The following is a 72,089-nucleotide window of genomic DNA, read 5'->3' on the forward strand; positions in this document are numbered from 1 at the left end:
CTTAATCATCCATTTCTCGCTATTCAATTCTTCCGGAGTGCTCAAGATATCTCGAAGATTCGTGTTTTCCACTCTGCTTTCGTTCAAGCTCTTTCGAGGATGTTATCTCATTCAAGCCATTTAATTCAACTGGTGCATTCTCCTTTTCTAGTAATCATTTCAACGGTGTTTCTTTTGAGTGAGCCCTAACCCACAGGTCTTTTCCCAGGATCTTACCTAACTCTTCTAATTTTACCGGAGTTATTCTTAAATTTTGCAAAGTTTGACGTAAGAATGAATTGTCATCAGTCAAATGTATTTCTCCAAGATATTTCAAAATTCTTTTGATCGTTGGCTCAACCTTTCCATTTATCATCCCGGAGTACCTCTACAATTATTGGTGGTGTTTCTCGTCGTCATTCTCAGATTTTGAAGAAGGAAGAAGAGTTTTACCTCCATATCTTATCCGTTCTCTTAGAGATTCGTGACTCTAGTTCGAGCCCATCCTCTCATAATTTTTTTTGATTGTCAAAATTCTTTTCACCTATCCGAAGCAATCCAAGAGTCTTCTCGGTTTGATTATCTGGAGTCCATCATTTTAGGTTTATTCATTCTCAGCTTTCAGCTATGGTTCTCCAAATCTTATTGGTGCATCATTCAATATTCTCTAATCAGTTCGTGATCTCTTCGTTCTCTTGTATCTAAACTCTCTCATGTATCTTCGTTCATTTGCTAATCCTTCCCGGTGTTTCTTCATGTTTTATTCGTTCCTTTTCAATTCTTACGGTGGTCCGTGCAAGATTCCTTTTCTTTCGTTATCTTATCAATTTATTCGTTGTTCCAATCCTACCGGTGGTTCATGGAAGACCTTTCCAAGTTGACGCTATATCTATCTCAATCCTCCCTATGAGAATAAGTAGTATGCCAAATCCGTTGCTTGTCATCAATTTAAATTGGTGAAGGATACGCATAACATAATACTTATTCTTGTTTATCCAAGTGATTAATTCCCTATTCCGGAGGTTCATCATATTCTCGATTCAAGTTGTCCATCTTTGTTTTCTGGAGCTCCAAGTTATGTCAATTATATCACCACGGAGGTCCATCTAATCATTGCAAGGTTTCACCTTGTGTTTTCAAATTCTCTTTCCTTTCGTTTGATCTTCCTTTTGTTTTTCGGAGTTCTTCATGGAGGCTCAACATGATGGTTCATCAAGGATTTAAATTTCCTTCTCCAAGTGTTCATTGAGATTCTTTTCAAAGGAGCTCTAGCTTTCTCCATCTTGCTATCCGGAGTGCTTTTCTTTCTACCGTATATTTGGAGGTGGTTTTACATCATTCTTGATAATTTGAGTTCATGCTTCATGATTCACACATTGTTAAGAATGAGGTATTTTAAATCCATCAACCTATTCGTTGGAATGGTTTTGGGTTATATTTCACCTAAAGCCTTCCCTGAGGATTGTTGCTATCCATGGTGCTTATAAAGGACCCAAGATCTTATTTATCCTCCCGGTGAAATAGTTTCTCGTCTCCTTGTTGATATCAATCCAATTCTGCTTCCCGTGAGTGGCAGGTTGACACCTCATAATTTGAGATGTATCCCATAAACCATATCAAGCTTATTCTTTTCGTTGTTGGTTTTCCAACAACTCCGTTCTAGCATTTGTTGTAAGCGTGCTCTCTCAAGATCTTGTTTCCCTTCGTTCCAGAGGCATTGTGATGTTGCTCTCTCCAACCCATCTTCTTGCTTTGTCAGGATCATGTTCTTTTCGTCCTTATCCTTTTAATCGGAGTGTCGTTCCCTCTTTTCAAGTTCTATCATCTTATCAAGTTTTACCTCCCGTCTAAACCGGAGTGCTGTCTGAAATCTTTCTTACCCCTTGTGCCATTCTTTCAATAGTTCCGGAGGTAGTGTGCTGTGATTTCATCAAGTATCTTCTCATCTTACCAAGTTCTTATTCAATTCCTTTTCTTCTCAACCGGAGTGCTACTCGAAGTTGTTCTTCCTTGTCCCTCTTTTCTAACGGAGTGTCTTCAACTTTGTTCACCTTAGTTGTATTCTTTTCTCGATTTTGTTCAACCTCGCAAGGTTCTTTGGTTTCACTCGTTTGCCAAAGGAGCAACTTAGTTTTACCTCTTCTCTTCCTTTTCCGTTGTCCCTCCGGTGCCATTCTAGATCTCGGGACGAGATCCTCTCGTAGTGGTGGAGTGTTGTAACGCCCCGAGACCGATGTGCCAGGTGTCCTCCAGTTATTCGCTGTTGTTGCCTTGTCTTTGCTTGCATGTCATGCATTTCATATCATGTCATCATGTGCATTGCATCATCATGTTTTCGAAACTTGCATCCGTCCCGGTCTCCTCGTTCCTTCCGTTGTTCGTTCGGAGCCCAGACACACTTGCACGCGCCCGAGGCATGTCCGAAATAGTATTTTATAAGTGACCGGAAAATGTTCTCGGATTGGGGTGAAAGTTGGCATGCGGTGTTGTTTTAGTGTAGGTAGGCCGCCTACCAAGTTTCATCGCACTCGGAGTTCGTTTGACGCCCCAACAGATAACTATAGCGGCATTATAGCCGGACAAACATCGGACGTTTTTGGTCTCTGGAAACAGTTGCCGGGCTGCACTCCTCTCCTCTCATCTCAGCCCAACCTCTTTCCACAACCCACCTGCAACCCTCCTAAACCCCCCCTCCGTTCCGGACCGTCAGATCGCGATCGGAGGCTCCGAAACGCTCCTAAAACCCCCCTAAACCCAAACCCTAGCCATCCCTGCCTATATATGGACAACCCCCCTTCCAAATTTGGGCAGCCTAGCCCTTCCCCTACCTCCCTGCCGCCTCCCTCCTCAAATTCCGTGCCACCAGCCGCCTTCCCCCTCCACATCCGGCGCCAGCCACCTCACCAGTGCCACTTGGCGAGCCCCCATTGGCCTGCGCCGCTGCAACCACCGCATCTAGCCATCCAGGGCGTGCCACGTGGCCTCCCTGCCCCGCTCCTATCGCCCCGCGCCGCCAGGCCCGCTCCAGGCCCGCCCGGGCCCCGATCTGGGCTCTGAGGCCCGTACCGCGCCGCCCCTGCTCCCTAAGCTCCAGGTCGGGGGAGGGAGATCCCGATCCGAGCTCCTCCGCCGCTCTGCCCCGTCACTCCGCGGACCTCGCCGGACTTGCTCCTGCCGACGAGTACCAGGCCGGACCCCGCCGCCCCGCTCTTACTTCCCTGTCTATCTCCTTCTCCTCCCTCCTCTCACGTCTCCCTCTCTCCCGTTCTACAGGAGCCACCGCCGCCATGGATGAACGCGAGCCGAGCTCGCCGTCGCCGGATCTTCACCACCGCGGCCGGAAACGGACGGATTCCGTCCAGATCCGCACCTCAGGGGCCTCCTCTGCTCCTCCCCGACGTCAAGCCTTGCGCCGCCTTGCCCAACGTCGCCGGCGGCCGGGTATAGCTGTGCCTCGTCCCCAGCTTCGGGCTGGGAGGCGCTCGCTGGTGCCCGTTGACCCAGCCGGCCCACGTCCGTCCAGCGCAAGGTCGGCCCAACACCAAGACGCCAAGGCTCGGTTCCCTAAAGCCCAACATGAGGAAGCCCACCTCCTGTTTTGCTCCTGTGCAGCCTAGTTCGGGCCAGTTTCGGCCCAACTCCTGTTTTTTTCCTGAGGAGTGATTTATCTATTTTTCCAGTTAAAAACAGTTTTGCAGAAAACCCCCCAAGCATCATGCATTTAATAACTGTTGAACCGTGCATCGGATTAAAACAAACTTAATATGAAACTTGCTTAGATTTTCATCTAGTTTGATAATTTGCCACTTTCATCTATGTTTGAAATGCTTAAAATGACGTTTGGTTAAATTTACTCCTATGCCATGTTAAAATGATTTAATTCATAACTTAATAACCGTAGCTCGGTTTTAAAGAAACTTTATATGTATTTGGGGTAGAAAAATGCCTAGTTTAACGTGGTGACCTTACTTTGCATGTTAAACAACTCTAAAATTGTGTTTAGGGCAGAACAGTACCAAACCTAATATATGCACATGAGGAGTTTCCGGACTTGTTGTCTTGTTGTTCCGGCCTCATTTAAACTTGCCTAGATAGATAGTTTCATTATGCTTCATCTCTTGCCATGTTTAACAACATTTAATATTGTTGGGTATATAAACAAGATCGAAACTAAATAACTTGAATGTGGTGTTTCGTCAATATGCAACTCGTTGCATATTGAGCTCCACTTAATTTGTCGGATTGTTTTGTGCATTTTGCCATGCCATGTTTCATTAAACCAGACATGCATCATATTTGTTTGTGGATCATGCCATGTTCATGTGTTGGTTGTTTACTATGATGTGTGTTTCTTTCCGGTGTTGCTTCTTCGGGTTGGTTCCGATAACGTCGTGCTTGTGAGGATCCGTTTGACTACGTCTGTTTGTCTTCTTCATGGACTCGTTCTTATTCCTTACGGGATTTCAGGCAAGATGACCATACCCTCGAAATCACTTCTATCTTTGCTTGCTAGATGCTCGCTCTTTTGCTATGCCTATGTTGCGATACCTACCACTTGCTTATCATGCCACCCATATTGTTGAACCAAGCATCTAACCCACCTTGTCCTAGCAAACCGTTGTTTGGCTATGATACCGCTTTGCTCAGCCCCTCTTATAGCGTTGTTAGTTGCAGGTGAAGATTGAAGTTTGTTCCTTGTTGGAACATGGAGATGTTGTTCCATGTTTGGAACATGTTTACTTGTTGGGATATCACAATATATCTTATTTAATTAATGCATCTATATACTTGGTAAAGGGTGGAAGGCTCGGCCTTATGCCTGGTGTTTTGTTCCACTCTTGCCGCCCTAGTTTCCGTCATATCAGTGTTATGTTCCCGGATTTTGCGTTCCTTACGCGGTTGGGTTATAATGGGAACCCCTTGACAGTTTGCCTTGAATAAAACTCTTCCAGCAATGCCCAACATTGGTTTTTCCATTTGCCACCTAGCCTTTTCTTTTCCCTTCAGAGTCGCGCTCCTGAGGGTCATCATTATTTTACCCCCCCGGGCCAGTGCTCCTCTGAGTGTTGGTCCAAACTAGAGTCCTGTGCAGCGCCCCCTCGGGGAAACTCGAGGTTTAGTTTTAGTTGTGTGGAGAGCTCATCTGAGTGTGCCCTGAGAACGAGATATGTGCAGCTCCTATCGGGATTTGTCGGCACATTCGGGCGGTGTTGCTAGATTCGTTTTACCTTTGTCGAAATGTCTTGTAACCGGGATTCCGAGTCTGATCGGGTCTTCCTGCTAGAAGGAATATCCTTCTTTGACCGTGAGAGCTTGTCATGGGCTAAGTTGGGACACCCCTGTAGGGATTTGAACTTTCGAAAGCTGTGCCCGCGGTTATGGGCAGATGGGAATTTGTTAATGTCCGGTTGTAGAAAACCTGAAGTTGACCTTAATTAAAATGCATCAACCACGTGTGTAACCGTGATGGCTCTTCTCGGCGGAGTCCGGGAAGTGAACACGGTGTTGGAGTAATGCTTGACATAAGTAGACTTGGATCACTTCTTGATCATACTTTTATCGACCGTGCTTTGCCTTCTCTTCTCGCTCTCATTTGCGTATGTTAGCCACCATATATGCTAGTCGCTTGCTGCAGCTCCACCTCTTACCTTTTACCTTACCCATAAGCTTAAATAGTCTTGATCACGAGGGTGTGAGATTGCTGAGTCCCCGTGACTCACAGATACTTCCAAAACCAGCTTGCATGTGCCGTTGAACCGTGCAGATGACGCAACCTAGCTCAAGGAGGAGCTCAATGAAGATCTTGTCCTTTGTGTTTTTTCGTTCTAGTTGATCAGTAGTGGAGCCGAGTTGGGGTCGATCGGGGATCTGTGTAGCATTTGGGGTAGTCTTCTTTTATTTTGGCTCCGTAGTCGGGCCCTGATTGTATCTGGATGATGTAATGCTTTATCCACGTAATTATGTGAAGTGGCGATTCTAAGCCAACTATGTATCTTTTTCCCTTATGTGTTACATGGGTTGTGTGAAGATTACCTCACTTGCGACATTGCTTTCAATGCGGTTATGCCTATTAGTCGTGCTTCGACACGTGGGAGATATAACCACATCGACGGCATTACACCTTCCCATACAACCGATGGCTTAAACGGCCTCTCCAAAAAGATGTTGGGGGGGGGGACCGCGTCGCGTTTTGCGCCGATGCAGGCGAGGATATCTGCCGCCTGATTGTTTTCCCAAGCCACATGGTGAAATTCGAGCCCCTCAAACCGAGCTGGCATCTTTAGGACGGTGTTTCGATAGGCCGCCATCTTCGGATCCTTGGCATCAAAGTCTCCATTTATTTGGGATATTGCGAGGTTCGAATCCCCACACACCTCCAGGCATTGAATTCCCATGGAGACTGCCATTCGAAGACCATGCAACAGGCTTCATATTCGGATGCGTTGTTGGAGTCTGTATACAGTATCTGCAATTCGTACTGAACGGTATCTCTGGTTGGGGACGTCAGGATGGCGCCTGCCTCCAGACCGGCCAGCATTTTGGAGCCGTCGAAGTGCATGATCCAATTGGAGTATGCGTCGTACTCTTTAGGGAGTTCAGCTTCTGTCCATTCGGCGACAAAGTCAGCCAATACTTGCGATTTAATGGCTCGCCGAGGTTTGTATGTTATGTCGAACGGGAGGAGCTCAATAGCCCATTTGGCAATCCGACCCGTGGCGTCGCGGTTGTTTATAATATCATTAAGTGGCACTTCCGAGGCTACTGTAATTGAACACTCTTGAAAGTAGTGTCACAGCTTCCGTGATGCCATGAATAGCGCATAGGCTATCTTTTGATAATGTGGGTACCGTGATTTGCATGGAGTGAGGACGGTGGATACATAGTATACCGGCTTTTGAAGAGGGAATTTATGTCCGTCAGCTTCTTGTTCGACGACGAGCACTGCGCTTACAACTTGATGAGTTGCCGCAATGTACAACAACATTGGTTCGCCGATGTTTGGTGCGGCCAGGATTGGGTTGGTTGCCAGTATGGCTTTTATTTCTTCCAATCCGGCTGTGGCAGCATCCGTCCACTCGAAGTGTTCGATGCGCCGAAGGATGCGATAAAGGGGTAATGCCTTTTCTCCTAAGCGGGAGATAAAGCAGCTTAGAGCCGCCACACATCCAGTTAGTTTCTGGATTTGTTTGAGGTCCGTTGGGATAGAGAACTGTGACAGAGCTCGGATTTTGGACGGATTAGCTTCAATTCCTCTACTGGAGAGAATGAAGCCCAGGAGCTTTCCGGCTAGTACGCCGAAAACGCATTTTTCCGGATTGAGCTTGATGTCGTATGTTCGGAGGTTGTCGAATGTGAGCCTTAAGTCGTCTATTAGAGAGTCGACGTGTTTGGTTTTAACGACCACATCGTCTACGTATGCCTCTACTGTTTTGCCGATCTGTTTCTCCAGACATGTCTGGATCATGCGCTGATATGTTGCACCGGCGTTTTTGAGCCCAAAAGGCATTGTGTTGAAACAGAAGGGGCAGTATGGTGTGATAAATGTCGTTGCGGCTTGGTCGGACTCCGCCATCTTGATTTGGTGGTAGCCGGAGTATGTGTCGAGGAAACACAATGACTCATGTCCTGCGGTAGCATCAATAATTTGATCGATGCGAGGGAGGGGGAAGGGATCCTTTGGGCAAGCCTTGTTGAGGTCCTTCAAATCAACACATAGGCGCCGGGATTTGTCCTTCTTTGGTACCATCACCAGGTTTGCTAGCTAGTCCGGGTGTTTTATTTCTCTAATGAATCCAGCCTCCAATAACTTGGCTAGTTCTTCTCCCATAGCATGTCCCTTAGGTTCAGAGAAACACCAAAGAGCCTGCTTGACCGGCTTGAATCCCTTTAGGATATTGAGTCTGTGCTCGGCCAGCCTACGTGGGATTCCTGGCATGTCTGAGGGGTGCCAGGCGAATATGTCCCAATTCTCGCGCAGGAACTCTCATAGTGCGGCGTCCACGGCGGGGTTTAGCGGTGCCCCGATGGAGGTTGTTTTTGTAGGGTCCGTTGGGTGGACTTGGAATTTGACTATTTCGTTCGCTGGTTTAAAATAGGTGGACTTGGATCTCTTGTCAAGTATTACGTCGTCCCTGTCCACCGTGGAGCGTAGCGTAGTTAATTCCTCGGTCGAGAGGGCTTCGGATAATGCCTCAAGGGCAAATGCGGCTGTTTTGTTTTTGGCGCGGAGTGCTGTGTCCAGATCACTAGCGAGAGTGATGATTCCGTTGGGCCCGGGCATTTTGAGCTTCATGTACCCATAATGGGGTATGGCTTGGAAGATCGTGAATGCCTCCCGTCCTAAAAGGGCATGGTATCCACTACTGAACGGGGCCACTTGGAATGTAATTTCTTCGAACCTATAGTTCTCCGGTGTGCCGAATACCACATCTAGTGTGATTTTCCCAGCACAGCGTGCTTCCCTACTGGGGATGATTCCTCTGAAGGTTGTGCTGCTTTGCTCAATGCGGTTCCAGTCTATTTCCATTTTTTGAAGAGTCTCCTCATAGATGACGTTTAATCCACTGTCGCTGTCCATGAGTACTTTGGTGAGTCGAAAGCCGTCCATAATTGGACTGAGGACCAGTGCAGCTGGTGCTCGGGCAGTTCGGAATTTAGGTTCTTCACTGACATTTAAGGTAATAGCCGTGTCACTCCATGGATTCGTTGCTGCTACGTGGCAGATTTCGGCGAGGCTGCGGAGTGTTCGCTTGCGCCTATTATTTGATGCGAAGGTTTCAAAAACTGTTAATACCGTATTGTTATCCACGGGATGGTGCTCTGTGGCATTTGGGATAAGAAGATCCTCACCACTTTTGGCCACCTGCCGGAGTATCCAACATGCTCTAAGGCTGTGCGTTGGTATGGTATCCGCTGTGCTATGAATTTTGCAGGGTCCGTTAAGCCATCCCTCCAATACGGTTCCATGCCTTGTAGAGGGTTTTTGTTTATTTGCAACTAACTCGGGTGTCTTATGATAGTGCACCCTTTTACTTTGGACTGGGTGTATATTCTGAGCCGGATTATCCCAAAATTTTGTTTCGGTTTTCCAGGCGCTTTCCATCACACAGTACTTTCATACTATGGACGCCAAGTTAGCGAAGCGTGATATGTCACGGCGACTTAAGGCGTTAAGGATTCCCTTGTCCGTGCAATTATTGCAGAAAAATGTGACTGCGTCTTCCTCGCGACAGCCCTTAACCTTGTTCATCACAAGGAGGAATCTGGCCCAATAATGATGTACTGTTTCATGGGGCTCTTGCCTGATGTGGGAAAGATCGTTTATGTCTGGGTGGGTGGGTGGAATTGAGTCCGAACCCCTACCCAATCTGAGACCCAGGGGCCGAGGTGTTTCCAATATTGGAATTTCGGGTTCCAGTATGTTTCCCGATAAGTCTGGCCCGCTGCCTGACTCTAGGTTCAGGGCTTGGGTGATGTCCTCCCGTAAACGGGTATCCGGCTCGGAGAGCTCAGGAATCCGACATAGTTAGTCCTCAAGATAGAAGAAGAATCGCCGCATTGTTCCTCCACCACCGCAACATGATGGGTGACCGGTGGAGAGTTAATCTCCCTTTGATCGGGTTTAAGCCCAATCCGATCATAGTCCATAGCGACTCCCAAGGCGGCGATGCGATCCAAGAGCTCGTTTAGGGAAGAGAGATCCATTGGATCCATCTGCTCGGCGAATTCCGAGCCGACGTGGAGGTTGTTTTCGATGACCCGAGAAGTCATCGTCGGGGCAGCAGCCGAATAGGCGGTCATGATGAAACTGCCTAGCCGGAGAGTTTGGCCGACAGCCAGGGCTCCCCCGACGGTGATGTTGTTCTTAACAATGAGATGAGGCATCCTTCCTTAGGGTGACGACACAGAGGAACTCTCAATGAAAGCACCAATGTCGGTGTCAAAACCGGCGGATCTTGGGTAGGGGGTCCCGAACTGTGCGTCTAAGGCGGATGGTAACAGGAGGCAGGGGACACGATGTTTTACCCAGGTTCGGGCCCTCTTGATGGAGGTAAAACCCTACGTCCTGCTTGATTATTCTTGATAATACGAGTAGTACAAGAGTTGATCTACCACGAGATCGGAGAGGCTAAACCCTAGAAGCTAGCCTATGGTATGATTGTATGTTGTCCTACGGACTAAAACCCTCCGGTTTATATAGACACCGGAGGAGGCTAGGGTTACACAAGGTTGGTTACAAAGGAGGAGATATACATATCCGTACTGCCTAGCTTGCCTTCCACGCCAAGTAGAGTCCCATCCGGACATGGGACGAAGTCTTCAATCTTGTATCTTCATAGTCCAACAGTCCGGCCCAAGGATATAGTCCGGCTTTCCGGAGACCCCCTAATCTAGGACTCCCTCACTAGGCCCCTCTGGGGTCTATATAAACCAGAGGGTTTAGTCGGTAGTAACAATCACAATCATACATGCTAGACTTCTAGGGTTTAGCCACAACGATCTTGTGGTAGATCAACTCTTGTAATCCTCATACTCATCAATATCAATCAAGCAGGACGTAGGGTATTACCTCCATCAAGAGGGCCCGAACCTGGGTAAAACATCGTGTCCCCTTCCTCCTGTTACCATCGACCTTAGACGCACAGTTCAGGACCCCCTACCCGAGATCCGCCAGTTTTACACCGACACCGGGAGCAACAACTTGCTTGCTATTCTTCTTGAAGTTCCCCTTCTTACCTTTGCCCTTTGTCTTGTAACTAGTGGTCTGGTTAACCATCAACATTTGATATTCCTTCTTGATTTCTACCTCCGCAGCCTTATGCATTGCAAAGAGCTCGGGAATTGTCTTTTCCATCCCTTGCATATTATAGTTCATCATGAAGCCTTTATAGCTTGGTGGCAGTGATTCAAGAACTCTGTCAATGACACTATCATCCGAAAGGTTAGCTCCCAGCTGAGTCAAGTGGTTATGGTACCCAGACATTCTGAGTATGTGTTCACTGACAGAACTATTCTCCTCCATCTTGCAGCTATAGAACTTGTTGGAGACTTCATAACTCTCAACCCAGCCATTTGCTTGAAATATTAACTTCAACTCTTGGAACATCTCATATGCTCCATGATGTTCAAAACGTCTTTGAAGTCCCGATTCTAAGCCATAGAGCATGGCACACTGAACTATCAAGTAGTCATCAGATTTAGCTTGCGAGACATTCATAACGTCCGGTGTTGCTCCTGCAGCAGGCCTTGCACCCAGTGGTGCTTCAAGGACATAATTCTTCTATGCAGCAATAAGGATAATCCTCAAGTTACGGACCCAGTCCGTGTAGTTGCTACCATCATCTTTCAACTTAGCTTTCTCTAGGAACGCATTAAAATTCAAGGGAACGGTAGCACGGGCCATTGATCTACAACAACATAGATACGCCAAAACTATCAGGACTAAGTTCAGGATAAATTTAAGTTCAATTAATCATATTGCTAAAGAACTCCCACTTAGATAGACATCCCTCGAGTCATATAAATGATCACGTGATCCATATCAACTAAACCGTGTCTGATCATCACGTGAGATGGAGTAGTTTTCAATGGTGCACATCTCTATGTTGATCATATGTACTATATGATTCACGTTTGACCTTTCTGTCTTAGTGTTCCGAGGCCATATCTGCATATGCTAGGCTCGTCAAGTTTAACCCGAGTATTCTGCACGTGCAAAACCGTCTTGCACCCGTTGTATATGAACGTAGAGCTTATCACACCCTTTCGTCATGTGGTGTCTCGGCACGATGAACTATCGCAATGGTGCATACTCAGGGAGAACACCTATACCTTGAAATTTAGTGAGGGATCATCTTATAATGCTGCCGTCGTACTAAGCAAAATAAGATGCATAAAAACATAAACATCACATGCAATCAAAATATGTGACATGATATGGCATCATCATCTTGTGCCTTTGAGCTCCTTCTCCAAAGCGCCATCATGATCTCCATCGTCACCGGCTTGACACCTTGATCTCCATCGTAGCATCGTTGTCGTCTTTCCAACTATTGCTTCTACGACTATCACTACCGCATAGTGATAAAGTAATGCAATTACATGGCGATTTCATTTCATACAATAAAGCGACGACCATAAGGCTCCTGCGAGTTGCCCATAACTTTTAAAAAACATGATAATCTCATACAATAACTTATATCACATCATGTATTGACCATATCGCATCACAACAAGTCCTGCAAAAACAAGTTAAACGTCCTCTACATTGTTGTTGCAAGTTTTTACGTGGCTGCTACGGGATTCTAGCAAGAACCGTTCTTACTTGCGCATCAAAACCACAACGACTTTTCGTCAAGTGTGTTGTTTTAACCTTAAAAAAGGACCGGCTGTAGTCAAATTCGATTCAACTAAAGTTGGAGAAACAGACACCCGCCAGCCACCTTTATGCAAAACAAGTTGCATGTCTGTCGGTGGAACCGGTCTCATGAACGTAGTCATGTAAGGTTGGTCCCGGCCGCTTCATCCAACAATGTGGCCAAATCAAAATAATACGTTGGTGGTAAGCAGTATGACTATTATCACCCACAACTCTTTGTGTTCTACTCATGCATATCATCTACGCATAGACCTGGCTCTCATACCACTGTCAGGGAACGTAGCATGCAATTTCAAAAAAATTCCTACGATCATGCAAGATCTATCTAGGATATGCATAGCAACGAGAGGGGAGAGTGTGTCCACGTACCCTCGTAGACCGAAAGCGGAAGCGTTAGGTTAACGCGGTTGATGTCGTCGAACGTCTTCATGATCCAACCGGTCTAGTACCGAACGTACGACACCTTCGAGTTCAGCACACGTTTAGCTCGATGATGTCCCTCGAACTCTTGATCCAGCAGAGAGTCGAGGGAGAGTTTCTTAATCACGACGGCGTGGTGACGGTGATGGTGATGTGGTTCGCGCAGGGCTTCGCCTAAGCACTACGACGCTATGACCGGAGGAGTAAACTGTGGAGGGGGGCACCGCACACGGCTAAGAGAACAACTGTTGTGCTTGGGGTGCCCCATGCCTCCGTATATAAAGGAGGAGGCCGACCACCAAGGGGTGCGCCAAGGGGGGAGTCCTACTAGGACTCCAATCCTAGTAGGATTCGCCCCCTCCTTTTCCTTCTCATGGAGGGGGAAAGAGGGAAGAAGAGGGAGAAGGGGAAAGGAAAGGGGGGTCGCGGCCCCTTCCCCTTGTCCAATTCGGACTCCATGGGGGGCGCCCTTTGTGGGATCCCCTCCCTCTCCCCTATGGCCCATGTTGGCCCATTACTTCCCCCCCCCCGGGGGGGGGGGGTCCGGTAACCCCTTGGTACTCTGATAAATATCCGAAACATCCCGAAACCATTCCGGTGTCAGAATACTATCGTCTAATATATTAATATTTACCTCTCGACCATTTCGAGACTCCTCGTCATGTCCGTGATCTCATCCGGGACGCTGAACAATCTTTGGTCACCAAAACACATAAGTTGTAATACAAATCGTCATTGGACGTTAAGCGTGCGGACCCTACGGGTTCGAGAACTATGTAGACATGACCGAGACACATCTTCGCTTAATAACCAATAGCGAAACCTGGATGCTCATATTGGTTCCTACATATTCTACGAAGATCTTTACCGGTTAAACAGCAATGACAACATACGTAATTCCCTTTGTCATCGGTATATTACTTGCCCGAGATTCGATCGTCGGTATCCTCATACCTAGTTCAATCTCGTTACCGGCAAGTCTCTTTACTCGTTCTACAATGCATCATCCCGCAACTAACTCATTAGTCACATTGCTGGCAAGGCTTATCATGATGTGCATTACCGAGAGGGCCCAGAGATACCTCTCCAAAACTCGGAGTGACAAATCCTAATCTCGATCTATGCCAACCCAACAAACACCTTTGGAGACACCTATAGAGCATATTTATAATCTCCCAGTTACGTTGTGACGTTTGATAGCACACAAGGTGTTCCTCCGGTATTGAGGAGTTTCATAATTTCATAGTCAAAGGAATATGTATAAGTCATGAAGAAAGCAATAGCAATAAAACTTAACGATCATTATGCTCAGCTAACGGATGGGTCTTGTCCATCACATCATTCTCCTAATGATGTGATCTCGTTCATCAAATGAAAACACATGTCAATGGTTAGGAAACTTAACCATCTTTGATTAACGAGCTAGTCAAGTAGAGGTATACTAGGGACACTTTGTTTTGTCTATGTATTCACACATCTATCAAGTTTCTGGTTAATACAATTCTAGCATGAATAATAGACATTTATCATGATATAAGGAAATATAAATAATAACTTTATTATTGCCTCTAGGGCATATTTCCTTCACAAGTGTCGGGTCAATATACAAATATTGGGCTGGGATTTGTCTATTGTAAAAAAGTGTAGTCACTGTACTCCCCAAGGGCCGGCTCACCAGCATGCATTGAGCCGGAGCTTCGTAGTATCATTATGGAAAAATCTTGAGGATGCATTAGCCCCCAAGGGCCATGTAGAATGCTTGCATCTTCATGGGACTTAAAATAGTATTTAAAATCGCTTGACATAGCCCCCAAGTGCCGGGTTGATGTTCTGCGGTGACTCGGGACTTTGTAGAATAGTACCAACTGTTTTTCCTTTGGGAGCAGGAAATGCTGTACTTCACCGACTCATTTGTGGCCGACTTAAAGAAGGAGCTTGACAGAGAGAGAAAATTGAGGAAAGAAAGAGAAAACTTGGCTGCTGATCTTCTGTGGTCCAGAGCCTAGACTATTGATGCTTTCCAGGATGCCAAGTCTTTGTTGGAAAAAGGAAAAAACAACTTAATGAAGAGAGCCAGAGACGCCGAGGCTCAACTTGAGCCAGTAAGGCAGGAGTTGACAACCCTGAAGGGCCACATCAATAAGATGTACATGGCCGCTGTCATGGAATTGTCACGGCAGATGTCCTAGTGTGAGGACTTAGTCGTGTAGCCATCGCACTAGGTTAGCTTAGAGGGGTTAAATGAGAAAAGGACATAGGAGTTTATACTGGTTCGGCCCCTTACGGTCATGGTAAAGGCCTACTCCAGTTGAGGTGGTATTGCTTATGTCTCGATTACCAGGGAGCAAATACGCTTGACCTAGCTTTCGATTTGTTCTCTCTTGCCCTAAGTCGCTGCCGGGTCGTCCCTTTATATACACAGGTTGACGCCCGATGGTTTACAGAGTCCCGTCCGGCTCATAAACAACGAGTCCGGCTCAGTAACTAACTACACATACCTTATGATACAAATTACATATATATGGCGGTTTACACTTGTTTGGGCCTTAAGTCGCCTTTGGGCTCCGGGCCCTGTCATCTGCATAATAGACTACCGCGTTAAGCGTCTTCATGGGCTTTGTCTTGATGAACTGCCAAGGTCTTAACCCGCCCCCTCCTGGGCGGGTTAACCCAATAGTTATATCCCCAACATTAGGCCCTAGGTTGATTTGAACTTGTTCATATCAACCTTCAACACTTAGAAAAAATTCCTTCCTTATTACCTTTGCAAAATCTTGTAACTCGCCGTGACGTCATCTTCTAGGTTCTTGATAACCTGCCGTGACGTCATCTATCATTAGGTTCTTGATAAGTTTGGTTCTTTGTTAAGCCGTCATAACTAACTTGATTGAATACTGTTGCCATATTGCTAATACTGTTTAATGTGTTCTTTGAAAGGCAAGAGTAAACATAATCCCATGGAACAACCACTGACAAAGCTGAAGGCTTTGTACAAATTTCTTGAGCAACTCTATGTTGGCGGCTCTTACTGTGTGATGGCTGTGAAGAATACCAAAGCGCCTCCTTGGTATATTATGGAGATGTTGAAGGAACTGTCAACCGTCCCTGGGTGGATAAAGGAGCTCACCAAATTGGCTTGCCGCCAAGGAGCACTGACTGCATTGTCGCGTGCAAAGGCATATTTTCCAGAGTTGGTGCCGGTTCAAATTGTAGGCGGCTTTCTGAAATTCGACGTGGACGGGATAACCTTCGAGGAAAATGACTTTCTTCGGTGCATCAAGGAGAACCGGGTGGCGGCCACTCAACTAGCAGAGGAGTCCAAGCTGTCGAAATTTCAAGCCGCCTATACCGAAGATGACAAGCATGTTAGTCCCCCAACACCACAACTTGTGTCCCTAAATCTCCCAAGTAAGCAAGACTTTCCTCATGGCATCAATTCTTCCATTGTCATGCATCAAGAATCATTTTTTCAGGCTTTGGATGGAATTCAGTGGCTGGCCGACAACGAGTCCTCCCTGAAAATCCAGGAAGAGCCGGGAAGGGATGACCTGGCGAATACTCATCCTGAAGAAAGCCACATCGACCGAAGGAACTCCAATGCTGGTGCTGAATGATGCGAAAAATACTTTGCAAAAATCATGGCCTGATGATGGCTTGTAATAGAATTTGACATTACTTTCGTGATTTGTAGTGCCATCATGCACCTTAATACTTTTTTGTAATATCTTGTGATGGAAATTGAGCCGGTGCCTTGATTGCTCACCCGCCAGTAAATAGCATCTTTTCATCTTCAGAGATGACCCGGGGTTTGAAAAGACAACCCTAATTGTGTTGAAAATTGTGATCAGCATATAAGCCGGCATAATGAGGACTGGCGGTTTTGCCAATATCAATTCAATGGTTAACTTGATCAGGACAGTTTGGTGTGTTAATGACCCATCAACTCTTGGTCGATATGATAACTGATCAAGAAGGGATAATTCCAGTAAAATAGAATATAATACAAAGACATATATATGTTTAATTGTAACAAATAAATTGCATAAGTGTTAAGCCGGTTTTCAAGGCACGACAAAAAGATCGGCTTTCGAAGCTCGAGTCTTGCTTCAATGAAGCTGGAATGATAGCCCAAGGTTTACCCTTGCTTTCTATAAGCCGTCTCTCACGTGACATAATCCGGCGTTTAACTTTAAACAAGTTTAAGGTCTTCATGATTGACTGTCAAGAGTACGCCGGGTCACCTTGGTGGAGTAGCATCGAGCATACATGCAGGTGTAACCAAGATATATAATGGCATATGTCGGGTCAAGAGGGATGTTAATAGCTAAACTTGATGAGTTGGAAGCCCCCAAGTGACCAATGATAAAAAATAAAGACTCATGCACAATATTTGAGATGAAACGACAGAGGCCCTGAGTTTCGAGGATGCCGGCTTTATTATAGTGATCATAAAAAAATACACAAAGGTATGTATGATAAGATGGATCCAGTGGCTCTAAGTATAATAGGGTCGAAGATGAGCAATATTCGAAGGCCTGTTGGTCTCCTCTTCAGATGTACGTGATTTTTATGCTGACATATGTCAATCAGGTAATATGACCTGTTGTGGAGATTCTTGCTTATGACAAAAGGCCCTTCCCATGGAGGTGAAAGCTTATGCATAGTATACGGCTGCGAACTCTACGGCTATGATAGTGACGTAGGTCTTGCTGATAGATTGTTAATTGTGCTACAACAAAGTCATGTTCCTCTTCCAGAGCGTCCAAGGAGTCTTGCCGAGCTTGCTCATTATCTACTTCAACATAAGCTGCAACTCTGGGGGAATCATGACAAATATCCTTGGGTAACATAGCTTCTGCACCATAGACCATAAAGAACGGTGTATAGCCTGCTGATCTGTTGTGGTGGTCTGTATGCTCCAAAGGACAAAAGGGAGCTCCTCAACCCAAAAAACCGGAGTACGCTCAAGAGGGACCATGAGTCTTGGCTTGATGCCCCGTAAAATCTCCTGGTTGGCACGTTCTGCTTGGCCATTGGACTAAGTGTGCGCCACTGAGGCCACATCAAGCCGGATGTGTTCATGTTGACATAACCGCTTCATTGGTCCCTTAGACAGATTAGTGCCATAATCAGTGATGATGCTATGTGGATAACTGATGGCAGCTGGAACTACGTCGGTATTTCCCCGGATAGGGAGGGATGATGCATCACAACGGCGATAGGTATTTCCTCAGTTATGAAACCAAGGTTATCGAACCAGTAGGAGAACCAAGCACCACAACGTAAACAACCCCCGCACACAAATAACAACACCTCACAACCCGACGTGTTAAAGGGGTTGTCAATCCCTTTCGGGTAACAACGCCAGAAATTGGTGTGTGACGGTAAAAAGGTTGTAATAGACTGGATAAATAGATCGCAAATAAAAAAAGCGCAGCAAAGTATTTTTGGCTTAATAGATTTGAAAATAATATCAAGGAAAAAGTAGATCGCAAAGGCAAATATATGAGAAATAAGACCCGGGGCCCGTAGGTTTCACTAGTGGCTTCTCTCAAGAAAAATAGCAAAAGGTGGGTAAACAAATTAATATTGGGCAATTGATAGAACATCAAATAATTATGACGATATCCAGGCAATGATCATTACATAGGCATCACGTCCAAGATTAGTAGACCGACTCCTGCCTGCATCTACTACTATTACTCCACACATCAACCGCAATCCAGCATGCATCTAGTGTATTAAGTTCATGGAAAAACGGAGCAATGCAATAAGAACGATGACATGATGTAGACAAGATCCGTTTATCTATATGGTGGTAGATATAGATCTCGTCTTTTTATCCTTAGTAGCAACAATACATACGTGTCGGTTCCCTTTCTATCACTAGGATCAAGCACCATAAGATCGAACCCACTACCGTGCACCTCTTCCCATTGCAAGATAAATATATCGAGTTGGGAAGACAAAACCCAAATATCAGAGAAGAAATACGGGGCTATAAGAGATCATGCATAAAAGAGATCAAAGAAACTCAAATACTTTCATGGATATAAAAACATAGATCTGATCATAAACTCGAAGTTCATCGATCCCAACAAACACACCCCAAAAGAGTTACATCATTTGGATCTCCAAGAGACTATTGTATTGAGGATCAAGAGAGAGAGGGAGAGAGATGAAGTCGTCTAGCTACTAACTACGGACCCGAAGGTCTACAAAGAACTACTCACGCATCATCGGAGAGGCACTAATGGAAGTGGTGAACCCCTCCGTGATGGTGTCTAGATTAGACCTGGTGTTTCTGGACTTTGCGGCGGCTAGATGAATATTTCGTCGACTCCCCTAGAGTTCTGGGATTTTTGGGGAATTTATAGAGCAAAGAGGCAGTCTGGGGTACCCGAGGTGGGCACAACCCACCAGGGCGCGCAGGGCCTCCTAGCACGCCCTGGTGGGTTGTCCCCTCCTCGGGACTCCCCCCAGGTGCAACCAGGGCCCATCTGCTTCCTTTTGGCCCATAAAAATCATCATAAAGTTTCGTGCCATGTGTACTCCGTTTGATATTGATTTCCTGCGATGTAAAAACATGGAGAAAACAGGAACTGGCACTGGGCACTATGTCAATAGGTTAGTACCAAAAATGATATAAAATGACTATAAAATGATTATAAATCATCCATGCATGCACATTTTGAGGGAGTTCAGTAAGAGTGTTTTGAAAATGTGGTATTTCCCTATCCATTCATGCCTCTGGTTGTAATTATGGAGTAATATATCTTGTCATTTCCATGCTATGCTTTTGCTAAATATTGTTGCTGGCCGATTGTTAACATGAGATTGTTTTGCCATGTGTTTTGCTAGTGATCCATGTACCCTATGAACTTTTTCTTGCCATGCTTAACTTCTCGAATATGTCTATTTCATGTTGGTTACCTTGTTATGCCATGAGATGCTTTTTGGTGAGTGGCATGAGCTTGCAAATTTGCTATCATGAATCTGTTTCTGCCATGTCATGCTTTTCTTGTAAGTCTGAAACTATTCATATAATTTCCCATGTTTGCATGGGTGCCACATCATTTTCCTTGCATCTTTGGGTAAAGTTCAGTAAGGGAGTTTTGTTCTATGCTTTGAGTACTAGCATGCCATGCCTTTGTTTGCCATGATATGATTGATTGTTGTTCCATTGCTTGTGTTCTTGCTTTGGGTAGAGCCAGGAGACGAGTTCGTGACCGAGGAACCAGTTGAGTACGCTAACGAGGAGCAAGCTTTCGACAACTTAGAGAACTTTGTAGGCAAGATGACCATTACCCTCGATATCACTTCTATCTTTGCTTGCTAGTTGTTCGTTCCATCGCTATGTCGCTCTACCTACCACTTGTTTATCATGCCTCCCATATTACCATGTCAAGCCTCTAACCCACCTTCCTAGCAAACCGTTGTTTGGCTAAGTTACCGTTTTTGCTCAGTCCCTCTTATAGTGTTGCTAGTTGCAGGTGCCTTGCAGTTTGTTCCATGTTGGAACATGGATATGTTGGGATATCACAATATCTCTTCTTTAATTAATGCATCTATATACTTGGCAAAAGGTGGAAGGCTTGGCCTTTTGCTCATAGTTTTGTTCCACTCTTGCCGCCTTAGTTTCGTAATACCGGTGTCATGTTCCTTGATTTTGCGTTCCTTATGCGGTTGGGGTTATGGGACCCCCTTGACAGTTCACTTTGAATAAAACTCCTCCTACAAGGCCCAACCTTGTTTTACATTTTCCTGACATCCTATAACTTTCTCTTGGGATTGCAACCCCGAGGGTCATCTTTAGTTTTAACCCCCCGGGCCAGTGCTCCTATGAGTGTTGGTCCGAACTAGGCGATCTTTGGTGCCCCTTGGGAAACCAGGGTCTCAGCTAACGCGACGTCTTGCCCATCCGGTGTGCCCTGAGAACGAGATACATGCGATTCCTATCGGGATTTGTCGGCACATCGGGCGGCCTTGCTGGTCTTGTTTTACCATTGCCGATATGTCTTGTAACCGAGATTCCGAGACTGATCGGGTCTTTCCGGGAGAAGGAATATCCTTCGTTGACCATGAGAGATTGTGATGGGCTAAGTTTGGACACCCTTGCAGGGTATAAACTTTCGAGAGCCGTGCCTGCGGTTATGTCGCAGATGGGAATTTGTTGATATCTGGTTTTAGAGAACTTGACACTTGACTTAATTAAAATGAGTCAACCGTGTGTGTAGCCGTGATGGTCTCTTTTCGGCGGAGTCCGGGAAGTGAAGACGGTTTGGGATTGTTTGAACGTAAGCTGTTTTAGGATCATTTCTTGATCACTTCTAGCTTAACGACTGTTGTGTAGCTTCTCATCTTACTCTTATTTGCGTATGTTAGCCACCATATTTTCTTAGCGCTTGCTGCAACTCCACCTCATTACCTTGTTCTACCAATAAGCTTAAATAGTCTTGATCTCGCAGGTTTTGAGATTGTTGAGTCTGCGTGACTCACATATACTACCAAAACAGTTGCAGGTGCCGATGATACGAATGCAGGTGATGCTACCAAACTCAAGTGGGAGTTCGACGAGGACCTTGGTCGTTACTACATGTGTTTTCCTGATGATCAGTAGTGGTGCCTAGTTGGGACGATCGGGGATCTAGCAGTTGGGTTATCTTCTTTTCATTTGGTTGTCCGTAGTCGGACTATGAGTTTGTTCTGATGATATATGACTTATTTGAATATTGTGTGACGTGGCAAGTGTAAGCCAACTCAATTTATCCCTTTCTTGTTCATTACATGGGATGTTGTGAAGATCAATGCAGTTATGCCTCTAAGTCGTGCCTCGACACGTGGGAGATATAGCTGCATCGTGGGCGTTACAGTGCCCTCCAAGACATTCATGAACAAGATATTCCAAGACAACATTCAGAACAAGCTTTGGTTCTTATGAATATACTGTCATGTCTTTCAGTCTTATCAATGCTCCTCCAACGTTCTCTCGCATGACGAACTTCATCTTCAACCCCTACACAAATGAATTCGTCCTGGTGTATCTCGATGATATCTTGGTCTTCTCCAAGAATAATAAGGATCATGCCAAGCATCTGCGATTGGTGCTCGACAAGCTCAGAGAGTGTAAATTCTATGCGAAGTTTTCCTAATGTGAGTTTTGGCTTGATGAAGTTCTTTACCTTGGCCATATCATCTCTGCAATTGTGAATTGGGAACCTCCTCAGAATGTCAAGCAGCTCCGCAGTTTTCTTGGACTTGCAAGCTATTGCCGAAGATTCGTTGAGAATTTCTCTGCAAAGCCTCTTTCCAACCTCCTCTAGAACCATGTCAAGTATGTCTGGACTACTGAGTGTGATGTTGCCTTCAACACCCTCAAAGAGAAGCTAGTCTCAGCTCCTGTCTTAACTCCTCCTGATGAATCCAAGCCATTCAAAATTTTCTGTGATGCCTCTTTGCAAGGTCTCGGTGATGTGTTAATGCAAGAGAAGAAAGTTGTGGCTTATATCTCTCGTCATTTGAAGCCCAACGAAAGGAACTACCCATCTCACGATATTGAGTTGGCGGCAGTTGTCCATGCATTAATAACATGGAGACATCTCTTGTTGGGAAGGAAAGTGGACATTTTCACCGATCACAAGAGCCTCAAGTATATATTCACTCAACCCAACCTCAACCTTAGGCAAACTCGTTGGGTAGAAATGATTCAAGAGTACAACCCAAGTATCGAATATACTCAAGGTAAGGCCAATGTGATTGCAGATGCTTTGAGCGGGAAGGCTTATTGTAACAGCTTAATTCTCAAGCCATTCCTACCGGATCTTTGTGAAGCTTTCCGCAAGCTCAGTATCCACGTTGTTCCTCAAGGTTTTCTTGCCAACCATCTAGTCACTCAAACTTTGGAAGATCAAATTCGTGAGGCACACCTCCTTGATACCATGGTGAAGAAGGTGAAACGCGGTATTGCCAAGGGCTTACCCAAATACAAGTGCTATCACATTGATGACAAAGACACTTTATACTTTGAGGACCGGATTGTGGTTCCTAAAGGTGATCTAAGGAAGGTCATAATGAACGAAGCGCACAATTCTCTTATTTCCATTCATCCTGGTAGTTCGAAGATGTACCATGACCTCAAGCAGTCGTATTGGTGGACTATAATGAAGCAAGAGATTGCTCAATTCGTGAATGAGTGTGATGTCTGCCGAAGGGTGAAAGCAGAACACCAATGACCAGCTGGTCTCCTCCAACCTCTTGCTATTCCAGAATGGAAGTTTGATCATATGGAAATGGACTTCGTCACTTGATTTCCCAAGTCCAAGTGTGGGAATGATGCTATTTTCGTTGTCATTGACAAGCTTACAAAAGTGGCTCATTTCCTTCCAATCAAAGAATCTATCACGACAGCTCAGTTGGCAGAGCTATACACCTCCAAAATTGTCTCCTTGCACGGTATTCCGTAATTGATATCTTCAGACCACGGAAGCATTTTCACTTCTAAGCTTTGGGACTCCTTCCAGAAGGCCATGGGCACCAACATTTGCTTCAGCACAACTTTCCATCCTCAAACAAATGGCCAAGTCGAGCGAGTCAATCAAATTCTCGAAGATATGCTCAGGGCTTGTGTCATCTCTTTCGGTATGAAGTGGGAAGATTGTCTTCCATATGCCGACTTATGCTACAACAACAGCTTCCAAGCAAGTTCGGGCAGGGCCCTATTCTAAATTCTCTATGGCAGAAAGTGTCATACTCCTCTCAATTGGTCAAAGACTAGTGAACGCCAACTTCTTGGCAACGACTTGATCACAGAAGCTGAAGAAATGTGTAAAGTCATCCGTGGAAATCTCAAAGCCACACAATCGTGCCAAAAGAGTTACTATGATAGCAAGCACCGTGACTTGGCTTTCGAGATCAGAGACCATGTCTACCTCCGCGGCTCTCCAATGAAAGGCACTCGACGCTTCGGTATCAAAGGGAAGCTTGCCCCTAGATACGTGGGTCCTTTCAAGATCATTGGCAAAAGAGGTGACCTTGCCTATCAACTCGAGCTTCCGTCCAACTTCGCAAATGTGCATGATGTGTTTCACATGTCAGAGCTTCGCAAGTGCTTCAAGACCCCTGAGCGCACTATCAACTTTGAAGAGATTGATCTCCAAGAAGATTTGTCTTATTATGAGCATCCCGCTACTATTCTTGAAGAAACCGAGCGCCAGACTCTCAACAAGTCAATCAAATTCCTGAAAGTGAAGTGGTCACACCATTCCGACCGAGAAGCCACCTCGGAACGCGAGGATCACCTCCGTTCCGAATATTTGGAGTTCTTTCAGTCCTAGATCTCAGGACGAGATCCTCTTGTAGTGGTGGAGTGTTGTAACACCCCGGATGTAACTTTCCATTATTGTAACTCTAACTCTTGCCATATCAGGCTATGTGATATGATATTCCCTCCATGGTTGGTTTTTTTCGTTTTGCATTTTGTTCATTTCATTCATTTCATATCATGTCATCATGTGCATCTCATTTGCATTCATGTTCGTCTCATGCATCTGGTCATTTTCCCCGTTGTCCATTTCGCGACCCGACACTCCCACATGCACCCGTTGCACCCCTCAAATCTTGTTTCGTGAGCGGGAGAAAAACGTTCTCGGAGTGTGTCGAGATTTGTCGAGTGGCCTTGGTAAATCACCGGTAGGCCACCTGTCAAATTTCATTCCATTTGGAGGTCGTTTGATGCCCCAATGGTTAACCGGGTAACCGCTAAAGCCCCTCTTTTGTTGCAGCCCAACACCCCTTCAAAACAGCCAACTAGCCAATCTAAACCCCCTTCATGCTCTCCGTCGTTGGATCACGGCCATGTGGGCGAAAACCGCACCTCATTTGGACTCTCCTAGCTCCCCCTACCTATATGAAGGCCTTCCCCGTCAAGAATCTTAGATGAAACCCTAGCCTAGCCTTCCTCGCCGCAACCAGACTCGTCCGCCGGCGCCGAACACGTCCACCGCCACCGCCCGAACCAATCACAGGCTGCCACATCATCATTGCCACCGCCCGCGTCCAACTGCTAGCCGTCACCGGTCGCCTCCGCGTCACCGCCGCCACCGCACCTCCCGCCAGCCCACGAGCCTAGGGCAGGCCCGCCCGGGCCCGCGCGTGCTGCCCCGCACCATCGCTTGTCCTCGACGCCTCCTCCGCCACCGCACGCCACCTTTTCGGACGCGCCGCCCGACGCCCTCCTCTCCGATCGTCGTCGCCCGCCGCCTCGCGCCCGGGTCATTGGTCGCCGCCGCCCCGATCCGCCGCTTTGCCGCCTCCCCCGCTTGCCGCCGGCCGGATCCGGTGAGATCCGGCCAGGAGGAGCCTCGTCGTCGCCGTCGTTCGACTTCTTCGGCGAGCTCGCGTCGTTGCCTCGGTTCTTGTGCATCCGGACGAACCCTAGATTCCGTAGGGTAAAATTCCTCTAGTCCTAAAATTTCTCACATCATGATGCCCGCTTTGACATGCCATATCTCCATGATCGTAACTCCGATTTGTGCATATGATATATCAAAATGATTGTATCATGTTGCTCTTCGTGTTAGTGTCATTTTCATGCATGTTATTGTCCATATTGATGCCCTAATCCTCGTTGAAAAAGTGCTATATGATGTTGTCTGCTAGAATTTAACAGAACTTGATGATTTGTCATTTTCGTTGCATTTTCTGTGTGCATCCTATGAGCATGATGTCTACATGTTTTATGAGTTACATCATGCCATCTTTACAGGGGTGCAAGTCTTGTATTTTTTAATCTATGTGGTGAATAGCACAAGCATGCAAAGTAGGCTTCATAATATTGCCAATTTCATACACTTAGAATATTTATGCCAAGTCTTTTCCTGTTACATTTTGATGCTATGTAAACTTGTTGCTACCATGAGATCCATGCATATTTTGAGGCAGTTCTGTAAGAGTGTTTTGAAAATGTGATTTTTCCCTATCCATTCATGCCTTTGGTTGTAACTATGGAGTACTCTATCTTGCCATTTCCATGCTTTACTTTTGCTAAATATTGTTGCTGGCAGATTGTTAACATGAGATTCAGTTTTGCCATGTGTTTTTCTAGTGATCCATGTATCCTATGAACTTTCTCTTGCCATGCTTAACTTCTCGAATATGTCTACTTCATGTTGGTTACATTGTTATGCCATGAGATGCTTTGTGGTGAGTGGCATGAGCTTGCAAAGTTGCTATCATGAATCTGTTTCTGTCATGTCATGTTTTTCTTCTAAGTCTGAAACTATTCATATAACTTGCCATGTTTGCGTGGGTGCCACATCATTTTCCTTGCATCTTTGGGTAAAGTTCAGTAAGGGGGTTTTGTTCTATGCTTTCAGTACTAGAATTCCATGCCTTTGTTTGCCATGATATGTTCCTGTAGCATGTTGTTTGCTAGCTCTAAACATTGCTCTATGATGCTGTTTTGACATGTTTAGTATTTTCACAAAGTCTGTGAATTTGTTATCATTTGCATTTTTTTCATGCTATTTTGAGCTTGTTCTAATGAGTTCTAGCAGGATCTCAGTGTTCATGATTTGTAGAGCTTCATGTGTAATTCACTTCCATGTGCTTTGTTGCTATGTTGGAGTGATGTAGGATAGTTTCTTGTTGCATTCAAAGTGCTATCCTGTTGTTAATCGCAGATTTGCATTGTTCTTGTTTTGCTTTCCATTTGCAAGCCGTGCATCCGTTTTTGGTGATCCTTATATCGATTTTGACTGAAATCACCCCGTCTTTCCAGCAGCAAGATTGGTTTGCCAAGTTGATCCCTTGATCATTCTTTCCTTACAGAGTACCCATATGCATTGCACATCATACATTGCATTTCATGCCATGTCGTGCATCATGTTGCTTGTGCATTGCACCGTGATTGATTGTTGTTCCATTGCTTGTGTTCTTACTTTGGGTAGAGCCGGGAGACGAGTTCATGAACGAGGAACCAATTTAGTACGCTAATGAGGAGCAAGCTTTCGACAACTCTGAGAACTTTGCATGCAAGATAACCATTACCCTCGATATCACTACTATCTTTGCTTGCTAGTTGTTCGTTCTATCGCTATGTCACGCTACCTACCACTTGTTTATCATGCCTCCCATATTTCCATGTCAAGCCTCTAATCCACCTTCCTAGCAAACCATTGTTTGGCTAAGTTACCGCTTTTGCTCAGCCCTCTTATAGCGTTGCTAGTTGCAGGTGCCTTGCAGTTTGTTCCATGTTAGAACATGGATATGTTGGGATATCATAATATCTATTATTTAATTAATGCATCTATATACTTGGCAAAGTGTGGAACGCTTGGCCTTTTGCTCGGTGTTTTGTTCCACTCTTGCCGCCTTAGTTTCCGTCATACCGGTGTTATATTCCTTGATTTTGCGTTCCTTACGTGGTTAGGGTTATGGGACCCCCTTGACAGTTCGCTTTGAATAAAACTCCTCTAGCAAGGCCCAACCTTGGTTTTACATTTTCCTGACATCCTATAAATTTCCCTTGGGATTGCAAACCCGAGGGTCATCTTTATTTTTAACCCCCCCCTCCCGGGCCAGTGCTCCTCTGAGTGTTGGTCCGAACTGGGCGATGTCCAGCGCCCCATGGGAAACCAGGGTCTCAGCTAACCCGACGTCTTGCCCATCCGGTGTGCCCTGAGAACGAGATACGCGCGACTCCTATCAGGATTTGTCGACACATCGGGTGGTCTTGCTGGTCTTGTTTTACCATTGCCGAAATGTCTTGTTACCGGGATTCCGAGACTGATCGGGTCTTTCCGGGAGAAGGAGTATCCTTTGTTGACCGTGAGAGCTTGTGATGGGATAAGTTGGGACACCCTTGAAGGGTATAAACATTCGAGAGACGTGCCCACGATTATGTGGCAGATGGGAATTTGTTGATATCAGGCTGTAGAGAACTTAACACTTGACTTAATTAAAATGAATCAACCGCGTGTGTAGCCGTGATGGTCTCTTTTCGGTAGAGTCCGAGAAGTGAACACGGTTTGGGTTATGTTTGAACGTAAGCAATTTCAGGATCACTTCTTGATCACTTCTAGCTTAACGACCATTGCGTAGCTTCTCATCTTACTCTTATTTGTGTATTTTAGCCACCATATTTGCTTGGCGCTTGCTGCAACTCCACCTCATTACCTTGTCCTACCCATAAGCTTAAATAGTATTGATCTCATGTGTATTGAGATTGTTGAGTCCGTGTGACTCGCAGATACTACCAAAACAGTTGAAGCTGAATCCAACGGAATGAAAATTGCAACATATAGTCTTCACATCCGAACAAAATGAACGAATGCATTTCTCTTGAAGTGGTCACATATTCCTAAATTGCGAAGCCACGAAGAATCAGGTAGAAGGGGTACAACAACGAGGGATGGAATCAACATATGACGTCGAAGCAAAACGAATGCCACAACTCGAAATAAAACCAAGGGTTGGCTTGCGGAATAAGCCGGAACAAATACATGATAGAAATTTCGTCCGAAGTTTTCGTGGTGGGACCTACACGGGCTCGATCGTACAACACCATCATGTACAAGGCAGTGCACATGACATACGAAGCCTCCCCGAGTCAGCATAGCCAAGGACTCTTTAAGACACAACGAGACCACTGTAAAATCAACCGTGAATAGGCGAACCACTAGACGTCGAACCCCAATTTCATATCATACATCTGTCGGAAAGATATCCTAAGGCTACTTGAATTCCCACCTATGAAATTCCCGAAATTTTCCCGGTTATGCAATCAGGTGTTGGGGATACAGGGGAGCATAATATCTCACTCAAGCTAGCAAATCCTACATCCAGCTGTATCCATCCTTCAACACATAACCAAGAAACCTTCGGAAACCATCTATCTCAACCTTCGAAAAGCATCCGTTATACAAGTTATGGCGATACTCCCGAACTCCCACCCCAGTATTGGGTGGCGTCGAGGTTATCTCACCAACGAACTACATAAAGGAGTTTTTCGATGTCGCGCACATATCTCAAGTATACCAGAATTGCAACGATAAAATTGTGACGACAACACCTCGGAGCTCAACTCCCCGGGACACTGCCACAACCCCTAAAGACAGGAGGCACCAAGAACAATGTTCTCGTCACAAAACCATCGGAACAAATCCAAAATACTCGCGTGATCCTAAAAAAAAAATTTGTGAAATTTGAGAAGAGAAGAGTCAAAACTCTACGTCAGGATGCCTTACCAGAGCGATGAGGAGACTAGGAAGTAAAAAGAATTCCTAAGCTCTCCGATATATAATTCCTAAGTGACTCAAAACATTTTTCTAGACACAACTCGGCTGCTAAAAACGATCAACCATGGGGCTCCTAAGGTCGGGGAAGGCTCTGATTACCAACTTGTAACGCCCTCGATGCGGCTATAGCTCCCACGTGTCGAGGCACGACTTAGAGACATAACCGCATTGAAAGCAATGTCGCAAGTCAGGCAATCATTACAACATCCCATGTAATACATAATAAAAGGGAGGAGATAAAATAGTTGGCTTACACTCGCCACGTCACATCAGAGTACATAAATAACATCCATCAAACAAACACTCATGGCCCGACTACGGCGCCAAAATAGGAAAAGAACCCAACATGCGACAAGGCCCTGAATCAAACCCCAACTAGGCACCACTACTGATCATCGGGAAAGGAAACATAATAACGCTGAGAGTCCTCGTCGAACTCCCACTTGAGCTCGTACTCGTCACCTGGAGCGGAATCACCTGGACCTGCATCTGGAATTATAGTATCTGTGAGCCACAGGGACTCAGCAATCTCGCACCCTCGCGATCAAGACTATTTAAGCTTATAGGAATGGATAAGGCAGATATATGTGGAGTTGCAGCAAGCGACTAGCACATGTGGTGGCTAACTTATTCGCAAAGGAGAGCGGGAAGAGAAGGCGAAGCACGAGCGAGAAGCTAAAGGAACATCCTGCGCAAGCATAACTCCAACACCGTGTCTGCTTCCCGGACTCCGCCGAGAAGAGGCCATCACGGCAACACACTCAGTTGATTCATTTTAATTAATTAAGGTTCAAGTTATCTACAACCGGACATTAACAAATTCCCATATGCCCATAACCGCGGGAACGGCTTTCGAAAGTTCAATCCCTGCAGGGGGTTCCAACTTAGCCCATGACAAGCTCTCACGGTCAACGAAGGAAAAGACCTCCTCCCAAGATGTTCCGATCAGACTCGGTATCTCGGTAACTCAAGACACTTCGACAGGTTAAAACAAGACCAGCAACACCGCCCGAATGTGCCGACAAATCCCGATAGGAGCTGCACATATCTCTTTCTCAGGGCACACTCAGATTGTCTTAGGTACGGGTAGGCCAGCCCAGAGTTGCCCCTGGTGGCCACCGGTAGCTGACAGGTGGACCAACACTCAGAGGAGCACTGGCCCGGGGGGGTTAAAATAAGATGACCCTTGAGTCTGCAGAACCCAAGGGAAAGAAAAGGCTAGGTGGCAAATGGTAAAACCAAGGTTGGGCATTGCTGGAAAAGCTTTAATCAAGGCGCAATATCAAGGGGTTCCCATTATAACCCAACCGCGTAAGGAACGCAAAATCCGGGAACATAACACCGATATGACGGAAACTAGGGCGGCAAGACTGGAACAAAACACTAGGCGAGAGGCCGAGCCTTCCACCCTTTACCAAGTATATAGATGCATTAAGATAACATAGCAATATAGTGATATCCCAACAAGTAAATAAATGTTCCAACAAGGAACGGCCTCCAATCTTCACCTGCAACTAGCAACGCTATAAGAAGGGGCTGAGCGAAGCGGTAACATAGCCAATCAAAGGTTTGCTAGGACAAGGTGGGTTAGAGGTTCAACATGGCAATTGGGAGGCTGACAAGCAAAAGGTAGGCATCGTAGCATTGGCAAAGCAAAAGAGCGAGCAAACTAGCATAGCAAAGATAGTAGTGATTTCGAGGGTATGATCATCTTGCCTGCACAGTTGTCAGAGTTGACTGGATCCTCACAAGCAAACTCAACGGGCTCCTCGGTAGCGAACTCGTCTCCCGGCTCTACCCAACAAGACAAACAAGCAACAAGGATACAATCAACCACGTGCAAGACCAAGCAATATGATGAAATGATGATATGCTATGCGGGATGCGATGCGGGATGCAAAATGCAAGATATGACAGGAAATGCATGAACCTGGCCTCAACTTGGAATTCCAAGGGTGCCACTGGATAGAGGGGATGAAATCGCTTGAAAACGATATAAAGATCATTGGAATCGGAGTTACGGTTTGGAAATGGCAAGTGTTTTAAGATATGACACCGGTTTGCGATTTACAACAAGTAGGCATCTAAACGCAACGAAATGAACATGCTACAGCCACCAAACATGACAACAAAATACATGTCAGGGATGCACACAAGATGCTTATCAAAAGACTAGCACTGAGCCACGGCCAATTCATCCATTAAGAGGTTCAAACAAGCATGGCAAAAACGCAAATGCAAAACAGATTCCAGACTTAGGGAAATTAACACTAGTCTGAAATTTCAGATCACGATGCTCTCTTCGGAGCAGCAAAACAACATGATACATGACCTGAACATGACAAGTAAGAACATGGCATGGAGATACTCAACAAGCTTGACAAAAGACCTAAAGTGACCTGGGCCAAAAGGGTTCACAAAATATATTAACGGGCACACGAACATAGCATAAAACACAATCAGTTTTCAGACTTAGTGAAAACTGAGACATGCTGAAATATAACTCACGAAGGCATGTAAACGAGCTCGATGCACTCACCACGGTGCAAGTCATGGCAAGGCAAGCATACATCCATTAAGAAGGCACAAAATACAAGCTAGGCATGGCAAGAACAATGACATAGCATGCACGGATCAACTACAACAACGCCGGCAAAATCGCAAACGAGTTGACGATCTGCCCAGATTCACCATGAAGCAAAAGTCGAGCTCGATTGACTCAAGCTATGGTGCTCCATAATTGCAAACAAAGAAATGGATGGATAGAGCATAACATGATTAACAAAAGTCCCTTACTGATCATCCTCAAAAGAGGCACGGATCACTAGGAAACAAGCTGAACATATGGCATCATGAACTAAAATATCTCAGACTTAGTGAAAACAACTAAGTCCCTGAAAACAGATTTACCGGGTGCCTCACTTTGCAAGCTTGCACAAGTCACCACACACATCCTAAAAATGCATGGGTTGCACCTCTGGAAAGAAGACAAAATGCTTAACAAAACATATGAAGGACTCACAGGCATAGCATGCACACAATAATCATGGCAAAAATGACAAAAGTCTAAGATGAGCTAACGGATCTGATAATTAACTCACGAAGCCTCCTTCTAACAGCATTTTGGGCATCAAGATGAGCTCAAATGAAAATGATGCAATGGAATGAAATGATGTACTCGTCGAGGCGAAGATTTTGATATATCATATGTCCAAAACGGAGCTACGGATGCAAAGTTACGGGCGGTCAAAGTTAGCACAAAAAAATTAAGGGGGAGAGGGAAGAAAGTCAACCCTCAGTTTTAGATCTCAGATCTAGGGTTCGGGGCACGCGGCCCGAGACGGCGGCGGTACTGTTCACCGGCGATGACGGGGGAGGAGGCGGCGGCTTGCCGCAGCGCGAGGGAGGCCGGAGGACGGGGCGGCGGCGCCGGCCGGTTGAGGGGGGCGGCGGAGCCAGCCGGTGGCGGCGAGACGGCGGCGGCGGCGAGGCCCGGCCGTGGCGGGGTGCGGTGGCGCGGTTGCCGGAGCAGCAAGGTGGCGCGACTCGTCGGTGGAGGCGGCGGCCGGCGAGAGGAGAGGTGGCGGCGCTCGGGCGGCCCGCGGGAGGCGGCAGGCGCGGCGGGCGCGGCCCGGATCGGCGGTGCGGGGGCCGGCTCTGGGCCTTCGGGCCCGGTGGCGGCCGGCTGGTGGCGGCGCCACGTGTCAACGCGTGGGAGGCTGGAGGCGGCGGGGCGGACACGTTCGGCCCGAATCAGACGTGTCCGTCGGCGGGAGGAGCGGCGGATCTGGAGAATAGGGTTTCGGAGAGGGAGAGAGATCCGAATTCAGGGGGGGTTTAAATAGGCATAAGTGGAGCTAGGAGAGTCCAAATGAGGTGCGGTTTTCACCCACGCGATCGTGATCGAACGCTCTAGGACATGGAGCAGAGTTTGGTGGGTTTTGGGCCAAATTGGACGGGTGTTGGGCTGCAACACACACGAGGCCTTTTCGGTCCCTCGGTTAACCGTTGGAGCATCAAACGAAGTCCAAATGGTACGAAACTTGAAAGGCGGTCTACCGGTAGTAAACCAAGGCCGCATGGCAAGTCTCGGTCCAATCCGGAAATGTTTAATCCCCACACACGAAAGAAAGCTAGAAATGACCACCGGAGGAGAATGAAGCGTCGGAATGCAAAACGGACAACGGGGAAAATGCTCGAATGCATGAGATGAACACGTGTGCAAATGCAATGCACATGATGACATGATATGAGATGCATGAAAACGAAAAAAACACACGGAGACAAAGACCCGAACCCGAGAAATAAATATAACTTAACGCCGGAAACGGCAAGAGTTGGATACAAATATGGAAAGTATATCTGGGGCATTACACGCTATGCCTCTAAGTCGTGCCTTGACACGTGGGAGATATAGCGGCATCGTGGGGGTTACAAGTTGGTATCAGAGCCATCCCCGACTTAGGAGCCCCCTGCTTGATCGAATTGCTGACGTTGTTGAGTCTAGAACGAAAATGTTTTGAGTCTTAGGATTATATATATTTTTACTCCTCTGTCCCTTCATCGCTCTGGTGAGGCCTCCTAACGTAGATGTTTTGACTTTCCTCTCCTCAAATTTCATGAAAAAAATTAGGATCACGCGGGTATCTTGGAATCGTTCCGATATTCTTGTGATGAGAACATTGTTCTTGGTGCCTCCTGACATTTAGGGGTTGTGGCAGTGTCCCGGGGAATTGAGCTCCGAGGTGTTGTCGTCACAATTTTATAGTTGCAGTTCTGGAATACATGAGTTCGCCGACATCGAAAATCTCTTTTATGCAGTTGTTGGTGCGATAACCTCGACGCCACCCAGTACTGGGGCGAGAGTTCGGGAGTATTGCCATAACTCGTATAACGGATGCTTTTTGAAGGTTGAGGTACACGATTTCTGGAGTTTTCTTGGTTATGTGTTGACGGATGGATACAGTTGGAGCATAGGGCTTGTTAGTTGTGTGATATATATTGTGCCTCCCTGTATCCCCAACACCAGATTGCATAACCAGAAAGTTTTGGGAGTTTATAGGTGGGACTTCAAGTAGCTCTAGTATTTCTTCCCGCAGATATTTGGTTTGTGATTGGGTAATCCTTACCACTTATTTGTTCTACTCATGCCTTGTTGTTTCATTCATCAACCTTATCTAAGTGGCTTCTCAACTTAATGGACGTGTGATGTTAACTTTGGAATTCATTCGTTCAATCCTTGTTCGAATGTTCATTGTGAAGACTATATGTTGTAATTTCTATCCATTGATTCAGCTTGTCTGTCTGTCTATCAAGATTCTAACGGATGTCATCCTCTTCAGGATGGATCCTCCAACGCGTCTGAATCCAGACCGCAATGATGGGGAACAGGCGAACCCTCCACCTCCACCTCCGCCCCCAGAGGCATGGCAAGCTGTCATGGTAGCCACCAACGCCAACACCCAGATGCTTTTGCAACTCTTGCAAGAGCGCAACCAAGGCAAAGACAAAGAAGGAAATCAAGGTCATGGGAAATTCAACAATCAGCCTTAGTTTGCTACCCTCAACTAGTTCCTTGCAAATCGGCCTAAGTCTTTCAGCAACTGTGTCGAGGCCATAGACGTCGATGATTGGCTCGTGGACATCTACAAGCATTTTGAATGTAGCAATGTCAAGCCTGAGTACTTTGTCAAGTTCGCTTCGTTTCAACTCAAGGACCATGCTGCTGATTGGTATCAACAATACAAAGATTATAGAGGAGGTCGAGTGATTACCTGGGATGATTTCTGCCGAGACTTCAAAGCTCATCATATTCCAACAAGTGTTGCTGAGAGCAAGCGTGAGGAGTTCCACAATCTCAAGCAAGGAAGCATGTCCGTGTACCAATACAACATCCAGTTTCAGAAACTTGCTCGCTTCGCAAGGCAGGATGTTCCTGATGAAAAGAGCATGATCTATCACTTCAGAGGTGGCCTCAGAGAGGATCTGCAGTTAGAGCTCGTGCTTCTTGAGCCTACTAAGTTTGATCAATTCTATAACATGGCCCTCAAGCAAGAAGGTGCCCAGCTCAAGTGTGAGGCTTCTAAGAAGAAAATCAGGGATGTAGTTCAGTCTTCCTCTTCCTCATAAGTGGCAGCTAAGCAACGGAAGTTCTGGCTTCCTCCTTCTCTATTTCGTCAGCCCTACCAGCAGAGGAACAAAGGTGGCCATGGATCTTCCCAACCACCCAACCCAGGCTATCAGAACAAGTCTGAGACTCAACCTCCGAGGTCAAGTGCTCCTTATCATCGTCCGCTCTCAGAGGTCACTTGCAAAAATGTTTCAGCAGAAAGGTCACTATGCAAACAAGTCCTTCAACCAAAGGTGCCTTCCGCCTCCTCCTCCTGTGAGATCTTCTAGCAGTGAAGTGGTTAAGCATAATCCCAAGTCTGCAAGGGTGAACATGATGAATGCAGCTCAAGCAGAGGATTCTTCAGAAGTGATCATGGGTAATCTTCCAGTTAATGATATTCCTGCAAAAGTTCTATTTGATACGGGTGCATTTATTTCATTCATATCAAGACATTTTGCATCCATGCACAATTTGCATATTGTTGATCTACCTAAGCCGATAGCAGTTTCCTCTCCGAGTTTGTTCATGAATACCAAAATGATGGCTCCAGATGTTTCTATCAAGATGGGAAACTATAAATTTCTATCGTCAACAATGGTGCTTGGCGACTCCGATATTGATCTAATTCTCGGGATGGACTGGCTTTCTAAGCACAACGCTCAATTTGATTGTGCTGCCAGGGAGATTCAATTGACACACTCTTCTGACGATGTGATCATCTATGCCGCTCGGGACGAGACCATTCGATTGTTTTCTCTCAATGAGAAGGGCGAGCTAAATGCAATTTCTCAGATTCTAGTCATTTGTGAGTACCAAGACGTCTTCCCAGAAGAGCTGATAACCCACAAGTATAGGGGATCGCAACAGTTTTTGAGGGTAGAGTATTCAACCCAAATTTATTGATTCGACACAAGGGGAGCCAAAGAATATTCTCAAGTATTTGCAGCTGAGTTGTCAATTCAACCACACCTGGATAACTTAATATCTGCAGCAAAGTGTTTAGTAGCAAAGTAATATGATAGTAGTGGTAACGGTAGCAAAAAGTAATGGTAGCAAAAGTAATATTTTTGGGTTTTATAGTGATGGTAACAGTAGCAACGAAAATGCAAATAAGCGAAGAACAATGTATGGAAAGCTCGTAGGCATTGCATCGGTGATGGAGAATTGTGTCGGATGCGATCGATCATGTAATAGTCATAACATAGGGTGATACAGAACTAGCTCCAGTTCATCAATGTAATGTAGGCATGTATTCCGAATATAGTCATACGTGCTTATGGAAAAGAACTTGCATGACATCTTTTGTCCTGCCCTCCCGTGGCAGCGGGGTCCTATTGGAAACTAAGGGATAATAAGGCGTCCTTTTAATAGAGTACCGGACCAAAGCATTAACACACAGTGAATACATGAACTCCTCAAACTACGGTCATCACCGGTAATGATCCCGATTATTGTCACTTCAGGGTTAACGGATCATAACACATAATAGGTGACTATAGACTTGCAAGATAGGATCAAGAACTCTCATATATTGATGAAAACATAATAGGTTCAGATCTGAAATCATGGCACTCGGGCCCTAGTGACAAGCACTAAGCATGACAAAGTCATAGCAACATCAATCTCATAACATAGTGGATACTACGGATCAAACCCTAACAAAACTAACTCGATTACATGATAAATCTCATCCAACCCATCACCGTCCAGCAAGCCTACGATGGAATTACTCACGCACGGCGGTGAGCATCATGAAATTGGTGATGGAGGAAGGTTGATGATGACGATGGCGATGGATTCCCCTCTCCGGAGCCCCGAACAGACTCCAGATCAGCCCTCTCGAGAGAGTTTAGGGCTTGGCAGCGGCTCTGTATCGTAAAACGCGATGAATCCTTCTCTCTGATTTTTTTCTCCATGAACACGAATATATGGAGTTGGAGCTGAGGTCGGTGGAGCGTCAAGGGGCCCACGAGGCAGGGGGCGCGCCCCCACCCTCGTGGACAGGGTGTGGGCCCCCTGACGTGGATTCTTCTTCCAGTATTTTTTATATATTCCAAAAATAATCTCCGTTAATTTTCAGGTCATTCTGAGAACTTTTATTTCTGCACAAAAATAACACCATGGCAATTCTGCTGAAAACAGCGTTAGTCCGGGTTAGTTCCATTCAAATCATGCAAGTTAGAGTCCAAAAGAATGGCAAAAGTGTTTGGAAAAGTAGATACGACGGAGACGTATCAACTCCCCCAAGCTTAAACCTTTGCTTGTCCTCAAGCAATTCAGTTGATAAACTGAAAGTGATAAAGAAAAACTTTTACAAACTCCATTTTCTCTTGTTGTTGTAAATATGTAAAGCCAGCAATCAAGTTTTCAGCAAAGATTAAGAACTAACCATATTCACAATAACATTTAGGTCTCATGTTTACTCGTATCAATGACATAATCAACTAGCGAGCAATAATAACAAATCTCGGATGACAACACTTTCTCAAAACATTCATGATATGATATAACAAGATGGTATCTCGCTAGCCATTTCTGACCGCAAAACATAAATGGAGAGCACCTTTAAAGATCAAGGACTAACTAGACATTGTAATTCATGGTAAAAGAGATCCAGTCAAGTTATACTCAATGTAAACTAACAGTAATGGATGCAAATGATAGCGATGTTCTCCAACTGGTGCTTATTAATAAGAGGATGATGATTCAATATAAAAGTAAATAGATAGGCCCTTCGCAGAGGGAAGCAGAGATTTGTAGAGGTGCCAGAGCTAGGTTCTGAAATAGATATGAATAATATTTTCAGCGGTATACTTTCATTGTCAACATAACAACCAAGAGATCTCGATATCTTCCATGCTACACACATTATAGGCGGTTCCCAAGCAGAATGGTAAAGTTTATACTCCCCCGCCACCACCAAGCATCAACCCATGGCTTGCCCGAAACAACAGGTGCCTCCAACTAACTACAATCCTGGGGGAGTTTTGTTTGCAATTATTTTGATTTGATTTGCTTAAAGCATGGGACTGGGCATCCCGGTGACTAGCCATTTTCTCGTGAGTGAGGAGCGGAGTCCACTCCTCTTGAGAATAACCTGCCTTGCATGGAGGAAACAGACAACCCTATTTGATACATGAGCTATTCGAGCATACAAAAAAGAATGTTTATTTGAAGGTTTAGAGTTTGGCACATAAAAATTTACTTGGAACGGTAGGTAGATACCATATATAGGTAGGTATGGTGGACTCATATGGAATAACCTTGGGGTTTATGGAATTGGATGCACAAGCAGTATTCCCACTTAGTACAAGTGAAGGCTAGAAAAAGACTTGGAAGCGACCAGCTAGAGAGCGACAACAGTCATGAACATGCATTAAAATTAATCAACACCGAATGCAAGCATGAGTAGGATATAATGCACCATGAACATAAATATCGTAGTGGCTATGTTGATTTTGTTTCAACTACATGCATGAACATGCGCCAAGTCAAGCCACTCAAATCCTTCAAAGGAGGATACCACCCCATCATACCACATCACAACCATTTTAATAGCATGTTGGCACGCAAGGTAAACCATTATAAGCTCCTAGCTAATTAAGCATGGCATAAGCAACTACAATCTCTAATTGTCATTGCAAACATGTTTCTTTCATAATAGGCTGAATCAGGAAGGATGGACTAATCATATTTACAAAAACAAGAGAGGTCGAGTTCAAACCAGCTTTTCTCATCGCAACTAGTTCATCATATATCATCATTATTGCCTTTGACTTGCACGACCGAACGGTGTGGATAATAATAATAATAATAATAGTGCACGTGCATTGGACTGAGCTGGAATCTGCAAATATTCAATTCAAGAGAGAAGACAAGGTAATATGGGCTCTTTGTTAGATCAACAATAATGCATATGAGAGCCACTCAACATTTTCATTATGATCTTCTCCTCTTGACCCCCAAAGAAAAGAAACAAAACTATTTACACGGGAAAGCTCCCAACAAGCAAAAGAAGAATGAGAAATCTTTTGGGGTTTTCTTTTTAATTACTACTACTACAGGCATGGAAAGTAAACTAACTAAAATATACAACTAATTTCTTTTGGCTTTTCTTAAGGTTTTTCAAACACACAAGAAGAAAGCTTAAAAATAAAATAAACTAGCATGGATGATACAATGAAAAAGTATGATCACCGATAACTAGCATGAGTGTGTGAACATGAATGTAATGTCGGTGAGAAATATGTACTCCCCCAAGCCTAGGATTTTGGCCTAAGTTGGTCTATGCCCAAGGATCAAAGTGGCCCTCTCCAGTGTAAGGGGGAGTGTCCTCTGGGTGCCACTGGTTGGCAATCTCCTTCGGATTCCACTTATAAACTGACTGTCGATAAGGGTCTTGGGTTGGTTCCGGCTCAGGCTCTGGAGCTGGTGTCACACTCCAGTATGCATAAACGTCCTCCGGTAAAACAAGGTACTTGCCTGAAAATATGTTAAACAAAGAGGGACCAGGCAAGGTAATAGTCTCAAAGTTATTCTTACCAAAAATCAGTCTATAGTTAACCAACTTCTTCTTATTCTTAACAATAAAATCATGTGCTACCATGCGCTTATAATCTAGAAAAATATTAGGCAGCAACTTTTCCTCTTTCTCATAATGCATGATGGGTATGTTAAAGTGTGCAGCTAGGCACGAGGGCAAAGATGCCTCCAAGGACAGGGCCCTCAGTACGGTTCAGGTTTAACCGTTTAGCAACAATAGCGCCTAAACTAAAAGTAGTATCTTGAAACAAGGCATGGCGCAAAATAACAATACCAGGAGCACTAAGGTTCCCACAGTTCCCGCGACCAATTAAGCATCTACTAGCAAATATTGAAAAGTAACATAGAACAGGAAAATGTATGCTAGTGATTCTTGCATCGGAAACTTTCCTCGTTTCCCCTATAGCGATCATATCAATAAATCCCTCCACATCATCACGATGTGGTTCCTCTATGCTGCCCTCAAAAGGTATCAAACAAACCCGACAAAAATCACGAAGTGACATCTCCTTATGCTCATCATATAAATAAAATTCCACCGAATGTGGTGAGCTCCTAGCATGGAAATGAAAGTTTTGCACAAAGATATTGGTGAGTAAGATAAACTGTTCGCGTTGGTCATAGAGGAAGGCGGTGAGGCATGCATTCTCAGCCAAATAATAAAAATCTTCATGAATCCCGGCTTCTCTCAATAAATCATCACAAGGCCATTCACACGGCCGAACCTCCGCAGTACGAGGGAGATTATACTTGGGCTTCTTGTTCTCTTCACTTTGTTTATCCTTCGAGCTTCGGCTCGATGAGCCCCTCAAAAATCTCTTCATCTTTTTCTGAAAATATCTGAAATTTTTACAACTTAAAATAAAAGTGAACCAAGCTCAACAAAATCGATAGCAACTACTCCTACAAGTGTCTAGAGGCTATATCATGCATTAAAACTACTTTTGACCACATAAATTTGACATGCAAGCTCAAGAACAGGGTCACCTAAGCAACAAAAATTTGCAATAAATAAAACACTAGAACAACAACTAATTGGACCATTGGAGGAGTCACATACCAAAGGACAATCCCCCAAAGTAGTTTTTTGAATGGAGGTTTGAGCTAGGAGATCGAAAATGGCGGCAAGATGAGCTAGAACTCGTGCTTGAGCTGGTTTGTGATTTTTTGGGAGGAAGGAGTCTGTGGTGGCTGGAATAAGTGGAGGGAGGCCACCAGGGGCCCATGAGGCATGGGGGCGCGCCCAGGGGGGTAGGGCGTGCCCTAGACCCTCGTGGCCAGGTGCTGGCTCCCCCTGATGTGTTCTCAGTGCCAGATATTCCCAAATATTCCAGAAAAAATCATATTGAATTTTTAGGGCATTTGGAGAACTTTTATTTTCGAGGTATTCTTTTATTGCACGGATAATTCAGAAAACTGACAGAAATTACAATTTTTGCTTTATTTAATATAAATAACAGGAAGTAAAAAGAGGGTACAGAGAGTTGTGTTTTCTAAGTTCACCCATCTCATGTTCTTCAAAAGGAATCCACTAACAAGGTTGATCAAGTCTTGTTAACAAACTCATTCCGAATTACATGAAACAGGAGAATTTTCGAATAACACTAGGTTACCTCAATGGGGATATGCAGGCCCCCAACAATAAGAATATTATATTTCTTCTTGGCAGTAGGAAGAGGAAATCCAAAACCTCCAATAGTAATTGTTGAATTTTTTCCAATAGAATTGATACTGTGGACTTCAGGTTGTTTCCTTGGGAAGTGTACCGTATGCTCATTACCATTAACATGAAAAATGACATTGCCTTTGGTGCAATCAATAACAGCTCCTGCAGTATTCAAAAAGGGTCTTCCAAGAATAATAGACATACTATCGTCCTCGGTAATATCGAGAATAACAAAGCCCATTAAAATAGTAACGTTTGCAACCACAACATGCACATCCTCACAAATACCGACAGGTATAGCACTTGATTTGTCAGCCATTTGCAAAGATATTTCAGTAGGTGTCAACTTATTCAAATCAATTCTACGATATAAAGAGAGAGGCATAACACTAACACCGGCTCCAAGATCACAAAAAGCAGTTTTAACATAGTTTCTTTTAATGGAGCATGGTATAGTTGGTACTCCGGGGTCTCCAAGTTTCTTAGGTATTCCACCCTTAAAGGTATAATTCGCAAGCATGGTGGAAATTTCAGCTTCTAGTATCTAGGATTTATTTTAAGCATGTAAGTCAAACGCATACGCAAAAAGATAGGTCTAATAATTTCTTGGATGATTTAGGAGGAAAGGGAATGGGTTTCTGAACCCATGGTTCTCTTTCTTTACCGTGCTTCCTAGCAACAAAGTCTCTCTTATCATAACGTTGATTCTTTGATTGTGGGCTATCAAGATCAACAGCAGGTTCAATCTCTACATCATTATCATTACTAGGTTGAGCATCAACATGAACATCACCATTAACATTATCACTAGGTTCATGTTCATTACCAGATTGTGTTTCAGCATCAGAAATAGAAATATCATTGGGATTCTCAGGTGTGTCAATAACAGGTTCACTAGAAGCATGCAAAGTCCTATCATTTTTCTTTTTCTTCCTTTTAGAAGGACTAGGTGCATCTATAGTAGTTCTCTGAGAATCTTGCTCAATTCTCTTAGGGTGGCCCTCAGGATACAAAGGCTCCTGAGTCATTTTACCACCTCTAGTCATAACTCGAAAAACATTATCATTCTTATTGTTTAATTCATTAAGCAAATCATTCTGATCTTTAAGTACTTGTTCTACTTGAGTGGTAACCATAGAAGCATGTTTACTAAGAAGTTTAAGTTCACCTTTAACACTAGCCATATAATGACTCAAGTGTTCAATCATATAAGCATTATGTTTCAATTGTCTACCAACATAAGCATTGAAGTTTTCTTGTTTAACAATAAAATTATCAAACTCATCTAAGCATTGGCTAGCAAACTTAATAGGCGGGATTTCAGCTTTACCATATCTATAGAGAGAATTTACCTTTACCACCTATGTCGGCTTATCAAGACCATGTATTTCTTCAATAGGTGGTAAATTAAGACCATGTATTTTTTCAATAGGTGGTAAATTCTTAACATCCTCAGTTTTAATACCTTTTTCTTTCATAGATTTCTTTGCCTCTTGCATATCTTCAGGACTAAGAAATAGAATACCCCTTTTCTTCGGAGTTGGCTTAGGAGTTGGTTCAGGAAGTCTCCAATTATTTTCATTAGTCAACATATTATTCAATAACAATTCAGCTTGATCAACAGTTCTTTCCCTGAAAACACAACCAGCACAACTATCCAGGTAATCTCTGGAAGCATCGGTTAGTCCATTATAAAAGATATCAAGTATTTCATTTTTCTTGAGAGGATGATCAAGCAAAGAATTAAGTAATCGAAGAAGCCTCCCCCAAGCTTGTGGGAGACTCTCTTCTTCAATTTGCACAAAATTATATATTTCCCTTAAAGCAGCTTGTTTCTTATGAGCGAGGAAATATTTAGCAAAGAAGTAATAAATCATATCCTGGGGACTACACACACAACCATGATCAAGAGAATTAAACTATGTTTTAGCATCACCCTTTAATGAGGATGGAAACAACTTAAGGATAAAGTACTAGCGAGTTTTCTCATCATGAGTAAACAAGGTGGCTATATCATTTAATTTAGTAAGATGTGCCACAACAGTTTTGGATTCATAGCCATAAAAAGGATCAGATTCAACCAAAGTAATTATCTCGGGATCAACAAAGAAAGCATAATCCTTATCAGTAATAAAGATAGGTGAAGTAGCAAAAGCAGGGTCATATTTCATTCTAGCATTCAAAGACTTTTCTTTAAGCTTAGCTAATAATTTCTTAAGATCATATCTATCATTGCAAGCTAAAAAATCTCTAGCAGTTTCTTCATCCATAACATAACCCTCAGGAACAACAGGCAATTCATATCTAGGGGGAGAATCTTCATCATCACTTTCATCAATATTATCAGTTTCAATAATTTCATTCTCTCTAGACCTAGCAAGTTGTTCATCAAGAAATTCACCTAGTGGCACAGTAGTATCCAGCATTGAAGTAGTTTCATCATAAATATCATGCAAAGCAGAAGTGGCATCATCAATAACATGCAACCTATCAGAATCAATAGCATGTGTAGGTGTCACAAGTTTAGTTATAACAGAAGGTGAATCAAGTGCAGAGCTAGATGACACTTCCTTACCTCCCCTCGTAGTTGAGGGATAGATCTTGGTTCTTTGATCTTTCAAGTTCTTCATAGAGACCAGCAGATATAAATCCCAAGTGACTTAAAGAATAGAGCTCTGCTCCCCGGCAACGACGCGAGAAAATAGTCTAGATAACCCACAAGTATAGGGGATCACAACAGTTTTCGAGGGTAGAGTATTCAACCCAAATTTATTGATTCGACACAAGGGGAGCCAAAGAATATTCTCAAGTATTTGCAGCTGATTTGTCAATTCAACCACACCTAGATAACTTAATATCTGTAGCAAAGTGTTTAGTAGCAAAGTAATATGATAGTAGTGGTAACGGTAGCAAAAGTAATATTTTGGGGTTTTATAGTGATGGTAACAGTAGCAACGGAAACGCAAATAAGCGAAGAACAATGTATGGAAAGCTCGTAGGCATTGCATCGGTGATGGAGAATTGTGTCGGATGCGATCGATCATGTAATAGTCATAACATAGGGTGATACAGAACTAGCTCCAGTTCATCAATGTAATGTAGGCATGTATTCTGAATATAGTCATACGTGCTTATGGAAAAGTACATGCATGAGATCTTTTGTCCTACTCTGGCAGCGGAGTCCTATTAGAAACTAAGGGATAATAAGGCGTCCTTTTAATAGAGTACCGGACCAAAGTATTAACACACAGTGAATACATGAACTCCTCAAACTACGGTCATCACCGGTAATGATCCCGATTATTGTCACTTCAGGGTTAACGGATCATAACACATAATAGGTGACTATAGACTTGCAAGATAGGATCAAGAACTCTCATATATTGATGAAAACATAATAGGTTCAGATCTGAAATCATGGCACTCGGGCCCTAGTGACAAGCATTAAGCATGACAAAGTCATAGCAACATCAATCTCATAACATAGTGGATACTACGGATCAAACCCTAACAAAACTAACTCGATTACATGATAAATCTCATCCAACCCACCACCGTCCAGCAAGCCTATGATGGAATTACTCACGCACGGCGGTGAGCATCATGAAATTGGTGATGGAGGAAGGTTGATGATGACGATGGTGACGGATTCCCCTCTCCGGAGCCCCGAACGGACTCCAGATCAGCCCTCCCGAGAGAGTTTAGGGCTTGGCGGCGGCTCTGTATCGTAAAACGCGATGAATCCTTCTCTCTGATTTTTTTCTCCCCAAACACAAATACATGGAGTTGGAGTTGATGTCGGTGGAGCGTCAGGGGGCCCACGAGGCAGGGGGGCGCGCCCAGGGGGTAGGCGTGCCCCCACCCTCGTGGACAGGGTGTGGGCCCCCTGACACAGATTCTTCTTCCAGTATTTTTTTATATATTCCAAAAATAATCTTCGTTGATTTTCAGGTCATTACAAGAACTTTTATTTCTGCACAACAATAACACCATGGCAATTCTGCTGAAAACAGCGTCAGTCCGGGTTAGTTCCATTCAAATCATGCAAGTTAGAGTCCAAAACAAGGGCAAAAGTGTTTGGAAAAGTAGATACGACAGAGACGTATTAAGAGCTTCCAGGAATGCCTCCTCACCGGCCAGATGAATTCATTATCGATCTTGAGCGTGGTAATGAACCTGTTTGCAAGCGTCCATACAAGCTTGATCCAAAGGAGCTGAAGGAATGGAAGAAACAGCTCGATGAACAAGAGCATCTGGGTTTGATCAGATCGATTTCATCTTCGTGGGGTTGTGGTGTTCTTTTTGTCCAGAAAAAGGATGGCATGGACCGACTTTGCGTCAATTACCGTCCATTGAACAAGAAGACTATTAAGAACAAGTATCCACTTCCCAACACGAATGAGCTATTCGAGCAACTTACAGGTGCAAAAGTATTCTCCAAGCTTGAGCTCTGTATGGGTTATCATTAGATTCGCATTCGTGAAAAAGATATTCCAAGACAACATTCAGAACAAGCTTTGGTTCTTATGAATATATTGTCATGTCTTTCGGTCTTATCAATGCTCCTCCAACGTTCTCTTGCATGACGAACTTCATCTTCAACCCCTACACAAATGAATTCGTCCTCGTGTATCTCGATGATATCTTGGTCTTCTCCAAGAATAAGAAGGATCATGCCAAGAATTTGCGATTGGTGCTCGACAAGCTCAGAGAGTGTCAATTCTATGCAAAGTTTTCCAAATGTGAGTTTTGGATTGATGAAGTTCTTCACCTTGGCCATATCATCTCTGCAATTGTGAATTGGGAACCTCCTCAGAATATCAAGCAGCTCCACAGTTTTCTTGGACTTGCAAGCTATTGCCGAAGATTCATTGAGAATTTCTCTGCAAAGCCTCTTTCCAACCTCCTCTAGAAGCATGTCAAGTATGTATGGACTCCTGAGTGTGACGTTGCCTTCAACACCCTCAAAGAGAAGCTAGTCTCGGCTCCTGTCTTTACTCCTCCTGATGAATCCAATCCATTCAAAATTTTCTGCGATGCCTCTTTGCAAGGTCTCGGTGATGTGTTAATGCAAGAGAAGAAAGTTGTGGCTTATATCTCTCGTCAGTTGAAGCCCAACGAAAGGAACTACCCCACTCATGATATTGAGTTGGCGGCAGTTGTCCATGCATTAATAACATGGAGACATCTCTTGTTGGGAAGGCAAGTGGACATTTTCACCGATCACAAGAGCCTCAAGTATATATTCACTCAACCCAACCTCAACCTCAGGCAAACTTGTTGGGTCGAAATGATTCAAGAGTACAAACCAAGTATCAAATATACTCCAGGTAAGGCCAATGTGATTGCAGATGCTTTGAGCAGGAAGGCTTATTGCAACAGCTTAATTCTCAAGCCATTCCTACCGGATCTTTGTGAAGCTTTCCGCAAGCTCAGTATCCAAGTTGTTCCTCAAGGTTTTCTTGCCAACCTTATAGTCACTCAAACTTTGGAAGATCAAATTTGTGAGGCACAACTCCTTGATACCATGGTGAAGAAGGTGAAACGCGGTATTGCCAAGGGCTTACCCAAATACAAGTGCTATCCCATTGATGACAAAGACACTTTATTCTTTGAGGACCGGATTGTGGTTCCTAAAGGTGATCTAAGGAAGGTCATAATGAACGAAGCACACAATTCTCTTCTTTCCATTCATCCTGGCAGTTCGAAGATGTACCATGACCTCAAGCAGTCGTATTGGTGGACTATAATGAAGCAAGAGATTGCTCAATTCGTGAATGAGTGTGATGTCTGCCGAAGGGTGAAAGCAGAACACCAACGACCAGCTGGTCTCCTCCAACCTCTTGGTATTCCAGAATGGAAGTTTGATCATATAGAAATGGACTTCATTACTGGATTTCCCAAGTCCAAGCATGGGAATGATGCTATTTTCGTTGTCATTGACAAGCTTACAAAAGCGGCTCATTTCCTTCCAATCAAAGAATCTATCACGACAGCTCAGTTGGCAGAGCTATACACCTCTAGAATTGTCTCCTTGGACGGTATTCCGTAATTGATATCTTCAGACCGCGGAAGCATTTTCAATTCTAAGCTCTGGGACTCCTTCCAGAAGGCCATGGGCACCAACATTTGCTTCAGCACAACTTTCCATCCTCAAACAAATGGCCAAGTCGAGCGAGTCAGTCAAATTCTCGAAGATATGCTCAGGGATTGTGTCATCTCTTTCGGTATGAAGTGGGAAGATTGTCTTCCATATGCCAAGTTCTCCTACAACAACAGCTTCCAAGCAAGTTCGGGCAAGGCCCCATTCAAAATTCTCTATGGCAGAAAGTGTCGTACTCCTCTGAATTGGTCAGAGACTAGTGAAAGCCAACTTCTTGCCAACGACTTGATTACAGAAGCTGAAGAAATGTGTAAAGTCATCCGTGAAAATCTCAAAGCCGCACAATCGCGCCAGAAGAGTTACTTTGATAGCAAGCACCGTGTCTTGGCTTTCGAGATCAGAGACCATGTCTACCTCCGCGTCTCTCCAATAAAAGGCACTCGACGCTTCGGTATCAAAGGGAAGCTTGCCCCTAGATACGTGGGTTCTTTCAAGATCATTGGCAAAAGAGGCGACCTTGCCTATCAACTCGAGCTTCCGTCCAACTTCGCAAATGTGCATGATGTGTTTCACGTGTCACAGCTTCGCAAGTGCTTCAAGACCCCTGAGCACACTATCAACTTCGAAGAGATTGATCTCCAAGAAGATTTGTCTTATCATGAGCATCCCGTTGCTATTATTGAAGAAACCGAGTGTAAGACTCGCAACAAGTCAATCAAATTCCTGAAAGTGAAGTGGTCACACCATTCCGACCGAGAAGCCACCTCAGAACACGAGGATCACCTCCGTTCCGAATATCCGGAGTTCTTTCAGTCCTAGATCTCGGGACGAGATCCTCTTGTAGTGGTGGAGTGTTGTAACACCCCGGATGTAACTTTCCATTATTGTAACTCTAACTCTTGCCATCTCCGGCTATGTGATATGATATTGCCTCCGTGGTTGGTTTTTTTCGTTTTGCATTTTGTTCATGTCATGCATTTCATATCATGTCATCATGTGCATCTCATTTGCATTCGTGTTCGTCTCATGCATCTGGTCATTTTCCCCGTTGTCCATTTCGCGATCTGACACTCCCACATGCACCCGTTGCACCCCTCAAATCTTGTTTCGTGAGCGGGAGAAAAATGTTCTCGGAATGTGTCGAGATTTGTCGAGTGGCCTTGGTACATCACCTGTAGGCCAGCTGTCAAATTTCGTTCCTTTTGGAGGTCGTTTGATGCCCCAATGGTTAACCGGGTAACCGCTAAAGCCCCTATTTTGTTGCAGCCCAACACCCCTCCAAAACAGCCAACTAGCCCATCTAAACTCCCTCCATTCTCTCCGTCGTTGGATCACGGCCATGTGGGCGAAAACCACACCTCATTTGGACTCTCCTAGCTCCCCTACCTATATGAAGGCCTTCCCTGTCCAAAATCTCAGATGAAACCCTAGCCTAGCCTTCCTCGCCGCCACCGGACACGTCCGCCAGCGCCGAACACGTCCACCGCCATCGCCCGAACCAATCACAGGCTGCCACATCATCAACGCCGCCGCCCACGTCCAACTGCAAGCCGCCACTTGTCGCCTCCGCGTCACCGCTGCCACCGCACCTCCCGCCAGCTCGAGAGCCCAGGGCAGGCCCGCCCGGGGCCGCGCGCGCCGCCCCGCACCACCGCTCGTCCTCGTTGCCTCCTCCGCCGGGCGACCACGCGCGCCGCCTCCGCCACCGCACGCCACCTTGCCGGACGCGCTGCCCGACGCCCTCCTCTCTGGTCGTCATTGCCCGCCGCCTCTCGCCGCTAGAGCCGCCTCGCGCCCGGGTCGTTGGTCGCCGCCGCCCCGATGCGCCGCTCCGCCGCCTCCCCCGCTCGCCACCGGCCGGATCCGGCAAGATCCGGCCAGGAGGAGCCTTGCCGCCGCCGCCGTTCGACTTCTCCGGCGAGCTCGCGTCGTCGCCTCAGTTCTCATGCATCCGGATGAACCCTATATTCCGTATGGTAAAATTCCTCTAGTCCTAAAATTTCTCACATCATGATGCCCGCTTTGACATGCCATATCTCCATGACCGTAACTCCGATTTGTGCATATGATATATCAAAACGATTGTATCGTGTTGCTCTTCATGTTAGTGTCATTTGCATGCATGTTACTGTCCATACTGATGCCCTAATCCTCGTTGCAAAAGTGCTATATGATGTTGTCTACTAGAATTTAACAGAACTTGATGATTTGTCATTTTCGTTGCATTTTCTGTGTGCATCCTATGAGCATGATTTCTACATGTTTTATGAGTTACATCATGCCATATTTACAGGGGTGCAAGTCTTGGATTTTATAATCTATGTGGTGAATAGCACAAGCATGCAAAGTAGGCTTCATATTGCTGATTTCATACACTTAGAATATTTTTGCCAAGTCTTTTCCTGTTACATTTTGATGCTATGTAAACTTGTTGCTACCATGAGATCCATGCACATTTTGAGGGAGTTCTATAAGAGTGTTTTGAAAATGTGATATTGCCCTATCCATTCATGCCTCTGGTTGTAACTATGGAGTACTCTATCTTGCCATTTCCATGCTTTACTTTTGCTAAATATTGTTGCTGGCAGATTGTTAACATGAGATTCAGTTTTGCCATGTGTTTTGCTAGTGATCCATGTACCCTATGAACTTTCTCTTGCCATGCTTAACTTCTCGAATATGTCTACTTCATGTTGGTTACATTGTTATGTGATGAGATGCTTTGTGGTGAGTGGCATGAGATTGCAAAGTTGCTATCATGAATCTGTTTCTGTCATGTCATGTTTTTCTTCTAAGTCTGAAACTATTCATATAACTTGTCATGTTTGCATGGGTGCCACATCATTTTCCTTGCATCTTTGGGTAAAGTTCAGTAAGGGGGTTTTATTCTATGCTTTCAGTACTAGAATTCCATGCCTTTGTTTGCCATGATATGTTCCTATAGCATATTGTTTTCTAGCTCTAAACATTGTTCTATGATGCTGTTTTGACATGTTTAGTATTTTCACAAAGTCTGTGAACCTGTTATCATTTGCATTTTTGTCATGCTATTTTGAGCTTGTTCTAATGAGTTCTAGCAGGATCTCAGTGTTCATGATTTGTAGAGCTTCATGTGTAATTCACTTCCATGTGCTTTGTTGCTATGTTGGAGTGCTGTAGGATAGTTTCTTGTTGCATTCAAAGTGCTATCTTGTTGTTAATCGTTGATTTGCATTGTTCTTGTTTTGCTTGCCATTTGCAAACCGTGCATCCGTTTCTGGTGATCCTTATATCAATTTCGACCGAAATCACCCCATCTTTCCAGCGGCAAGCTTGGTTTGCCAAGTTGATTCCTTGATCATTCTTTCCTTATGGAGTACCCATATGCATTGCACATCATACGTTGCATTTCATGCCATGTCGTGCATCATGTTGCTTGTGCATTGCACCGTGATTGATTGTTGTTCCATTGCTTGTGTTCTTACTTTGGGTAGAGCCGGGAAACGAGTTCATGAACAAGGAACCAATTGAGTACGCTAACGAGGAGCTTCGACAACTCTGAGAACTTTGCAGGCAAGATGACCATTACCCTCGATATCACTACTATCTTTGCTTGCTAGTTGTTCGTTCTATCGCTATGTCGCGCTACCTACCACTTGTTTATCATGCCTCCCATATTTCCATGTCAAGCCTCTAACCCACCTTCCTAGCAAACCGTTGTTTGGATAAGTTACCGCTTTTGCTTAGCCCTCTTATAGCGTTGCTAGTTGCAGGTGCCTTGCAGTTTGTTCCATGTTAGAACATGGATATGTTGGGATATCATAATATCTATTATTTAATTAATGCATCTATATACTTGGCAAAGTGTGGAATGCTTGGCCTTTTGCTCGGTGTTTTGTTCCACTCATGCCGCCTTAGTTTTCGTCATACCGGTGTTATGTTCCTTGATTTTGCGTTCCATACGCGGTTGGGGTTATGGGACCCCCTTGACAGTTTGCTTTGAATAAAACTCCTCTAGCAAGGCCCAACCTTGGTTTTACATTTTCCTGACATCTTATAACTTTCCCTTGGGATTGCAAACCCGAGGGTCATCTTTATTTTTAACCCCCCCGGGCCAGTGCTCCTCTGAGTGTTGGTCCGAACTGGGCGATGTCCGGCGCCCCATGGGCAACCAGGGTCTCAGCTAACCCGACGTCTTGCCCTTCCGGTATGCCCTGAGAACGAGATACGTGTGACTCGTATCGGGATTTGTCGGAACAGCGGGTGGTCTTGCTGGTCTTGTTTTACCATTGCCGAAATGTCTTGTAACCAGGATTCCGAGACTGGTCGGGCCTTTCCGGGAGAAGGAGTATCCGTCATTAACCGTGAGAGCTTGTGATGGGCTAAGTTGGGACACCCTTGCAGGGTATAAACTTTCGAGAGCCGTGCCCACAGTTATGTGGCAGATGGGAATTTGTTGATATCAGGTTGTAGAGAACTTAACACATGACTTAATTAAAATGAATCAACCGCGTGCGTAGCCGTGATGGTCTCTTTTCGATAGAGTCCGAGAAGTGAACACGGTTTGGGTTATGTTTGAACGTAAGCAGTTTCAGGATCACTTCTTGATCACTTCTAGCTTAACGACCATTGCGTAGCTTCTCATCTTACTCTTATTTGCGTATTTTAGCCACCATATTTGCTTAGCGCTTGCTGCAACTCCACCTCATTACCTTGTATTACCCATAAGCTTAAATAGTCTTGATCTCATGGGTTTTGAGATTGCTGAGTCCGCGTGACTCACAGATACTACCAAAATAGTTGCAGGTGCCGATGATACCAGTGCAGGTGATGCTACCGAACTCAAGTGGGAGTTCGACAAGGACCTTGGTCGTTACTACATGTGTTTTCCTGATGATTGGTAGTGGTCCCCAGTTGGGACGATCGGGGATCTAGCAGTTGGGTTATATTTTTTCATTTGGTTGTCCATAGTCAGACTATGGTCGTTACTACGTGTCTTTTCCTGTTGATCGGTAGTGGTGCCCAGTTGGGACGATCAGGGCTCTAGCAGTTGGTCTATCTTCTTTTCATTTGGTTGTCCGTAGTCGGACTATGAGTGTATTCTGATGATGTATGACTTATTTGAATATTGTGTGACGTGGCGAGTGTAAGCCAACTCAATTTATCCCTTTCTTGTTCATTACATGGGATGTTGTGAAGATCAATGCAGTTATGCCTCTAAGTCGTGCCTCGACACGTGGGAGATATAGCTGCATCGTGGGCGTTATAGTGCCCTCCATACCAACACTTTCCAACGAATTTATTATTTGACAACATAAAGTAAATTCATTTTTGTTTTTGCATTTCGGGACTGGGCATCCCTTATACCTTTGCCTTACTCTCGTGCAATTACAAGTGAATAAACACTCATCTTGAGAATAACACATCTAGCATGGAAAATATTAGCCACCCGTTACCGTTCCGCGAGCGAAACAAACACACAAAAGAGAAGTTTATTTTGAAAATTAGAGATGGCACATGCAAATTTTCTTAGAACGGCAAAAGAATACCGCATATAGGTAGATATAGTTGAGTCATGTGGCAAAACTGGTTTAAAGGATTTTGGGTGCACAAGTAGAGGTCATACTTAGTGCAAAATGAAGGCTAGCAAAAAGATTGGGAAGCGACCAACCAAGAAACGAATAATCTCATAAGCAAGCATTAAGCATAATTAACACCGAATAATGCACCGCAAGTAGGATATAATTTTCATTGCATGATTATAGACTTTCGTACTTGCATAGGGAATCACAAACCTTAACACTAATATTCTTACTAGAGCATAGTTACTCATCAACATAACTCACATATCACATCATCATATCTCGAAACTATTACTAAGAATCAAGTTTATTTTTTCCAATGATCTTCATGACATTTTATTTTACTTTAACCTTCTTGGATATCTATCACTTTGGGACTAATTTTCATGAGTTGCTTTTCATAAGCTCGAACAAATATAAGTGAAGATCATGAGCATAACAAATTTTCTTTCTCTTAAAATAATTTAAGTGAAACAAGAGAGAATTCCTTCAAAATTTTAATAACTCTCAAACAAATCTAAGTGAATCAAGAGAGCATTTCTTCAAAAATACTAAGCACACCGTGCTCAAAAATATATAAGTGAAGCACTAGAGCAAGTCCTAGCTCATAAAAGATTTAAGTGAAGCATAGAGAGCAATTCTAACAAGTCATGACATAATTTTGGCTGTCTCAAATAGGTGTGTCCAGCAAGGATTGATAACTTAAAACACAAAATAAAACAATCAAAGACACATATCATACAAGACGCTCCAAACAAAACAAATATCGTGTGACGAATAAAAATATAGTCTCAAGTAAAATACTGATAGTTGTTGGAAGAAAGCGGGGATGCCACTTGGGGGAATCCCCAAGATTAGTTGGTTGCTCATTCTTTCATAATAGCTTGGGATGTCGGGGCATCCCTGAGCTTAGGCTCTTACATTCTTCCTTCATCCATCGTAAGATAACCCAAAACTTGAAAACTTCAATCACACAAAACTCAACAATGCCTTCGTGAGATCCGTTAGTATAAGAATAATAAATCATTACTATAAGTGTTGTATCAAACCAATTAATATTTTGTTTTTGTATTATATATATTGTATTCCAACTTTTATATGGCAAAAACTCATCAAAGAAATCCATAGAGCCATCAAAATAAGCACACAACACAAAGAAAATAGAATCTGTCAAAACAGAATAGTCTGTAGAAATCTGACTATTTCGAATACTTATGTAACTCAAAAAACTCTGAAAAAATAGGACGGCCTGAGAGAAATTTGTATATTGATCTACTGCAATTTGAATGGGTATTTTATCGCTCTCTGGTAAAAAACTAAAATTAATTTTGTGAGCGCAAACTTTCTGTTTTTTCAGCAAGATCAAACAACTATTGCCCAAGAAGATCCTAAAGGATTTACTTGGCACAAACACTAATTAAAACATAAAAAACACAATCATAATAGTAGAATAATTGTGTAAACACACAAGAATAGGAAGCAAAAAGAAAAAATAATTTTTATTCATTGGGTTGCCTCCCAACAAGCGCTATAGTTTTACGCCCTTAGCTAGGCATAAAGCAAGGATCTAAGTTTTGTCATCTTTGGTTCGAGATCCATAAGATGCCCTCATGATTGATTCATAAGGCGGCTTAATTATAGTTCTAGGAAAGTGTTCCATACCTTTCCTCAAAGAAATTAGAACTTAATATTGCCTTCTTTCATATCAATCACAGCACCGATAGTGCATAAAAATGGTCTACCAAGAATAATGGGACAAGACGGATTGCAATAAATATCAAGAAGAATAACATATATGGGCACATAATTCCTATTTGCAAGAATAAGAACATCATTAATCCTTTCCATAGGCTTTTTAATAGTGGAATCCTCCAAGTGCAAATTCAAGGAACATTCTTCAAGATTGGTAGGACCAAGCACATCACATGAAGATTTCGGAATTGTAGAATGACTAGCACCCAAGTCACACAAAGCAAAACATTCATAATTTTTAATCTTGACTTTGATAGTAGGTTCCCACTCATCATACAATTTTCCAGGAATTGAAACTTCTAATTCCAATTTTTCTTCAAGAGCTTTCATCATAGCATCAACAATATGTTTAGTAAAATCTTTATTTTGTTCATAAGCATGGGGTGAATTTATCATGGATTGCAACAAAGAAATACAATCAATCAAAGAGAAACTATCATAATTAAAGTCTTTGTAATCCAAAATAGTGGGTGCATCACTAGCTAAAGTTTTGACCTCTCCAAACCCACTTTCATCAATTTTCTCAACAAGATTTTCACCCTCCGAAATATTGGGACGCCTTCTACCTAAAGTTGACTCTTCTCCAGTCCCTTTTTTATCATTCTTAACTTTACTAAACAAGAAATCAATATAAGAAACACCAATCATTTTAAGATCTTCATCACTTTTGTCTTCTAACGAGATTGGTTTAGCAACCATTTGATTTACTAACGTAGCTTGTGCATCGGATGTTTCTCCTAGCAAACTTTCAGCAAAAGCATACTTAGATTGGAGATCACAAACTTCTCTACTAATATCATCAAGTTGTTTTGTGATAGCATCTAGCACAACAGAGTGCTCCTTAAGTTCTTCAGTAAAATACTTGTTATGCTCAAATTGTGTAGTCATATACTCCTTAGTACTTTTCTAAATTTCAAGTAAAATATTGGGGTAAGGAACATCATAATATTTTCTTTGACTCATCATGACTACGCAAACAAGCAAGCACACAAAAACAGATCCGGCAAGAAAACGGCAAATGGAAAATGGTGAATAATGTAGATTGCGACGAGATGAGATTTGTGATTAGGAACCTGGTTATGTTGAAGATCCTCCCCGGCAACGGCGCTAGAAATTCTCCTTGATGGCAGCTGGAACTACGTCGGTATTATCCCGGGGTGGGAGGGATGATGCAGCATAGCGGCGGTAGGTATTTCTCTCGGTTATGAAACCAAGGTTATCGAACCAGTAGGAGAACCAAACAACAATGTAAACAGCCCCTGCACACAAATAACAACACCTCGCAACCCGACGTGTTAAAGGGGTTGTCAATCCCTTTCGGGCAACGGCGCCAGAAATTGGGTGCGTGACGGTAAAAAGGTTGTAATATAGATTGATTAAATAGATCGCAAGTAAAATAAAGTGCAGCAAAGTATTTTTGGTTTAATAGATCTGAAAATAAAAGCAAGGAAAAACTAGATTGCAAAGGCAAATATACAAGAAATAAGACCCCGGGGCCGTAGGTTTCGCTCGTGGCTTCTCTCAAGAAAAATAGCAAACGGTGGGTAAACAAATTACTGTTGGGCAATTGAATAACTTCAAATAATTATGATGATATGCAAGAAATGATCATTACATAGGCATCACGTCCAAGATTAGTAGACCGACTCCTGCCTGCATCTACTACTATTACTCCACACATCGACCGCTATCCAGCATGCATCTAGTGTATTAAGAACGATGACATGATGTAGACACGATCCGTTTATCTATAAGGCGGTAGATATAGATCTTGTCTTTTTATCCTTAGTTGCAACGATACATATGTGTCGGTTCCCTTTCTGTCACTGGGATCAAGCACCGTAAGATCAAAGCTACTACCGGGCACCTCTTCCCATTGCAAGATAAAAAGAACGAGTTGGCCAGATAAAACCCAAATATCAGAGAAGAAATACGAGGCTATAAGAGATCATGCATAAAAGAGATCAAAGAAACTCAAATACTTTCATGGATATAAAAACATAGATCTGTTCATAAACTCGAAGTTCATCGATCCCAACAAACACACCGCAAAAGAGTTACTTTATATGGATCTCCAAGAGACCATTGTATTGAGGATCGAGAGAGAGAGAGAGAGAGAGAGATGAAGCCATCTAGCTACTAACTACGGACCCGAAGGTCTACAAAGAACTACTCATGCATCATCGGAGAGGCACCAATGGAAGTGGTGAACCCCTCTGTGATGGTGTCTAGATTGGATCTGGTGTTTCTGGACTCTGCGGCGGCTGTATGAATATTTCGTCGAATCCCCTAGGGTTATCGTATTTTTGGGGTATTTATAGAGCAAAAAGGCGGTCTGTGGGGGGGGGGGTACCCGAGGTGGGCACAACCCACCAGGGCGTGTCAGGGCCTCCTGGCGCACCCTGGTGGGTTGTCCCCTCCTAGGACTCCCCCCAGGTACAACAAGGGCCCATCTGCTTCCTTTCAGCCCATAAAAATCATCGTAAAGTTTCGTGCCATTTGGACTCCATTTGATATTGATTTCCTGTGATGTAAAAAACATGGAAAAAACAGGAACTGGCACTGGGCACTATGTCAATAGGTTAGTACCAAAAAATGATATAAAATGACTATAAAATGATTATAAAACATCCAAGATTGATAATAAAGCAACATGGAACAATAAAAAATTATTGATACGTTGGAGACGTATCAATAACCAAAGCAGAAAAATCAATTTTTTCAGGAATTTGACTGTCATGGCTGCATCACAATTGCTGATCGTCTCTGCTTCAACCCACTTGGTCAATTTATCGACATCAACGAAAATGTGGGTCTGATTATCCTTGGATCATTTGAACGGACCAACCATATCAAACCCCAGACTGCAAATGGCCAAATGATGGGAATAATCCAGAGTTCTTGAGGAGGCACATGAGCCTGACGTCCAAACTTCTGACATCCATCACGCTTGCACACGATATCCTCAACATCTGGATATGAGCCGTGAGCCAATTAAAAACATGTCGAAAAGCCTTTGCCACCAGGGATCTTGAGCCAGCATGATGACCACTGAGGGAGTCCTGGATTAGGGGGTGTTCGGGTAGCCGGACTATACCTTCAGCCGGACTCCAGGACTATGAAGATACAAGATTGAAGACTTCGTCCCGTGTCCAGATGGGACTTTCCTTGGCGTGGAAGGCAAGTTTGGCGATGCGGATACTCAAGATCTCCTATCATTGTAACCGACTCTATGTAACCCTAACCCTATCAGCTGTCTATATAAACCGGAGGGTTGTAGTCCGTAGGCAATCAACTCCATATACAACAATCATACCATAGGCTAGCTTCTAGGGTTTAGCCTCCTTGATCTCGTGGTAGATCTACTCTTGTACTACCCATATCATCAATATTAATCAAGCAGGACGTAGGGTTTTACCTCCATCGAGAGGGCCCGAACCTGGGTAAAACATCGTGTTCCCTGCCTCCTGTTACCATCCGGCCTAGACGCACAGTTCGGGACCCACTACCCGAGATCCGCCGGTTTTGACACCAACATTGGTGCTTTCATTGAGAGTTCCTCTGTGCCGTCGCAATCAGGAAGGATGCCTCCTCCCGTCTTTAAAGACGGCACCGTTGCTAAGGGAGCCTTGGCTGTCGGCCAAACTCTCCGGCTAGGTGGTTTCCTCATGACCGCCTGTTCGGCTGTTGCGCCGACGGTGACCTCTCGGGTCATCAAAAGCAACCTACACATCGGCTCGGAGCTCATCGAGCAGCTAGATCCAATGGAGCTCTCTTCCGTAAATGAGCTCTTGGATCGCATCGCCGCCCTGGGGGTCGCTATGGATTGCAACCAGGTTGGGCTTAAACCCGATCTAAGGGAAATTAACTCTCCCCAAGTCACCCACCACGTTGCCGTGGTAGAGGCGCAGTGCGGCGACCCTTCATCTATTTTAAGTACTAGCTACGTCCGAATTCCCGACTCCTCCAAGCCGGATACCAGCGGAGAGGAGGATGTAACTCAAGACCTGAGCTTAGGATCAGGCAATGGGCTAGATTCGTTGGACAACATCCAAGAATCCGAACTTCAGAGTTCGGAAACTCTTCGGCCTCCGAATCTTGGATTGGGTGATGTTTCAGATTCAACGACACCCGCCCACCCGAACATAAGCGATCTCTCCCAAATCAGGCAGAGGCCCGAGGAAACAGTACATCATTACTGGGCCAGATTCCTCCTGGTTATGAACAAGATAAAGGATTGCCGCGAGGGAGACGCAATCTCAATTTTCTGCAGTAATTGCACGGACGAGGGAATCCTTAATGCCGTAAGTCGTCGTGATATTACACGCTTCACTGACTTGGCGTCCATAGTACAAAAATACTGTGCGATGGAAAGCGCTTGGAAAACCGAAATAAAATTTTGGGATAATCCGGCCTTGAATAGTAATCCCGTCCGAACTAAGAGGGTGCATCATCATAGGACACCCGGGATAAACACCAAAAAGCCAAAACCCTCTACAGGGCATGGAACCATACTAGAAAGGTGGCTTGATGGACCCTGTAGAATCCACAGTATAGAGGACGCCACACCAACTCACAGCCTTAGAGCATGTTGGATACTCCGGCAGGTGTCCAAAATTGGCGAGGACCTCTTAATTCTGGAGGCCGCAGAAAGCCAGCCCGAGGACACCGGTACCGTTCTCACAGTCTTCGAGACTTTCGCATCAAACAGTATGCGAAAAAGAACACTCCGCAGCCTCACCGAAGTCTATCAAGTTGCAACAATAAATCCATGGAGCGACACTGCTATTACCTTCAACGCAGGTGATGAACCTAGATTCCGAACAGCCCGAGCACCAGCCGCATTGGTCCTCAGTCCCATAGTGGACGGCTTTCGCCTCACCAAGGTGCTCATGGATGGAGGCAGCGGACTAAACCTCATTTATGAGGAAACCCTTCAAAAAATGGAAATAGACTGGAACCACATCGAGCGAAGCAGCACAACCTTTAGAGGAATAATCCCAAGTCGGGAAGCGCGCTGCACAGGAAAAATCACACTAGATGTGGTGTTCGGCATGCCAGATAATTACAGGTCCGAAGAAGTCATGTTTCAGGTGGCCCCGTTCAAAAGCGGATATCACGCTTTACTGGGATGGGAAGCATTCTCAATCTTCCAAGCAATACCCCATTACGGGTACATGAAGCTTAAGATGCCCGGGCCGAACGGAATTATCACTCTAGCTAGTGATCCGGACGTAGCACTCCGCGCCGAAAACAAGACGGCCGCATTAGCCCTTGAGGCACTATCCAAAGCCTTAGCGGCCAAGGAACTGACTGCGCTGCGCTCCACGGTTAACAGGGATGATGTGATACTCGATAAGAGATCCAAATCCACATCCTTCAAGCCAGCTGACGAAATTGTCAAATTCCAGGTCCATCCAACGGACCCCAATAAAACAGCTTCCATCGGGGCACGACTGAACCCTGATGTAGATGCCGCACTGCGAGAGTTCCTACGAGAGAACTGGGACATTTTCGCCTGGCACCCTTCAGACATGCCAGGGATCCCACGCAAGCTGGCCGAACATAGCTTAAATATCCTAAAAGGATTCAAACCTGTCAAACAAGCCCTTCGGCATTTTTCCGAACCCAAGAGACAGGCTATGGGAGAGGATCTAGCCAAGCTATTGGAGGCCGGATTCATTAGAGACATAAAACATCCGGACTGGCTAGCAAACTTGGTGATGGTACCAAAGAAGGACAAATCCTGGTGCTTGTGTCTCGATTTTAAAGACCTCAACAAGGCTTGCCCAAAGGATCCCTTCCCCCTCCCACGTATCGATCAAATTATCGATGCCACAGCAGAACACAACTCGTTGTGTTTCCTCGACGCATACTCCGGATACCATCAAATCAAGATGGCAGAATCAGACCAAGCCGCAACAGCATTCATCACACCATACGGCCCATTCTGCTTCAACACAATGCCCTTCGGGCAGAAAAACGCCTGCGCAACATATCAGTGCATGATCCAGACATGTCTGGCAAATCAGATCGGCAAAACAGTGGAGGCGTATGTTGATGATGTGGTCGTCAAATCAAGACATGTCGAATCTCTAGTAGACGACTTGAGGCTTACATTCGATAACCTCCGAAAATATGACATCAAGCTCAACCCGGAAAAATGCGTCTTCGGCGTTCCAGCCGGAAAGCTCTTGGGCTTCATTGTATCCGGTAGAGGAATTGAAGCAAATCCAGCCAAGATCCGAGCTTTGTCACAATAGGATATCCCAAAGGACCTCAAACAAATACAAAAAATAACCAGATGCGTGGCGGCTTTAAGCCGCTTCATCTCCCGCTTGGGAGAAAAGGCACTACCCCTCTATCGCGTCCTTCGGTGCACCGAACAATTCGAGTGGACGGAGGCCGCCACGGCCGGACTTGATGAAATAAAATCCATATTGGCAACAAACCCAGTCCTGGCCGCGCCGAACACCGGCGAACCAATGTTATTGTACATTGCAGCAACACATCAAGTTGTCAGCGCAGTGCTCGTTGTCGAGCGGGAAATGGATGGACACAAATTCCCCCTTCAAAGGCCGGTCTACTACGTACCCACTGTCCTCACTCCATGCAAATAACGGTACCCGCATTATCAAAAGATTGCATACACGGTATTCATGGCATCCCGGAAGCTACGACACTACTTTCAAGAGTGTTCCATAACAGTAGCCTCGGAAGTACCACTCAACGATATTATCAACAACCGCGACGCAACGGGCCGGATTGCAAAATGGGCCATCGAGCTTCTCCCGTTCGATATAACCTATAAGCCACGGCGAGCTATTAAATCGCAAGTTTTGGCCGACTTTGTCGCAGAATGGACGGAGGCCGAGCTCCCTAAAGAGTACGACACATATTCAAACTAGATTATGCATTTCGACGGCTCCAAAATGTTGGCCAGACTGGGGGCTGGCGTCGTCCTGATGTCCCCACAGGAGACACAGTCCAATATGTGCTCCGAATCATGTACATGGATTCCAACAATGCAGCCGAATATGAGGCCCTCCTACATGGTCTCCGGATAGCAGTATCCATGGGTATCCGGCGCCTAGAGGTACGCGGGGATTCTAACCTCGCGATATCCCAAATAAATGGAGACTTCGACGCCAAGGACCCAAAAATGGCAGCTTACCGCAACGCCGTCCTAAAAATGTCAGCTCGGTTCGAAGGGCTGGAGTTTCACCATATAGCCCGAGAAAACAATCAAGCAGCGGACGTCCTGGCACGCATCGGAGCAAAACGCGATGCAGTCCCCCCCAACATATTTTTGGAAAGATTGTTCAAGCCATCCGTAGCATGGGAGGGGGAACCCGCAAATAACAGCCCGGACCCAGCCGCACCACTCGACGCTGAACAATCTGACACAATTGGAGGCTCTGCCAATGAAATTACACCTTCAGCCCACATAATAATGGTGGTCATCGCCCCGTGGACAGAACCATTCCTAGCCTACCTTACTAGGCAGGAACTCCTGGAGGACCAAAACGAGGCCCGCTGCATAGTGCGGCGATCTAAAGCCTATAGAGTCCATGAGGGAGAGCTTTATAAGAAAAGCACTACCGGAGTCCTTCAAAGGTGCATCTCCGAAGAGGAAGGGCAGAACCTTCTGGCTGAAATTCATGCCGGACTCGGTGGTCACCATGCCGCTGCTCGGTCCCTTGTTAGCAAGGCTTTCCGTACAGGCTTTTATTGGCCGACGGCCCGGGCAGACGCTCAGGACCTAGTCTAACGATGCGCTGGTTGCCAACTTTTTGCCAACCAAAGCCATATGCCACCCACCGCACTCCAAACTATACCCATCACCTGGCCTTTTGCGGTCTGGGGGCTTGACATGGTCAGACCCCTTAAAGGTGGGACCGATAGGAAAAAATACTTACTGGTCATGGTGGATAAATTCACCAAATGGATAGAAGCCAAGCCTGTTAAAACGGCCGAATCCGGACCTGTGATAGACTTCATATCCGGGGTTGTACACCGTTATGGCGTCCCTCACAGCATCATAACCGATAACGGTACAAACTTTACCGTCGACGAGGTAAAACTCTGGTGCAAAAACATGGGCATCAAGCTCGATTATGCTTCCGTCTATCACCCACAAACCAACGGCCAGGTCGAACGCGCAAATGGTCTTATCATGAGCGGCATTAAACCCAGACTGGTGCGGTCCCTCAAGGAATCTAACACGCACTGGGTAGAGGAGCTCGACTCCGTGCTATGGGGGCTGCGGACCACGCCAAATTGCACCACCGGATACACACCATTTTTTATGGTGTACGGCGCAGAGGCAGTTCTGCCCTGCGACATAATTCATGACTCACCTAGAGGCGCATGTACGAAGAAAGAGAAGCCGAGCTCGATCGGTAGGACAACTTGGACGCCCTGGAGGAGGAGCGTGACGTGGCAAAAGCCCGTTCCGCATTTTATCAACAGCAGGCCCGAAGATATCAAAGCAGAGAAGTACGGGCCAAAAATTACAATGTTGGCAAACTAGTCCTACGCCTGCCGGATAAGAAAAAGGACAAACTCAAGCCAAAGTGGGAAGGTCCATTCATAATCGACCAAGTCCTGACTGGCGGGGCGTACCGCCTGCGAGATGTGTCGGATAACCGACTCGAGCCGAACCCGTGGAATGCCACCCGTCTCCGAAGATTCTATGCCTAGCGCCGGACTCTGTGTTCGTCTCCTTCCTCTGTCCATTTTTTGCATTTTTCTGTCTTACATTTCTCTCCTTCCCCTCTTTTCTTTTATAGCCCTTAAAGGCTCATCTAGTGACGCGCCACTCATGCTCATTAAACCTGGGGGCTTCTTTAACAAAAGCTTATTTATACGGGCTTCACACCCAACACATGCGTCAAACTTCCGCATGTACCTTTTTCTTCACCATTATATGCATCGATATGACTTAAGTTTTGGCCAAGCTGGGTTGCCTGGCTCCTGTGCTTACCCCTACGTTTCCGATTGTTCGGTTAGGTGGTAAAGGGAGCACCTCTGCGATTGTTACTGCCGGGTCAGCCGAATGTGTACCTCAGACTGGGTGAAGCCGAAAGCTAGCGTTCTTAAGGGAATATTCGGTCAGTGAGATAAAAGATGATCTTTTTACTCATTGTATGCGCCCCCAGATGCTTTTTCTGCGTCTTTTTTCGCAGTCCGGACATGCACTTTAGGGCATGCCTCCCAGCGAAAGGAACCCCTAACGGAACTATTCTCTCTGGAAGATGTTTCGTACTAACCATGTAATATAACATAACTAGTTGGGCACTTGTCTGATAAAGCACTAATGACCCCTACGCCTGGTCTCCACGCATACCACAGTTCTTATATAACCGCTATGGTATTCGGACACACTCCGGACCGTCAGGTCCCGAGGTTGAAGCGAAAAGGTTGGCAACGACAAACGATCTACAATCCGGCTAGAAGGCATTACACATGTCAATTCAAAATTACATAGTCATTCTGATTGATTGTATTCCTCTTCTATACCATCTAATAGGCTGTCTAATTTACAGTCCTGCTGGGAGTACTTCGCGGCCAACTCTACTTGGCCGTATAGTAAGCTCACAGGGATCTCCTTCCCGTCAGGCCCCACTGGTCCGACCTCGGCCATGTGGTTTGGGTCAGACTTCGTAAAACGGGTCTTCACCATGGCCCAGGCTTCCCTAGCGCCTTGTCGACAGGCTGATATCTTCCACAACCGGAAGCACCACCGAGCTCCCTTCAGCTTCTCCGCAAGCTCTGCAAGGCCCTCGGGCATGGAGTGGGCAGGCCATAAGGCTTGGGCAACACCTCGCATCGCCTGCCGAATTCGCTTGTGCAGTTGCATGAGTTCGGGAAGAAGGTCACCCATAGAACCGGGCATCTCCTCTGCAGGACGACCTGTGAGCATACCTACAGACATAACTCTGTTAGTCGACTTCCTCGCCGAACTCTTTTTTCAAAGTTCGTTCAAGCACTTACTAAAAATGCCGCGTCGAAGCCGCTGATTCTCCTTTGTGGAGTCCGACAGCTGGCCACGAACATCTTTAAGTTCGATGTCCAGCTTGGTGTTGGCATCCTGAAGATCATTCTTCTCTCGCCTCACCTTTGTCAACGTACTCTCACCGGCCTTTAGCCGACGTAAGAGTTGTTGCTTGTCCGGATCAAGTCCGGCGCCATCTGCAATATGGTTTGTCAGATTTGCACCCACACCGCACAATACTAATCTTTCGAAGTGTATCTTACCTGAGGGGGTCTCTTTGGGCTCCCCTGCTGCGGCTAGTGCGGCCTCTAGTTGGGCCTTACACTTTTCCAGCTCCTGGGACAGTACGGTATTCTTCTCTGTAAGAAGCTGCATATTAAATGATCCTTAAATCAGTTGCTCTAACTGCTTCAAGTCTCGGGGGCTACTGGCATATATATATATATATATATATATATATTTAACCAAAATTTTCTTACCCGTATGTCTTTTACATACTGCTCCGTGGCTCTGGCTAAACCATTTTGAGCAGCACGGAGGTACGCATCTCCCGAATTAAAGGCATCTAAAGCCTGTTGGGAGAAACAAGCGTCGCGTAGAATTGTCCGGCGACGCCTGTGGTTCATGGCACTCTCCACTTCAGAATTTGTGGCAGACAGCCTGTCCACATCCTCTGTCGGAGGAGCGTCTGGTGCGCGCCTTGTGCTCGCCTCCGCTTCCTGGCTAGACGTTGGAGCCTGGCTGGTGGAGGCGCGATTGGCAACCTCTCCAGATGTAGTCCGGCGAGGTCTCTTCGTTCTGAAGATAGCACGAACGTTAATATGCCATGACAGAATAACTCCAGGGAAACAGAGGGTGCACTATACCTTTGCACCGGCATCTCAGTCCGGACTTCATTCCTTTTTGCCCCACGGGGCCCTGCGGCCCCTCGTTGGCTAGCCGCCGCAGGTTCGGCCTCCTGCCTCGGAAATCTCCCCTGCAAAACATGGCTGTCGTCAGAAACACCGGGCTACGTGAGGGTGGAATCTCTTTCAAGGGAATAAGACCCCGGTTTTTGTCACCTGGGAGGCCGGGATTAACCCTGGGTAATCCGCCGTAATGGCTACCAAGGTATTGTCCTTGCTTAGCTGATGGAACACCCCGTCGATAAGCTCCACCGATATGTCCGGATCCTCTTCGGAGTCCGGATTGAGGGATCGTTCTGGGTCCTCGGGCTGTGGAGGGCGGCTGCTTATATCCTTTACCTCCTGTCGCAGTTCCTGCATTGAAGTCATTAGACTACCTATCTAACCATGGGAGTATAAAACAAACGGGCAAGCGCAATTGTTCACTTACCCAACTTGGAGGATCGTACATACTGAATCCGGCCCGCGGGTTGACGCGGAGGAATTCCTCCTTTTCTCCCTTGTACAAAGAGGATAAGATCTTTACTAAGGCGGCGGCTGAGGCCGGCCCCTTACGATCGTAACGTGTAGCGTCATCCTCCCCGTTGAAATCCCACATGGGGTGGCCTCTATATTGAAGCGGCTGCACCCCCCGCATAATGCATGCAGCCATAACTCCAATCATGGTTAGTCCGGAATGAGCCAATAGTCTTATCCGGCCCATCAGGTAAAGGACGTCTCTGTCGCTTTCTCTCTGAGAGATCCGCGGACGCCAGCTCAAGCGTTTCTTCAATGGAGCACTGTTGAACTCAGGGAGACCGACCCGGATAGGGTCCGGTAGCGGGACGTCATCTATATAAAACCATTGCGAAGGCCAGTCCTCGGACGCCTTCTTTGGGGTTCCGGATAGGTATCCGGTCTCGACGATGCGCCATACTTCGGCTCCGCCCACTTGGTATATAGACCCCTCTCGAGAACGCGACACCAGGCAGAATAACCTCTTCCATAGTGCGAAATGAGCCTCAACGCCTAAAAATAGCTCGCAAAGGGCGACGAAACCCGCAATATGCAATACGGAGGCGGGCGTGAGATTGTGCAGCTGGAGGCCGTAGAACTCCAGAAGCCCGTGGAGAAATGGATGAATTGGAAATCCCAGTCCCCTTATTAGAGAGGGGACGAGGCACACCCGCTCTCCTTTAGAAGGATTGGGGGTGCTCTCCGCTTGTTTTCCGCCATTGTAGGTGGAGAGACCGGCTCGGACCGGGACCATGTATGCCTGAGGGAGAAATCCCTTGGCCTAAAGCGACACTAACTCGCTATGCGGGAGGGTGCAACTCTCCCAGTCCCCGGGTTTGGGACCAGAGGGGCGAGGGGAGGAGCTGCGACGGCTGGTCATGTTGGAATGGACCTTTGTTGGAAGCGCTCTGATGATAACTCGCGGAAAGGAGAAGATGTGGTTTGGACCTAAATCCCCATCCCGTTAAATAGGCGGCTCGTTTATATAGCTAGGGGTGTGGATGTGAAAACGCCCCGGCTTTTCGCATTCGTTTAACACGTGGAAGACGGCCATTATTGGGCGTGGAAGCCGAGGAGCACTACATTACAAAAATCGGACATTGTTCCTACAGGTACACAAGATTTGGAGAAGAACCCGCCTTGCAATGCCGAACAATCTGCGCGTCGGACTCGTCATCATTGAAGCCTGGTTCGGGGGCTACTAAGGGAGTCCTGGATTAGGGGGTGTTCGGGTAGCCGGACTATACCTTCAGCCGGACTCCAGGACTATGAAGATACACGATTGAAGACTTCGTCCCGTGTCCGGATGGGATTTTCCTTGGCGTGGAAGGCAAGTTTGGCGATGCGGATACTCAAGATCTCCTATCATTGTAACCGACTCTATGTAACCCTAACCCTATCCGATGTCTATATAAACCGGAGGGTTGTAGCCCGTAGGCAATCAACTCCATATACAACAATCATACCATAGATAGCTTCTAGGGTTTAGCCTCCTTGATCTCGTGGTAGATCTACTCTTGTACTACCCATATCATCAATATTAATCAAGTAGGACGTAGGGTTTTACCTCCATTGAGAGGGCCCAAACCTGGGTAAAACATCGTGTTCCCTGCCTCCTGTTACCATCCGGCCTAGACGCACAGTTCGGGACCCACTACCCGAGATCCGCCGGTTTTGACACCGACAACCACAGTCACCAGAGTGAATCTTGATTTCTCGTCCTTTGTTAGGGGAAACACATCATTAAAAAACACCGGTGATGCTTCTTCTATGCAACTCGCCATGGACAATAGTCGTAGAATTGGAGCATCGGATGACCTGAAGAGCAATGATTTCATCCTCAGGGAGCTCACCTCGAGTCAAATAAGCCACGTAATGAACCGTCCAATCTGGGATAGCACGAAGAGCTGCCACCAACTGTGCCTCCAGATCAGGTATAGAGAGATCCTCCTCTGATGGCAATTTGACGGAAGGATTATGGAGTACATCAAGGAACACATTGGGAGGGATCGGCTTAAGCTAAGAGTCGAGACGTGACAAAGTATCAGCCGCCTCATTAAACCGCCGATCTATGTGGTTCACCTAATACCCTTTGAAATGTCCCGCGATGTTAGTCACTACTTGCCGATAAGCCACCATGAGGGAATCCTTTGGATCCCATGTTCCAAAGACTTGCTGAGCGGCCAGATCAGAGTCGCCCAGGCATTTGACCTGGCTAAGGTTCATCTCCTTGGCCATACGGAGACCATGAAGGAGGGCTTCATACTCAGCTGCATTGTTAGTACAGGGAAACACGATCCTCAAAACATAGCAAAATTCATCACCTCATGGGGAAGAGAGGATCACTCCAGCCCCCGAGCCTTCTAGTTGCCTGGAACCATCTGATATGTCTCCAACGTATCTATAATCTTTGATTGTTCCATGCTATGATATTATCTGTTTTGGATGCTAATGGGCTTATTTATACACTTTTATATTATTTTTGGGACTAACCTACAAACCCAAGCCCTAGTGCAAATTGCCGTTTTTTTGCCTATTTCAGTGTTTCGCAGAACAGGAATATCAAACGGAATCCAAACAGAATAAAACCTTCGGGAGAGTTATTTTTGGAACAAACGTGATCCAGGGGACTTGGAGTGGACGTCAAGCAACCAACGAGGAGGCCACGAGGCAGGGGGCGCGCCTACCCCCTGGGCGCGCCCTCCCCCCTCGTGATCCCCTCGTGGCTCCACCGACCTACTTCTTCCTCCTATATATATATTCATATACCCCGAAACATCCAGGAGCACCACCAAACCCTATTTCCACCGCCGCAACCTTCTGTACCCAAGAGATCCCATCTTGGGGCCTTTTCCGGAGCTCCGCCTGTAACGCCCAAAAACCGATGCGCTAGATGTCTTCCAGTTATTCGATGTTGTTGCCTTGTATTTTGCTTGCGTGTTGCTTCTTGCCATGTCATCATGTGCATTGCATCATCATGTTTTCAAAACTTGCATCCATCCGGGTTCCCCCAGTTCCTTCCGTTGTCCGTTCTAAGCCCAACCACACTTGCACGCGCCCGCGACACGTCTGAAATATTATTTTATATGTGACCGGAAAATATTCTCGGAACGAGATGAAAGTTGGCATGCGGTGTTGTTATGTTGTCAGTAGACCGCCTGCCAAATTTCATTGCATTCGGAGTCCGTTTAAAGCCCCAATGAATTACTAGAGCGGCACTATAGTCGGTCAAAACGTCAGACGTTTTCGGTCTCCAAAAAGTATTCCCGGGCTTTCCCTCTCTTTCCTCCCTAGACCATCTACACAGCCCACTACCAACCGCCAGGCCCCGAAACCCCTCCTTGCACAGTGCATCGACCACCCTCGAGTGCGTGTCCGAAAGTTGTCCCGAACCCAACCTGGACAGTCATCATCGTTGGATCCGGTTCATCCCCAAACATCCTCGAAATATCATCGTTTTATTTTTTGGACTCCCTAGCATTTTTATTCTCGTGCGTCGGATTTCGATCGAATGATCCAAACTTCCCTCCTTTTCCATATATATAGACCACCCCTAACCAAACCTATCTAAACCAAACCCTAGCCTAGCTCCTAGCCCCTCCTGCGCCGCCACCCTCCTCGGATCTAGCAACGAGCCAACCAGCCTTCCTACCTCGTTTTCCAGATCAACCCAACCACATCCATCCATCCCACTGTTCGTCTAGACCGTCAGATCCAGATCGAACAGCCCTGAGCCTCCCAGTTCATCCTCTCACCTACCGCAATCAACAGAGAGCCCCACGCTCCAGCGCTCGATCTCCTCGAGCGACCTCCTGCCTCGTTCCCTACATCCTCGCCCGTCCTCGCGCGCGGCAAGCCGCAACACCACCGGAGCTCCCTCCGCCGACGATCTCCATCAACAGATGAGCCCTGCGCCGCTCTTCCTCCCTTCCCCTCACTCTTCTCTCTCCCTCACATCGCGATCCCTCTTGCTTCAGGACGAACATGAAGCCACTATGGATGCCAAGCCGCCAAGCCACCCGAGCACCTCCTCCAGTTCATCGCCTACGTCGCCGCCTACGTCGCCGCCTTGCCAAGCTCCGTAGCCACCGGAGATCCCCGTCGCTGCTCCGTCCCCGTCGAAGTTCCTACCAGCCGCTGCTCCCCTTCCTCGTTAGCCTCCAACGCTCGTCCGCCTCCATGCTCGTTTTGGTTCGGGAGAGCAGCTCCCGACCGTGTCTCCCGTGTTGACCGCCGTCTAGCCGGGACCTCTCCGCCGGCGACCACATCCCATAGGCTCCGCCGCCTCCTTCCTCCATGCAGGAGCCAGGGCCGTCGCCTCCTTTGATTTTTCTAGCTGGCCGTCAAGTTCACGCCCGAGCCCCATGGCCACCGTAGCACCGGATTAGGTCGACCTCACCTTGCATGCGCCTCCACCGCCCGGATTCACGCCGCTCCGACGCCTCGTCTCCGGCCCCTGCCCGCCGGAGCCGCGTCTCCCTGTGCCCACAGCCGCACCGCGCCTCTGCTTTGTTCGAGCAGAGGAGCTCGTTTGACCCCACTCCCATTTGTCTCCGTTGACCTGGGTCCAGCCGATCGCCAGATCTACTCCGCGCGTGGGCCAGCCGACCCGGCCGCTCCCCTGTGCCGCGCAAGGCTCAGCGCCGCTGGCCTCCTCTGCCAACCGGGCCAAGGCCTAGGGTGAGCACCACCCTTCCACTGTTGGGCCAGCCAGTTTTGGCCCAGATCTATTTTTTTCCTCTACAATTTTAGAATTTTCCAGAGACTATGGTTTTTACAGAAAAGCCCCTCATGTTCATGCATATCCTAACTCACAAACCGTGCATCGGTTTAAAATGTTTTATATATGAAAAATGCTTAGAATTTTATGAAGATTAATAATTTGCCACTTTCATCCATGTTTAAAATGTTTAAACTTGCTGTTTGTTCATTTTGCTCCTATGCCATGTTAAAATGCTTTATTTCATAACTTAATAACCGTAGCCCCAAACTTAACAAACTTTATATGTAAATGGGGTAGAAGAATGCCTAGTTTAACATGGTGGCATCATCTTGTATGTTTATCAACTCTAAAATTGGGTTTAGGGCAGAACAGTACCAAATTCATAATATGCATATGGGGATTTTCCGGAATTGTTGTTTGTTATTTGTGGCCTCATTTAAATTTGACTAGATAGTTAGTTTACTTACGCTTCACCTCTTGCCATGCTAACCAACCTTTAATATTGTTGAGTACATAAACGGGAGAGAACTAAATAAGTCATGTGGTGTTTCGTCAATATGCAACTCGTCGCATATTGAGCTCCACTTAGCTCGTGCACTTTGCCATGCCATGCCTCATTAAACCGGACATGTGTCATACTTGGTTGTGCATCATGCCATGCTTATGTGATGGTTGTTTACTATGTTGTTTGATTCTTTCCGGTGTTGCTTCTTCGGGTTAGTTCCGTTAACGCCGCGTTTCTGAGGATCCGTTCGACTACGTTCGTTTGTCTTCTTCATGGACTCGTTCTTCTTCCTTGCGAGATTTCAGGCAAGATGGCCATACCCTCGAACTCACTTCTATCTTTGCTTGCTAGTTGTTCGTTCTATCGCTATGTCGTGCTACCTACCACTTGCTATATCATGCCTCCCATATCGCCATGTCAAGCCTCTAACCATTCTTTCCTAGCAAACCGTGGTTTGGCTATGTTACCGCTTTGCTCAGCCCCTCTTATAGCGTTGCTAGTTGCAGGTGAAGATGAAGTTTGTTCCATGTTGGAACATGGATATTGTTGGGATATCATTATTATATCTTATTTACTTCAATGATTCTATATACTTGGTAAAGGGTGGAAGGCTCGGCCTTATGTCTGGTGTTTTGTTCCACTCTTGCCGCCCTAG

Source organism: Triticum urartu, chromosome 7, assembly GCF_003073215.2.
Source record: "Triticum urartu cultivar G1812 chromosome 7, Tu2.1, whole genome shotgun sequence".
Taxonomy (NCBI): domain Eukaryota; kingdom Viridiplantae; phylum Streptophyta; class Magnoliopsida; order Poales; family Poaceae; genus Triticum; species Triticum urartu.